Source organism: Aegilops tauschii, chromosome 2 (assembly GCF_002575655.3).
Source record: "Aegilops tauschii subsp. strangulata cultivar AL8/78 chromosome 2, Aet v6.0, whole genome shotgun sequence".
Taxonomy (NCBI): Eukaryota; Viridiplantae; Streptophyta; class Magnoliopsida; order Poales; family Poaceae; genus Aegilops; species Aegilops tauschii.
Window position 1 is genome coordinate 417,389,000 of NC_053036.3, and position 71,794 is coordinate 417,460,793.

Genomic DNA, 71,794 nt, shown 5'->3' on the forward strand with positions numbered 1-71,794 from the left:
CGCCAATGCGAGCAAGGACGTCCGCCGCCTGGTTACTTTCTCGGGCGACGTGATGAAATTCAAGCCCCTTGAACCGGGCCGACATTTGTAAGACGGCATTGCGATAAGCTGCCATCTTTGGATCTTTGGCATCAAAGTCTCCGTTTATTTGAAATATTGCGAGGTTTGAGTCCCCGCGCACCTCTAGGCGTTGTATGCCCATGGATACGGCCATCCGCAGACCGTGCAATAGGGCCTCGTATTCGGCTGCGTTGTTGGAGTCTGTGTATAATATTTGGAGTACATACTGGACGACATCTCCAGTGGGGGACGTTAATACGACGCCCGCTCCCAGCCCTGCCAACATTTTGGAGCCGTCAAAATACATAACCCAATTGGAATATGTGTCATACTCTTTAGGGGGGTCGGCCTCTGTCCATTCGGCGACAAAGTCTGCCAGTATTGGGATTTGATGGCTCGACGGGGCTTGTATGTTATGTCGAATGGAAGTAGCTCGATAGCCCATTTGGCAATCCGGCCGGTGGCATCGCGGTTGTTTATTATGTCATTCAGTGGTACTTCATAGGCCACCGTGATTGAACACTCTTGGAAGTAGTGTCGTAGCTTTTGTGATGCCATGAAGACCGTGTATGCTATCTTTTGATAATGGGGGTACCGGGATTTGCATGGTGTGAGAATAGTAGATACGTAGTACACTGGTTTTTGAAGTGGGAATTTGTGTCCGTCCTGCTCTCGTTCGACGACGAGCACGGCGCTTACCACCTGATGTGTTGCCGATATGTATAGCAACATGGGTTCGCCAGCGTTTGGTGCGGCCAGGATTGGGTTGCTTGCTAGGAGGGCCTTTATTTCCTCCAGTCCGGCAGTCGCCGCGTCTGTCCATTCGAAGTTATCGATGCACCGTAAAAGGCGATAAAGTGGTAGTGCCTTTTCTCCTAATCTGGAGATAAAGCGACTTAACGCTGCCACGCAACCAGCCAGTTTTTGGAATTGTTTGAGGTCTGTTGGCGTAGCCAACTGTGACAGAGCTCGGATTTTAGCTGGATTTGCTTCTATTCCTCTATTGGAAACGATGAAGCCCAGCAATTTTCCAGCAGGGACGCCGAAGACACATTTTTCCACTCCACTTATATGCAACGGTTTACACTCCCAGAATTCAGTGGAAGTCTGATGAGGATGTGATGCTAGAGAATTGGTTATGTTTTGCTGGTGGTATTCAAGTCTTTCTGAAGGAGTTGGTCCATGTGGCTTGCAACACCAGATTCCCCTTCACACCATTTGCTCCAAGAAGTATGATCATCTACTGCAACAAAGAAGTTTGGTCTGCCTGCAACAACTTCTGTTATGATGGGATGGGAAACATACTTTCTCTGCAATAGGACGTTTCTATGGACACTTGTTTCTCTCAGGACACTGTGGAAGATTTGGATGCTGCAGGTGAGGACATGATTCTGGATACTGCTGCTTCACGCAAGAGACGTCACCCTACTGCCCCTCTGGATGCCACTCAGGTACGCCGTAGTGTCAGAGCTACTAGGTACAAGGGCTTCAAAGCGCCTTCTTTATCTGACATCAAAAAGAAAGAGTCTCATGTCAAGCCAAGACATATTCCTGAGATTGGTGATAACAGTGTGGAACATGAGATGGAGGTGCAGCCTGCTCAGTCTGCACCACCACCAACTCCTATCAAGACAGTACAGCACCTGGGAATCAACATATGTGGTGTCCCTCCTGAAGAACTCTCTGAAGATAAACTGATGCAGGGGGACGGGGAGCAGGGCCTCGGACAAGTTTAAGCTACTTTCTTTATTTACTTTGCTTGCTGTGGTTGGTTGGTGTTGGCTTCTTTTGTTAGCCTGATTTATTCCTGTTTAAGACTATGTCATCAGTGCTTTGGAACATTTTATGTTGGAACATCCGTGGTGTTAATTCAGAACAGAAATGTTTAGCTCTCCGTAATAAAATTGATGAATCAAACTGCTCCATTGTGTGTTTACAAGAAACAAAGAAAGAGCATTTCGATCATTCTTTTCTTAGAAAATGTTGTCCTAGAAGATTTGATAAATTCGAATATGTGCCATCAATTGGGGCATCTGGAGGACTTGTAATTATTTGGTGCAGTAGCCAATTTACTGGGCAAGTGTTGCATAGCTACAAGTTTGCGCTGACAATTAAAATGACCTCAGTGGTGTCTAATCAAACCTGGAATCCAACTAATGTATATGGGCCATGTGAGGGACCTGAGAGGATGGAATTTACACATTGGTTTGAAGCTATTGAAATGGATGCTAATGAGTTATGGATTTTTATGGGGTATTTTAATTTTATGAGATCTTTAGACAACAGAAATAAGGAGGGTGGCAACATTGATGATATCATCAAATTTAATGAAATTATCAGCTCTCTTGCTCTTTTGGAAATGCCAATTAAGGGACGCAAATACACGTGGAGTAATATGCAACAGTCACCTTTATTTGAGCAATTGGACTGGTTTTTCTCATCGCCCGAATGGATTTCAATCTTCCCCAATACAGTGGTAAATCCCCTTTCCCGACCAATTTTAGACCATATTCCTTGTTTGCTTTCGGTAGACACGGTTATTCCAAAAAGCAAAAAAAAATCGGTTTGAAAGCTTCTGGCCATCTCACCCTGGTTTCATGGACGTGGTTAAAAACTCTTGGTCGGCTCTAATCAAAGCTAGCTCTAGTGCAACTAAGATCTTGGCAAAACTCAAAAGATTACGATATGCACTGAAAATGTCGAGCAAGAAAATCTCTAAGCTACGTATGCTCATTGAAAACTGTAATAGAATTTTAACTCAAGTTGACAATCTTGAAGAGCTACGACAACTTTTTGTGCCTGAGAGAAACTTTAGAATAATTCTAAACAAGCATCTTCTTCGTCTTCTAAAGTACCAGAGCGATTATTGGAAAAAGAGGTGTACCTTCCGATGGGCAGTGAAAGGTGAAGAGAATACAAAATATTTTCATGCTCGTGCAACAGAAAGATTCAGAAGAAACTCAATCACTTCGATTGTTTTGGAAGATGGTAACTCAATTGAAAATCATAATGACAAAGCTGCAGCCTTCTTCGACTGCTTCAAGAGAAGAATGGGTGTCTCGAACACCACAACCTATGATTTTGAGATGTCTGAATTAATCCAAGAATACCCTGGATTGTCTGAACCTTTTACTACTGAGGAAATTGACAGGGTCATTAAACTCATACCTGCTGACAGGGCTCCGGGGCCGGACGGTTTTAATGGCCAATTTCTGAAAGTGTGCTGGGAGATTATTAAGGAGGATTTTTATAAGCTGTGTCAGGATTTCTGGGAAGGAAAGATAAATCTTAATTGCCTTAATACCTCTTTGATAACACTTATTCCTAAGAAAGGTACGCCTGAAACAGTTAATGACTACCGACCGATATCCCTCCTTAATTGTGTGCTCAAAGTCTTAACCAAAATTCTAGCTGAAAGATTGCAAAAATGGATTTTGAAAATTGTTCACCGTAACCAGTATGGGTTCATCAAATCCCGCACAATCCAAGATTGCTTAGGATGGGCATTCGAATATATACATCAATGCAAACAATCCAGGAAAGAAATTGTTATCCTAAGAATAGACTTTGAGAAAGCTTTCGATACCATGGAACATGACTTCATTCTCAATATTCTCAAGTACAAGGGATTTGACGATCGTTGGTGCATGTGGATAAAAATGCTCCTGGAATCTAGAACATCTTCAATTCTTTTAAACGGAGTGCCTGGTAAAGAATTCAAATGTAAAAGAGGTGTGCGTCAAGGAGACCCAGTCTCTCCGCTATTGTTTGTTATTGCTGCAGACCTTCTACAATCTCTTATAAACAAAGCTTGGGAGGAAGGGCATATACAGCTTCCGATTGATCAGCCTGCATCTGAACAATATCCGGTTATTCAATACGCTGACGACACAATCATTGTGCTGCCGGCTGATGTTGACCAGCTACATACCATTAAAGCTATTCTTAATTCTTATGCTAGGGCAACTGGGCTTAAAATAAATTATGGAAAATCACAATTGATGCCCATTAATGTTGATGATGAGAAAGCACATCAGCTAGCTCTGGATATTGGTTGCCAAGTTGGGAGCGTGCCGTTCACATACCTGGGACTCCCTGTGGGTACCACACGGCCAACGGTGAGAGAACTTATGCCCTTGGTAGACATAATTGAAAGAAGATTAACTGGTACGGCCATATGGCTATCTTATGGAGAGAGAGTGCAACTTATTAATTCTGCACTTTCATCTCTACTGTCATTTGCCATGTGTGTTCTCAAACTCCCATTGAAGTTGATTGACATATTTGATCGGGCAAGGCGACACTGTCTGTGGAGAAAATATACTGATCGAGATGCTAAAACACATTCCTTGGCAGCATGGGATTTGGTCTGCCGCCCAAAGAAAAAAGGTGGCTTAGGAGTTCTGGATCTTAAAGCACAAAACAAGGCATTACTGATCAAATACCTTCACAAGTTCATTCACAAAGTTGATGGCCCTTGGGTCATGCTAATTTGGAATGCATATTATGATCAGGGTGTGCCTCACGCAAAAGCAGCTTGTGGTTTATTTTGGTGGAAGGATGTTTTTCCTTAATGGATATATTCAGAGGTATCACGATTTGCATTCCTAGAGCTGGTGACACTGTTCTTTTTCGGAAAGACTTATGGCACGGGAATACAGTCCTTTCAAATTCTCATAATCATCTCTTCTCGTATGCCCAAGATGAAGACATTTCATTGGCTCAATTTCACTCCAATCCAGATCCATCCACGTTGTTCCATCTACCTCTGTCTATTGAAGCTAGATCAGAGCTTGATGACATCGTGCCCGTAATAAACACTATGACCTTACAACAAATGGGTGTCGATGCATGGATTCTATGTTGGGGAGATGAGCAATACAAACCCAGACAATTCTACAAGTTCCTCTTCAGAAATGTAACAGCCCCAACCCATATAACTTCAATATGGAAGTCTAAATGCATTATGAGGCACAAAGTTTTTGCTTGGCTCATGTTGATGGACAGGGTGAACACAAGAGATATGCTACTAAGAAGACACTTTAATACTGGAGAAGATCATTCTTGTCTCATGTGCAACCTGGGTCAGCTTGGAACAAACAACCACCTTTTCTATGAGTGTCAATTTTCTATCAGGTGCTGGGAAACAATTGGAATCCAATGGGGGACTGAAAATGATATCCAAACGAAGTTCAATACAGCTCACACATCTTGGCACAAGCCTGCATTTAAGGAAATCACAATTCTTACAGCTTGGAATATCTGGAAGCAAAGAAATAAAGTCCTATTTGATGGGGAGGTGGCCTCACACTTGGACTGGCTCAGGATGTTTAAGAAGGATCTAGAGATTCTCACATTTAGGACAAAAGGGGATATCAATGTTTTTGTCCAAAGCTTGATTCAGGATTTGGCCCTTCACCAAAACCCCTCTGTATAAAGTGTAACCTTCTTTTATTTATCTTGCTTGGCCCTTTGGCTCTATAAAAAAATGTAAATTGTAAACGCCCCCCCTTATAATAAAGCAACAGTAGGAGCCTCTCCTGCTGTTTTAATGTTCAAAAAAAGACACATTTTTCTGGGTTGAGCTTAATGTCATACACACGGAGGTTGTCGAATGTAAGACGTAAGTCGTCTATTAGTGTTTCGACGTGCCTAGTTTTGATGACGACGTCGTCCACGTAAGCTTCAACTGTCTTGCCGATCTGCTTCTCCAGGCATGTTTGGATCATGCGTTGGTATGTGGCGCCGGCGTTCTTGAGCCCAAAGGGCATGGTGTTGAAGCAGAATGGCCCATATGGGGTAATAAATGCTGTTGCAGCTTGGTCGGACTCCTTCATTTTGATTTGATGGTATCCGGAATATGCGTCGAGGAAACACAGTGAGTCGTGTCCTGCGGTGGCGTCGATGATTTGATCAATGCGGGGGAGGGGGAAGGGATCCTTAGGGCAAGCCTTGTTGAGGTCCTTGAAATCGACACACAGGCACCAGGATTTGTCCTTCTTTGGTACCATCACCAGGTTTGCCAGCCAGTCCGGATGTTTGATTTCTCTAATGAATCCGGCTTCGATAAGCTTGGCCAGCTCCTCCCCCATGGCTTGTCGCTTGGGTTCGGAAAAGCGTCGCAGTGCTTGCTTGACCGGTTTGAATCCCTTTAATATATTGAGGCTATGTTCGGCCAGCTTGCGTGGGATCCCTGGCATATCTGAAGGGTGCCAGGCAAATATGTCCCAGTTTTTGCGCAGGAACTCTCGTAATGCGGCGGCGACTGTTGGGTTCAGTTGTGCTCCGATGGATGCTGTCTTCTTGGGGTCCGTTGGGTGGACCTGGAATTTGACTATTTCTTCTGCTGGTTTGAAGGAGGTGGATTTGGGGCGTTTGTCGACGATCACATCGTTCCTGTCCACCGTAGAGCGTAGTGCGGTTAGTTCTTTAGCCGCAAGGGCTTTGGATAGCGCCTCAAGGGCGAGGGATGCTGTTTTGTTTTCAGCGCGGAGTGCTATGTCCGGATCACTGACGAGGGTGATAATACCGTTTGGTCCGGGCATCTTGAGCTTCATATACCCGTAATGAGGTATGGCTTGGAAGCGTGTAAAGGCGTCCCGCCCCAACATGGCGTGGTATCCGCTGCTGAAAGGGGCCACTTGAAAAGTGATTTCTTCGGACCGATAATTCTCGGGCGTGCCGAATACCACGTCAAGTGTGATTTTTCCCGCGCATCGCGCCTCCCGACTAGGAATGATTCCTCGGAAGGTTGTGCTACTTTGCTTGATACGGCTCCTGACTATTTCCATTTTGTGGAGTGTGTCCTCGTAAATGAGGTTTAGTCCGCTGCCGCCGTCCATGAGGACCTTGGTAAGTCGAAACCCGTCCACGATGGGACTGAGGGCTAATGCGACTGGTGCTCGGACTGTCCTGTACCTCGGTCGTCCCTGGCATTAAATGTTATAGTCGTGCCGTTCCAAGGGTTTATTGCAGCGATTTGGCATACTTCTGCGAGGTCGCGAAGTGCCCTTTTGCGCTTGTTGTTTGACGTGAATGTCTCGAAGACCGTCAATAGTCTGGTGCCGTCATCTTCTGGGGGGGGATGTTCTGGGGCGTCCTTGATAAGGATGTCCTCGCCGCTCTTGGCTACCTGCCGTAGTATCCAACATGCTCTAAGGCTGTGGGTTGCCACAGTATCTGGTGTTGTATGTATTTTGCATGGGCCATTGAGCCACCCCTCCAGAACAGTGCCGTGTCGCATAGTGGTTTTATGTTTCTTGACTGTTGGACTGGGCGTGCCACGGGGGTGCGCCCTCTTCGCCTGTAGGGGGAGTTGAATTGGGACCGACGGCTCCCAGCGAGCTGCCTGAGTTTTCCAGGCACTCTCCATCGCGCTGTACTTTTGTACGATGGTTGCTAAGTCAGCGAATTTCAGTATGCTGCGGCGATTGATGGCGTTCAGGATTCCTTCGTCCGCGCAATTGTTGCAGAACACTGATATTGCATCCTCGTCACGGCAATCTTTTACCTTGTCCTTGACAAGGAGGAATCGGGCCTAGAAGTGGTGGACCGTTTCCTAAGACTGCTATTTTTTGCTCGTGAGAGCTTCTATGTCAGGGTGGGTGGGTGGAATTAAATCCGAACCCTAACCTGACCGACTATCCGGAGTCTGACGACCTTCCGGGCCTAACAGTCCGGGTTCCAGAATATCTTCTGATTGTTTAGGACCGCCGTCCGATGCTATGTTCGGAGGGTTGGTCGCGTCCTTTCGCGGGTGAGTATCCGGCTCTTCCTGAACGGCGATCCGAACATAGTCCATCTTCGATATAGAAGAAGATTCGCCGTCCTGCTCCACGACTACCGCAATCTGGTGGGTGACCGGTGGGGCATTGATTTCTCCTTGATCGGTTTTAGGCCCGATCCGATCATAGTCTGTGGCGATTCCCAAAGCGGCAGTGCGATCTAGGAGTTCATTCAAAGACGAAAACTCTGCCGGATCCATCTGCTTGGAGTGCTCGGAGTTGATGCGAAGGGGGTTTTCGATGGCCCGAGAGGTCATCGTCGGCTCAACGGCCGAACAGGCGATCATAGTAAAGCCGCCCAGCCGGAGGGTTTGGCCTGGGGCCAGAGCTCCCCCGGAGGTGATATTGTCTTTAAGGACAAGGCGAGCCATCGAGCCTTTCGTCGACGGCACAGTGGAACTCTCAATGAAAGCACCAATGTCGGTGTCAAAACCGGCGGATCTCGGGTAGGGGGTCCCAAACTGTGCATCTAGGATCGATGGTAACAAGAGACGGGGGACACGATGTTTACCTAGGTTCGGGCCCTCTCTATGGAGGTAATACCCTACTTCCTGCTTGATTGATCTTGATGAATATGAGTATTACAAGAGTTGATCTACCACGAGATCGTAATGGCTAAACCCTAGAAGTCTAGCCTGTATGACTATGGTGGTGAATGTATCCTATCCGGACTACGCCCTCCGGTTTATATAGACACCGAAGGGATCTAGGGTTACATAAAGTCAGTTACGTAAGAAGGAATCTACATAGTCGGTCGTCAAGCTTGCCTTCCACGCCAAGTAGAGTCCAATCCGGACACGGGTGTAGTCCTCGGCCTTCATGTCTTCACAGCCCATTAGTCCGGCCCATGGATAACAGGCCGGACGCCCGAGGACCCCTTAGTCCAGGACTCCCTCACCACCCACACCTATTTTCTAGCCAACCCAAATCTCGAGGGCGAGATTCATCTTAAGGGGGGTAGGTTTGTAACATCCCAATTTGCAATTTGGAAGTTATACATAGGTCATCATATGCATATCATATTTTAATTGCATTTTGGTTGTGATCCTAGAAATCTTAAGCAACTCAAGGACCCAAGGAGAGAGTTGGAGATTTCATAAATCTTCATATTTGAACTTTTGTCAAATTTGAAAAGAGGATCAATTTAATTTTAATTTTTTTCCTCTCCAATTATTTCCAATAATAAAATAAATGAGAGAAGATAAAATGACTTCTTCAAAAGAGAGGAATATTGGAGAAGAAATTTTAAAATCAAATCATTATTTTATTTGCTATTTTCTTTGAATTAGAAAAATATGCATTTTTGAAATTTGCATTTTTAGGCTAGAAAATGTTCACTTTGTTCTAAATATTAGGTTTGGACGGTGAAAATTGTTTCTGGTATTTTTTTAGAATTTTTTATATTTTATTAGGATTTTTCTTTCTGGCGAAATTTATTTAAAAAAAAGGTTTCGTCGCCTGACTGGGCCGTAGCCAAGCCAGGCCGACCCACCTCGCCCCGCTGTCTTCCTCCTCGCGGGAGGAGTCCCGCACGCCCCGGCCGCTCGGAGAGTCCGAGCCAGACTCCCGTCGCCGCCGCCCCCTCCTCCAAGGCAGCCCTGTCGGTGTCGAAACCGTCGGATCTCGGGTAGGGGGTCCCGAACGGTGCGTCTAGGATCGATGGTTACAGGAGACGGGGGACACGATGTTTACCCAGGTTTGGGCCCTCTCTATGGAGGTAATACCCTACTTCCTGCTTGATTGATCTTGATGAATATGAGTATTACAAGAGTGGATCTACCTCGAGATCATATGTTGTGGTCCAAACCCTAGGGTTATGATGATTAATGTCATAATAATCTAGCGACTAGCCTGGCCTCGGCTTATATAATGTGCCAGAGGCCTAGGATAACAAGAGTCCTAGCCGAATACGATGGTGGAGAGGAGTCCTTGTCTTGATCACCAAGTCTTGTGGAATACTCCTTGTATGCGGCATGGGCTGCCCGAAGTGGCCCATGAGTGAACCGCCATGGGGGTCCTCGGCCCGATCCACCTGATCAGGAGACGACGTGGTGAGTACCCCCTAGTCCAGGACACCGTAAGTATCCCCCTGAACCGGTCTTCAAGTTGGGGACGCTCCTTGATTCTTTCGAACTGTTCTTCATCTTCGGTCGTCGGTCTTGAAAACTGGTTCAACAAATCTTCTTATCTTCGATCTCGAGGATCGCCGAAACAAATCCGAAGAGTTTACGTGTCGGGTATCCGAGGAGCCCCTTTAAGTTATCGGCTTTTATCAATGCCTTGTTATTTTTACGCCCACCTTAGGTTTGAAGTTGTTCCCGGGCGGCGGTGTCCTCTTGCATCCGAGCTCCAACGCCGGACTGCATTCGAGGTATCTTTTGCAGCCGAGCACCAACGTCGGACTGTATCCGAGCTCCACGCCGGACTGTATCAGAACTCCAACACCGGACTGTATCCGAGCTCCAACGCCGGACTGTATCCGAGCTCCAACGCCGGACTGTATCCGAGGTGTCATATATCACCTTGGCTTGAAGAAGTTTAAAGGAGGTTAGCCGAGCTTAATACCGGAAATGCCCTCTATAGAGCCAGCCGCTTCCATCTGAGCTTTATGCCGGACTGCTTCCGAGGTGAAGCACCACCTTGGGCTTGGGCTGATTGTTTACGGATTTTATTTCCGATGCGTGTAAATTTATTTGCTGTCAATATGTATAACTAGTAGCCCTCAAGGTGTGTGTCGGTCTAAAACCCGAGATGCACCTGAAGGAAAACATGAAACCGCTGATCCTAGTAGCCCCTGAGACTCAGGTCGCTACGCAAAATCGGCCTGAGGATCAACTCCTAGCTCGGCAACATACGTAGGAATAGAAACACAGTGTAATATATTAGAGATAATAGTGATCGGCGAACGGGCCCTTGAGAGAGTGTCTTGAGAAGTTGCCGTAATATATTAGCTTGATGCCAGATAGGTCCAGATGGTACCTGTTGTTGTCCGAAGACGCGTTTGCCTATAGTTCGGTCAAGCTGAACACTAAGCACTTTCAATTTTCTGCATTGAACAGGCAATGCAGTAGCCCCTGAGACACTGGTCGGGTGGCAACACTAGATCAGGGGATCGATGTGCCCCTTTAATATTTAAAAATAATAAGCCCGAAGCCCAGTAGCCCCCCGAGCCTTAATGCGGGCACGGGTGGCCGAATTAAGGATCAATATCCATAGTAAAATCACAATTTATGTGTAATGACTCTATGTATCCAAGTACTTTACATCATTAATGCTCGGATCCGCATTGAACAAAACTTTTTTGACTGACCATTGGCTTCAACCTCTTTGGCCAGTGGCCGAGGAGTGTTTTCCTACTTTATAAAGCCGTTATAAGGGCAAAGATTTATGGAAAACAAGGCAATCTGGCCATACGGTTTTATAAACAAAGGTACACGGAGAGATATGTTATATTATGTTTTTAACGTAAGAAACATCTTCCAAAGAAAATAGTCCCGCTATCGGTTCCTTCTTTGGGTCGTCATGCTTATCATGATCATGAAACCTCACCTCCAATCAATGTGGGAGGAAAATATTGAGGATTTAGTTCGGGGATTCTCGAACTCTATGGTATTAATGAACCAAAAAATTTACTTCCGTCGTTGCCGACCAATTATATCCTTTAAGATTGCTAGCTTTCGGCTTCACCCAGTCTGAGGTACTAACTTGGACGACCCGGTAGTAACAATCACAGAGGTGCTCCCTTTACCGCTTAGCCGAACAATCGGGAACGTAGGGGTAAGCACAGGAGCCAGGCAACCCAGCTTGGCCAAAATCTTAAGTCAAATTGATGCATATTTATGGCTTTATAACGATGATTGCGGAAGGCAGCCCTCGTATATTAAATAAAAAACAGCAATGATATGTTTATTTTGACTCCGTTGCGACCGTTTATCAGTTGAAAGTGGCCCATCGTCGGCTTCCACCCCCTTGTAGATGCTACACAGGGTGTTTTCGCAATAACAAAACAACCCTCAGCCGACGTCTCGGTGCCTGAAGGCGGTTGTGTTAGCGGAAACGAGGCAATCAGATATGCGGGCTTTATAACTTTCACTTAGTCATAGGAGCTTTAAACTGGGAAAGCCAGGTACGAGCCCCCGGTTAGTGTTCGGCGACAGCCGAGGTCAAGTCGTAAACACTTCGGCCAATGTTATGAATGGCCCGTCATTTAACATAGTCATCAGATCGCTGACCAGTTTACGCTTATTGTGACAGTCAGTTTTCGGCTTTCTCCACTGAGGTGCTTAACCATGCGAGCTGGGATCACAATCGCAGTGGTTCTCCCTTTGCATACCTAGCCGAACAAAGCGGAACGTAGGAGGCAAGCACATGAGCCGGGCAACCCAACTATTGACCAAAGACACAATTCGAAACCGATGCATATATAGCAATATCCGAGAATGTTTTTGCCGAATCTCTAAAGGTGTCCGGCGTTGCACTGCGAGACTTATGCGGGAAACACACAAATAGTTTAAAAGTGCCATAGGCTTGGAAAGCCAAAAACTTCAGTAAAAACATGACGTCCGAACTAGATCAAGTGTTCGGTGCCAATCCAAAAATTAAAGAAAAAGAAAAGAAAAAAAGTGTGCTTCTGTCGTGTTTTAACGTGACACATCCTATCTCAAGACTTTCAAGCAGGTCAGCCTACGGCTTCAAGCTCCTTATCCCGAAGGCGGAGTACTTCTCCGAGGCCCATTTAGCGAACTAAACTCGAGCGGCTTTTAGAGAGAAGACAGGCTGTCTGGCTATTGACCATACACTCGAGTCAAAAAAGGAGCGGTAGAAAAAGACTTTGCCAAGAAGAAAACACATTTACTATAAAACGACTCATACTAATTTAAGAGCCCCCAAGTGACTTGGGTAAAAGAGTTTTATGTATAATGATTGTATGTACCGAAGTACTTATATCATATCTGTGTTCACCCGAACTTTAAACGCGTCTTAACCGACCGTCGGCTTCTCCCTCTTCGGTCAAGGGCCGAAAAGTGTTATATACTCCATCTGTCGAGAATATCGACGGTGTTTCCGATAACCAGGCAATCAGGCCATAAGGCTGTAACAGACAAAGCGCGCTCAGGGAACTTATGCTATATTACAGACAAAGTGTAAGAAGGATATTCGAAGAAAATAGTACCTCCACCGATACCTTTCTTCGGTTGCTCATTGTTACTTATGAGACTTGTGCAATAGATTTTTTGTATTCATGAGTTCCGTTGTGTGCCGACCATGATTGAAAACAATAAGAGCGCTAGCTTTCGGCTTCACCCAGTCTGAGGTCCGAGCTCGGATGACCCGATCGTGACAATCGCAGAGGTGCTCCCTTTACTCCCTAGCCGAACAATCGGGAACGTAGGGGGTAAACATAGGAGCAAGGCAACCCAGCTTGCGAAACACTTAAGTCAACATGGTGAATATTGTGGTGTAATACACGAATAAGGAATGAAGCCGTACAAGTATAATCATATGCAAGAGGAAAGGCTTCATAAAGGAAGCCCCCAAGTAAACGGGGTATTTGAATTTGTGTGCCACAAACGAAGTTTTGACAAGGAACTTTTTCAAAAACAACTTTTTGCCAAAAAGTATAATGCTTTGGTCGAACCGAACAACATTTAAAATTGAAAATTCTGAGCATAAAAGCGACTTAGCTGGCTAATGTGCTCGGTGTCGATGCACGGCCCGAGCTTACGGCAGGACAAGGTCCCAGCCCCCAAGCCGGTCCCAAGGTGGCGGAGCGAAGAGCTTGGCACTCCAAAGTGGCGACATAGCACTGCCAATGCAGGCCGGCAGTGTGACGTCGAAGTCCCCAACATGGCTTAATGAAGACGAAGCCCTCGGTCTAGCCGAGGTGACGTGGTACGTCGGTACGCCGAGGTGACAGCGCTGCCCGACCCGGATCCTTTACCTCTGCACAAAAAATAATGCAAGCCGGAGATAATAGGAATAATAAATAAAAAAATTGTTGCATAATTAATAATTTATGCAAAGTGAGTAATAAAAGAAATATGGTCCGTGTGCCGAACACTCGATGAGGTAGAGCTCTCTCGGCGATGCCGAAGTCCCCAAGACAACCGAACATGTCGGTATGGCGATTCGACCAACAAGGTGATCACGCGAGCCGATTTATGCCGATTGGGACAACGACGTCGGCTTGCCGAAGTGACCGTGTGACGCAGTCGAAGTCGATGACCTACACACATAAAATAGTGCGGTCCAAAAAGGATAATTGCTTTTCGCAAAAATAATTTATTTAAAGAGATGTGGCCTGGCGCCGAAGTCAATGTCGATGTAGGGCGTCGGCGTCACGCAGTGAAGGCGTGGCAAAGCCTGAATTCACAGGCCGGTCTGAGTTCCGGATGCGGCATTCGCCGAACTGTATACGGAAACTGACCGAACCACCACGCGACCGTCGTTAATGCGGCCACCATTTGATAGACCTGTGTACAAATGATGAAACAAACCAGAGTAATAATTCCTTGGAAAAATAAACCCAAACAAGAAAAAATACTGTGATTAATAGCACCTGGTTTATCTGTTGTAGCAATTCGAAGAAAGGTGACTCCCAAAATTGGGACTCGATCCGCACACCCATTGCCTGATGGGCGATAAAGCGACGGCATGGCGATGCTGGCAAAGGTTTTCTTGCCGAGACAAAGCCCTCGGTCCAGCTAATCATGACGAAGCTGGTCGACTGGTGACGCCGAAGTCACCGGAGTATGTTGGTGAAGAAATAGCCAAGTCCCCGGTCCTGCCGAGGTGACGGAGCAGGTCGGTGAGGGGACATTGCAGCTGCCATGTCAGCCGAGGTGTTGAAGCAGTTCGGCGTGATGGACATCGGCTTGAAGAAGCAACAGTGCGGCCATGCTGACGCAGGTCGTGACTTGTGACGCGGTCAATGCCGGCCGGCTTGATGAAGTGACCGTGCGGTGATGCCGGTGTGCCCGCTCCGTGTAATCCGTGGGGCAGCGATGTCGGTGATGATTTATCCTTCGCGATGCCGAACTCTTGTTCGGCTTGCCGAGATGATGATCCGAAGAAGTTGAGCTCGGCTCAACAAAGCGGCGACGTGTCTAGCGCAGGTCGGCAGCCGTGGAGCAATATTGCCGGACTGGTTTGACACCAGCGTGATGGTGAAGATTACCTTGGAGGAGGCTTAAAATTTTATGGGTACGTGTTTAAAAACAACACACAATACCCTAGAAAAAAAATCCCTTCAAAAGGGTTGTCCAATATCGCGTTCATGAAGAAACATGAACTCGGGCCGGATTCGTATTCGCGCAGAAAACAGATCCGAAAATTAGTCCACTCATCGGAAGGTTCCCGGAGTTTGAACCGTCGGATCGAGCTGAAATTTGGAGGGGTAGTAGATATGGGAATTCCGCAGCAGATGAACGGTTGGATCTTCCAAAGGACCTCCGAGCTGGGCTCTGAAGACCGCGCCCTAAACTCGCCCAGATTCCCGTCCAGATTCGACAGGGCTCTGGTATATCGTAGATTGCCAGAGATTCCTCCATCGGAACTCGACAAAATTTGGCATGGTTGTTGTAGACTTAATTTCGCACAATTCCACCGAAGGAATCATCAAAGCGATGCTCGAGGAGGTGGTGGCAGCGGATACAAGTTTGCTGTTCGGAAAAAACAACACGGTCGCCCGAGGGCAATGTTGACGTTGAGCCCCCGAGCTCCATGGACGGTTCTTCCATGATCATGATAGAGATCGGAGTTGATGTTGATGAAGGCCCTCATCCGAACATGACGATCGAAGGTAGGGCGCAGTCCTCGGTCAAGCCAAGGTGACCAGTCGAGCCGGTGACGAAGATGCTGACGTCGTAGTTGATCTGCAGTAGAGCCATTGATCCTTTGCCGAACACACAGCGGAATTCTCAATGAAAGCACCAATGTCGGTGTCAAAACGGCAGATCTCGGGTAAGGGGTCCCGAACTGTGCGTGTAGGATCGATGGTTACAGGAGACGGGGGACACGATGTTTACCCAGGTTCGGGCCCTCTCTATGGAGGTAATACCCTACTTCCTGCTTGATTGATCTTGATGAATATGAGTATTACAAGAGTGGATCTACCTCGAGATCATATGTTGTGGTCTAAACCCTAGGGTTATGATGATTAATGTCATAATAATCTAGCGACTAGCCTGGCCTCGGCTTATATAATGTGCCGGAGGCCTAGGATAACAAGAGTCCTAGCCGAATACGTTGGTGGAGAGGAGTCCTTGTCTTGATCACCAAGTCTTGTGGAATACTCCTTGTATGCGGCATGGGCTGCCCGAAGTGGCCCATGAGTGAACCGCCATGGGGGTCCTCGGCCCGATCCACCTGATCAGGAGACGACGTGGTGAGTACCCCCTAGTCCAGGACACCGTCAAGCCCCCAGCCTCTTTATAAACCGGAGCCGCCCCCCCTCTCCTCAACCGCCGCCGCCCCAGCCTGCCTCCCTCGCCGAGTCGCGCCACCGCCGCAAGCCGCCATCCGCGCAGCCACCGCTCGCTGCTGCTACCGCCGCCGCGCTGCACCACCATCGCGCCGCCGCCGCATCGCCTCGCTGCCCCGCCACCGGATTACGCCGCCATCGTTGACCGGTAAAAAGGTACACATCAATAACATGTATATCAAATATACCTTTCACTTTGCCATCCTTCTTATCCGCCAAATACTTGGGGCAGTTCCGCTTCCAGTGACCAGTCCCTTTGCAGTAGAAGCACTTAGTTTTAGGCTTAGGTCCAGACTTGGGCTTCTTCCCTGGAGAAGCAACTTGCTTGCTATTCTTCTTGAAGTTTCCCTTCTTCCCTTTGCCCTTTTTCTTGAAACTAGTGGTCTTGTTAACCATCAACACTTGATGCTCCTTCTTGATTTCTACCTCCGCAGCCTTTAGCATCGTGAAGAGCTCGGGAATTGTCTTTTCCATCCCTTGCATATTATAGTTCATCACGAAGCCTTTATAGCTTCGTGGCAGTGATTGAAGAACTCTATCAATGACACTATCATAAGGAAGATTAACTCCCAGCTGAGTCAAGTGGTTATGGTACCCAGACATTCTGAGTATGTGTTCACTGACAGAACTATTCTCCTCCATGTTGCAGCTATAGAACTTGTTGGAGACTTCATATCTCTCAACTCGGGCATTTGCTTGAAATATTAACTTCTACTCCTGGAACATCTCATATGCTCCATGACGTTCAAAACGTCTTTGGAGTCCCGATTCTAAGCCGTAAAGCATGGCACACTGAACTATCGAGTAGTCATCAACTTTAGTCTGCCAGACGTTAATAACGTCCGGAGTTGCTCCTGCAGCGGGTCTTACACCTAGCGGTGCTTCCAGGACGTAATTCTTCTGTGCAGCAATGAGGATAATGCTCAAGTTACGTACCCACTCCGTGTAGTTGCTACCATCATCTTTCAACTTAGCTTTCTCTAGGAACACATTAAAATTCAAGGGAACAGTAGCACGGGCCATTGATCTACAAGAACATAGATATGCAAAAACTATCAGGACTAAGTTCATGATCAATTAAAGTTCAATTAATCATATTACTTAAGAACTCCCACTTAGATAGACATCCCTCTAGTCATCTAAATGATCACGCGATCCATATCAACTAAACCATGTCCGATCATCACGTGAGATGGAGTAGTTTTCAATGGTGAACATCACTATGTTGATCATATCTACTATATGATTCACGTTCGACCTTTCAGTCTGAGTGTTCCGAGTATTCTGCACGTGCGAAACTAGCTTGCACCCGTTGTATGTGAACGTAGAGCTTATCACACCTGATCATCATGTGGTGTCTCGGCACGACGAACTGTAGCAACGGTGCATACTCAGGGAGAACACTTGTACCTTGAAATTTAGTGAGGGATCATCTTATAATGCTACCCACGTACTAAGCAAAATAAGATACATAAAAGATAAACGGCACATGCAATCAAAATATGTGACATGATATGGCCATCATCATCTTGTGCCTTTGATCTCCATCTCCAAAGCACCGTCATGATCTCCATCGTCATCGGCTTGACACCTTGATCTCCATCGTAGCATCATTGTTGTCTCGCCAACTATTGCTTCTACGACTATCGCTAGTGATAAAGTAAAGCAATTACATGGCGATTGCATTTCATACAATAAAGCGACAACCATAAGGCTCCTGCCAGTTGCCGGTAACTTTTACAAAACATGATCATCTCATACAACAATTTATATCTCATCACGTATTGACCATGTCACATCACAACATGCCCTGCAAAAACAAGTTAGACGTCCTCTACTTTGTTGTTGCAAATTTTACGTGGCTGCTACGGGCTTCTAGCAAAAACTGTTCTTACCTACGCATCAAAACCACAACGATTTTTCGTCAAGTGTGCTATTTTAACCTTCAACAAGGACCGACTATAGTCAAATTCGATTCAACTAAAGTTGGAGAAACAGACACCCGCCAGCCACCTGTGTGCAAAGCACGTCGGTAGAACCGGTCTCATGAACATGGTCATGTAATGTTGCTCCGGGCCTCTTCATCCAACAATACCGCCGAATCAAAATAAGACATTGGTGGTAAGCAGTATGACTATTATCGCCCACAACTCATTGTGTTCTACTCGTGCATATCATCTACGCATAGATCTAGCTCGGATGCCACTGTTGGGGAACGTAGCATGCAATTTCACAAAAAAATCCTACGCTCACGCAAGATCTATCTAGGAGATGCATAGCAACGAGAGGGGAGAGTGTGTCCATGTACCCTCGCAGACCAAAAGCGGAAGCGTTAGGTTAACGCGGTTGATGTAGTCGAACGTCTTCACGATCCAACCGATCTTAGTACCGAACATACGGCACCTCCGTGTTCAGCACACGTTCAGCTCGATGACGTCCCTCGAACTCTTGATCCAGCAGAGGGTCGAGGGAGAGTTCCGTCAGCACGACGGCGTGGAGACGGTGATGGTGACGTGATCCGCGCAGGGCTTCGCCTAAGCACTACGACGCTAAGACCGGAGGAGTAAACTTTGGAGCGGGGCACCGCACACGGCTAAGAGAACAATTGATGTGCCTTTGGGGTGCCCCCCGCCCCCATATATAAAGGAGGGGAGGAGGATGCCGGCGGCCAGGAGGGGCGCGCCATGGGGGAGTCCTACTAGGACTCCTCTCCTAGTAGGATTCGGTCCCCCATTTTCTTTCTTCCACCGGAGGGAAAAGGAAGGAGAGGGAGAGGGAAAGGGAAAGGGGGGCCGCGCCCCCTCCTCCTTGTCCTATTCGGACTCCCTAGGAGGGGGCGCGCGCCACCCCCCCCCCCCCCCCCCGCGGGCTTCCCTCTCTCTGCCCTTAGGCCCATGTAGGCCCAACACTTCCCCAGGGGGTTCCAGTAACCCCTCGGTACTTCGGTAAAATACCCGAACCACTCGAAACCATTCCGATGTCTGAATACTACCATCCAATATATGAATCTTTACATCTTGACCATTTCGAGACTCCTCTTCATGTCCGTGATATCATCCGGGACTCCGAACAAACTTCGGTCACTAAAACACATAACTCATAATACAAATCGTCATCGCACGTAAGCGTGTGGACCCTACGGGTTCGAGAACTATGTAGACATGACCAAGACACATCTCCGGTCACCAACCAATAGCGGAACCTGCATGCTCATATTGGTTCCTACATATTCTACGAAGATCTTTATCGGTCAAACCGCAATAACAACATACGTTATTCCCTTTGTCATCGGTATGTTATTTGCCCGAGATTCGATCGTTGGTATCATCATACCTAGTTCAATCTCGTTACCAGGAAGTCTCTTTACTCGTTCCGTAGTGCACCATCCCGTAACTAACTCATTAGTCACATTGCTTGCAAGGCTTATAGTGATGTGCATTACCGAGAGGGCCCAGAGATACTTCTCCGATACTCGGAGTGACAAATCCTAATCTTGATCTATGCCAACCCAACAAACACCTTCGGAGACACCTATAGAGCATCTTTATAATCACCCAGTTACGTTGTGATGTTTGATAGCACACAAAGTGTTCCTCCGCCATTCGGGAGTTGCATAATCTCATAGTTAGAGGAATATGTACAAGTCATGAAGAAAGCAATAGCAATAAAATTTAACGATCATCATGCTAAGCTAACGGATGGGTCTTGTCCATCACATCATTCTCTAATGATGTGATCTCGTTCATCAAATGACAACACATGTCTATGGTTAGGAAACTTGACCATCTTTGATTAACGAGCTAGTCAAGTAGAGGCATACTAGGGACACTCTGTTTTATCTATGTATTCACACATGCACTAAGTTTCCGGTTAATACAACTCTAGCATGAATAATAAACATTTATCATGATATAAGGAAATATAAATAACAACTTTATTAGTGCCTCTAGGGCATATTTCCTTCACACAGCGGATCTAAGTTTCGAGAATCTATACCCCTCTTAATAGTACGGCGATCTTATGACTCAAAAAAGGAAAGAAGAACAATGAAATGAATGCTAAGTCTTCACTTTGCTTTCGACCTTTTTAGTTGCAATCACTTTTCTTCAGACGAACACCGAACCAATTGCTTCACGTTAGCAATAATTTTCAAGGGCTCAACTCCTTCACATCAGCCTACTCGCCTACACGGTTTCGATAGATATGACTCAATCATCTCTTCAGTACAGATGTTCTTCGACGAAGTTCCTCGAACTTGACACCAAAGATAGCATTCTCTTCGGTTCTGCATGGACTGTTTCTCTTTGTGTGCACTAGCAAACAAATCAGTCCATGCCTGTTTTCTATCAACAATCTCCAAAACATAAGAGGGCAAATATTGCACCAACAATATGTTTCATGATGATCATCTTTTGCTAATCATAGGGCATTGTTAAAGTAAAAAAACGATGCCGACAACAATAAGAGCACATTGTTAACAGAACAATGGTGTTGGATAGACCCAACCAAATGATATACTTCAAGTCATATCGTCACAATGTTATAACTATAATCAATTAATCATAAAAGAATACTCACGTCCTTATACCATCAGAATATCGAGTACCTTCATGTCAGATGATATACTTTGGGGCTTGTCACATGTTACCCATAACAGGGTGATTATAACGAAAACTTCCGCGTATATTAGAAAAGTATGTCTAGGGACTCAATAGTTCAAGACTGTGATTTTCTCCTCTCATGATGGAGAGATACTCTCCAGGCCCACTTGGTATTAAGATGTCTATCATCATCAGACCAAACACATTGTTATATGATTATAGGGATACCGGAATACAGAAACGAGAAAAGTACCAAAACCGATAACAGGGATAACTTGTTATTGTGATCAAGTTGTTGCTTCACAAGGATACCAAAAAAAGTCTCGCCTCGAGTTTTAGTAAGTATCGCGAATCAAGGGTAATTGTATAAGCAAAAGGTTTGCTTCGTAAATATATTTGTGTATGTGTAGGGGTCAATATGGGTGTCCAGATCCCACTATTGATTATTAACCGAAAGGTGTTCCGGGTCATGTCTGCATATTACGGAACCTGTTGGGACACACGCTTAAGGATCATTGCTCTGCTGCATACTAGGAGGTATTAGGGTCTCAATAGAAATGCACCGGAGAAGTTCCAAAAATATCGGGAGGGAGCAAAAAAGTTTCAGAAAAACCGGGAGAATCCCAGAGTTCCATGGAAGGCACCGGAAGATTCGGGAAGGTTCTGGAAGGCGCTATAGGGCTACTCTCTTGGTTGGGCCAAGTGGGGTAGCCACATGGGACAAGATGGACCCAATTATAGGGTGCACCCATGTGCCTTGGGGGCAGTGCAAAGGGGGAGGTGGCCATGGTTTGGGGCGCATCCCTCCCTGGTATGGCCGGCCATAGGGGCGGGAGCCCCTCCCCTGCATATATAAATAGAGAAGGAGGCAACCCCTACAAATGCACCTGAATTTCTAGCAGCGCCTCCCCTCCTCTCTCTCTCTCTCTCTCTCTCTCTCTCTCTCTCTCTCTCTCTCTATCTCTATCTCTCTCTTTGTTCTAGCTCTTCATCCTAGACGGCGAAACCCTGCTGAACCGCAGATTCCCTACGTATGGATACCGGCAAAGGGATCGTTCCTTTAATCCTAGATCAGTGAATCACTTCGAGGGAGAAATATTCTTGCGGCTGGGAGGTAATACCTAGATGTGGGAATCTGTATGTCTGTACTAATATTTTCTTCACCGTTATGTTCGTTGATGAGATTGATCTGCACACTGCATCTTCATAGTGATCTTGGGCTTGTATGAAGGGTAAACAATTATTTTGTACCATGTTTCCCAACAACCGAGGGCTTGGAGTAGGGACCTGAGGTGCTTAGTCGGTTGCATCCTACCTCGGGGATCAGGTCCACATAGGAAGACAGTAACCTGGATCACCGGGGAGTCTGGGGACCCGATGTGTCTAGAAGGTTTCTGTCCACTCCAAGGACTGAACATGTGGGTCCCAACAAAGGCACATTAAGGTCTAGGGTTTTACCCTTTATGAAATTTGGCGCATTGGGTGGCTTAATATGAGTGGTAGCATGACCCCAACATCGTCAAATACCCCAACCCCTATGAATAGTGCGGTTGTCCTATGAATCAAATAAAATCAAAAAAATCTTAGAGTCTTCGAAAAATTGGCGCCTTTTTCCTGTTTGTATTAGCTAGGGGGCAACCATGCCCGTAGACAAGTACTGAGGGGCCAATGTCCTGAGATAAACTGGATAAACGACATTAGGCCTCACAAACCCCATTGTCATCAACACCAAAATGCGATTGAAGGAACAACACACTTTCAAGTTAAAAATCTGAAAATGTTTTTACTCGCAAATCACAAATATGATTTATGACCCAACTTCACGTTCGACAATAAAATTCACCTTAAAGTTGTCATCCCATGATATATGAATTTGGCACTGTATTGGTACCAAAATTGTTTAACAACCTGAGAACCACGTTATTTTCTCTAACAAGTCAGAGTAACCTAGCAAGTACCGACGAAAAAAAAGTAGTTGAAGCATGCTCACATGTGGTCTTTTTTTAAAAGATTTCACTGTGTAAAATCCAAATGTAAAAGCAGTCCGTCAATCAGGATAATGGTTTGAGAGATAAAAATTCAAAATTCAAAATTGAAGGTTAATGTCATTCTCATGGGTCATTGTTGCATGCATGCAATCATGCTGCAGTTCTCCCTAGTCCACTCCTTTTTTTAACCTTGTTTTCCTTTAACGGCCAACCAACCGTGCATATGTTTTCCACAGGTTCTTGAAGCCAGTAGTCATCAACCATGCATATCTCTAGAAAAAGTCCACTAGACGAGATCTCCTCACTTCCTCGATAATGAGTGGTCCTAGTGATATAACTGCCCATCCGGTTATACTACGTGTGATTCACTCGGTTCAGCGCCTGCATCTTCTGAGCCATCGTCTTCTTCCTACGTGCTAACGCAATGGCTAGGGCTCTAGTGTTTCTTGCGCTCTTGTGCCTTGTGACCTCTGCGCTGGTTTGCGTCGGCGAAGCGAGGAAGATGGTTGGGGTGTACATGCTCAAGAAAGGGGATTTTTCAGTGAAGGTCACAAACTGGGGCGCCACTATCATGTCGATCATCCTCCCCGACAGCAAAGGTATGATGATCAGACGATGTTCCTCGCTTTCAATATAAAATAAAACCAGACATTATTCTTTTGTTGGTAGCCAGAAATCATGTAGCCTCTTAGGATGTCACATGCTGGCTTTTTTCAAGGGTTAAGTAATATCAAATTTAATTTATGGTGTTGATATCAATGAATATACCCAAAGATGAACCAAAAAACCACCCATGCGCAAATTCGATGAGTATTCACAATTGAGTTTTATCGGTGTAACAAATTATAGCATTAAAAATGAAATATAAGCCATTTCTTTTTACAAGAACCTAGGGGAGTTAGATTTCACAATTATATATTTCTCATGCATATATAGATGATGTTTTAGGCACCAACACGATCTCTAATGTGCATTTTTATCATTAATTTCCTAGGGTCATGTTAGGAGAAAAAATTCTTGCAGCTCTCTTTCATGTGTGTCCATTGAGTGAATAGCACAAAACTACCACTTTTCGTGTTAGGGTTCCAAAAAACTATCACAAATTTGTTTGTGACCGATAACTACCAGAATCGACGTCTGCTGTTTCAAAAAACCCAAAATGCCCGTTGCTAAGAAATTAATCCGGTTTATGACAGGTGGGGCTGGCGGCTAAATGAACCGTCTGTTTGACCCTGGGACCCACATGTCAGTGTCTCTCTCATTTTCTTCACTCCCCCTCTCTTCCTCTCTTCTTCTCCTTTTCTCAGACGCCCAGTACACCGGAGACAGTGGCCCGACCATGGCCGCCGGGCACACTACTGGCCCACGCGCACGACGACGTTCTCGCGGACGGCGGCGTTCAGCAGGGCGACGAAATCCCAGCCGCCTCTCCTTCCAGCAGCGCCGGTCGCCCCTCCTTCCACCTCGCCGGGGTTGGCCTAGCTCGATGCGCCGCCCGCCTCGGCCTGCAGCCATGGCGCCCGAGGCGCCGCCCTCCACGGCCTGGATCCATGGCGCCACCGCCGGAGGCGCTTCCCCGCTTTGCCGGCTAACCCCAGTAGCCACCGCTCGTGCAGGGTCCAGGCGGAGGTGGTTTGCGGCTGCAAGTGGCACGGGCGGCTAACTCCGGTGGCCTCCCTGGATGGGATCCTCCATGGCGGCAGCCCGCGGGGCGGGGGAGTCGTCCACCCGCAGCCCACACGCACTGGACGTCGACAAGCGACAGAAGAGAGCTCCGCGGTGGCGCCATGGCTGCTGGCCGGCGGGCTCGTCACAGCGGCTACTGGCCGGCGGGCTTGGCTGCGGGCGCACGGCCACGGCGCCACCGGCCAGATGAACTCGATTGCTTTTTTAAAAAGTTTAGAGGAACCCGATTGCTTTTTTTAAGTTTATAGGGACCCGGTCGAGTTTCTTAAATGTTTGCAGGGACCTGCTTGCTTTTTTATGAGGAAGAGACACTGACATGTGGGCCCCACATGTTAGTTAACGGTCAAACAATCAGTTCTCTTACATGCGGGCCCCGACTGTCATAATCGTGATCAATTGTTAAATCCTCGGCGATTTGGGTTTTTTGAAACAGCAGACGCCGATTCTGGTAGTTATCAGCCACAAACAAATTTGTGGTAGTTTTTTGGAACCCTAACACGAAAAGTGGTAGTTTTATGTTATTCACTCGTGTCCATTATTAGTAAAAATTAACAATGTCCAAATATGCATATTAGAAAGTCATCTACTTACAAAAGGAAGGGTTGTGTGATAAATCTTTGACGGTCCAATAACTGAAAGGTTTTTATTCTCTTTGTAAAGAAATTGTATTCTATATCGACCAATAAATAACCGGATTACCAACCCTGAGTTTTGCCCCATACCTATACACATTGGGGTTTGGGTATCCAAACTCAGGAGTATTCCTCCAGAGAAAAAAGAACTCATGAGTGAACCTGCCATGTTTAATAGCTTCCTTCATTTGCTGTGTGCTTGTTTTTGTGTGTGAGGCTTGATATGCCGAAATGATTTTGTAGGGAATTTGGCCGATGTTGTGCTGGGTAAAGACACCCTCGCTGAATATGTTGTAAGATCTTCGAATCCCATCTTCTCCAACTATAATCCACTTATGAGCCCAACGTCTAGGATTATTGTTATCACAATTTCAATTTGTTTCCTCTGAATATTTGCTCTTGCGAACCAGAACGATACGGCCTACTTCGGGCCGCTGAGCGGGCGCGTAGCACAACGAATGGCCAGAGGCCGGTTCGTCCTCGACGGCAAAGTATACCACACGTACATCAACGACGGCAGGAACGCCATCCATGGTATGCAGTGTTCGATTCTGTCAAACAGCTACCTGCGATAACATGCGGTACTTAATTTTCTACTGTTATAGGTGGCCACAGGGGATTCAGCAAAGTCATATGGACGGTGAAGGAGTACGTCGCCGGCGGCGACTCCCCGTATATCACGCTGTACTACCGCAGCTTCGACGGGGAGCAAGGTAGGAAAAACGATACGACCCAATTCTTTACCATACAGAAAACTGTCGTGTCGTTGATCAATCATCCTTGCAACCAATATTATTAATCAGGATTCCCTGGGGACCTGGACGTGTACGCGACGTACCAGGTGTCGAGCCCGTACGTGCTGAGCATCCGCACGAACGCGACGGCGTTGAACAAGGCGACGCCGGTGAACTTCCTGCAGCACGTGTACTTCAACCTGGGCGGGCAGGGCAGCGGCGACGTGCTGGGCCACACCCTCCAGCTCTCCGCGTCCCGGTACACCCCGATGGACGAGGAGCTCCTCCCGTCGTCGGGCCGCGTCGACCCCGTGGCCGGCACCAACTACGACTTCCGGACGCCGACGCCCCTCGGCGCGCGCATCCGGCAGGTCATGGGCGGCAAGGGCGTCCGCGGGTACGACATCAACTACGTGATCGACGGGGCCGGCATGCGGAGGGTGGCGGCGGTCCGGGACGGCACGTCCGGGCGCGCGCTGCAGCTGTGGGCCAACCAGCCAGCCATGCAGCTCTACACCGGCAACGGGCTGAACAACACCAGGGGGAAGGGCGGCATCGTGTACCGGCAGTACGCTGGGTTCTGCCTCGAGACGCAGGCGTACCCGGACGCCGTGAACCACCCAGAGTTCCCGTCGGTGACGGTGAGGCCCGGCCAGGTGTACAAGCACGACATGCTCCTCAAGTTCTCCTTCTAACTTTGTACTGGCACGGTTGGTTGGCTCCATTCCCATCGAGAAAAATAAAAATAAAAATTAGGCGTGTACGATCATGATGTGTTGGGTTTGGGCCAGGACATCGGGTATCTTCTTTTCAAACGGGGCTGGTTGGCCCGTATGCTGCAATCAACGAGCCCAACTTGTGTAAGCAAAAAGTTGACTTTGAGGATCACGCTACGCTACACTCCGGTGTCGTGTCGGTGCACCGAATGCGACGAGTGAGCAGCGCAGGCATTATGCGCGAGCAGCCAAGAACCGAAAGCGCAAGGGGAGCCGTAGTGACGCGGCACACGCCACAGCCTCGGCCACGGGGCTCACGCGCGCATCAGGTGACACGACGACCCGCTACGTGCATGTACGTTTCCGGAGGGTCAGGTGGCAAAGGCAAAACCCCAACACGCATGACGCGCGACACCATAGCTACAACATCGGTTGCGTGCACTGCTCACAACGGAAACGCTTTCCGCTTTTGCGACATATATGGACATAACGTCGATCGCTTTAACAAATTATGGATTTTTTGTTAATCTTGGTCACCAGTGCACGTTGTTAAACATGAACTTAAGCAAGAACACGCAAGAGGGTTGTGTGCATTTTGCATTAAGATATGGATATAGGAGATGGTGCTGCGTTTTCAGTTATGTGCTACGTGAGCGAAATGCTATCGTGATTTCTGGTTCTTTGCTAGAGAGTGTGGCTTGAAGATTGGATTTTTCATGCAAGGCTTCCAAATGTGAAATCTTCAACAAATTGTCTATTTTTCTCGTGAAATATCTAGGCATTCGATGAATAGAACCGCGCCAACATCGGAACATGAGAGATGCATAGTTTTGCTGTTGACACGCATTGGAACGAACGAAATAAACACCAAAGATTAAACGAAATGGATGGTTCGTTCGGTGGATCATCACGGGAGGAGGAATACAGGTCCCTCTTAGGTTCACATACAAGCAAGCAAACAAACACGCGATTATTCATGGTTCAACATGGCCAGATGGGCAGGACGCTACTACGACGGGGGGCAGTTACTACAACTTCTTGAAGCGGCCGGATCGCTCATGCTCTCGCTCACTTCCCTGATGGCGGCACGGTGGTCTGGGGCTGCTCCTTCACGTTGGCGGGGGCTGCTGGAGGCGTTGCAGTGGTCGGGGACTTGTCCTTCTTCTCCGGTCCAAATGGCGGACCGTCAACTTTGTAATAGGAACCCTAGAACACATACTTTCCGAACTTAATTTGTGAACGATTTTTACTTGCACTCTAGATAGAGTGGTGTTGCACTCTAGATAGAGTGGTGGTAAAATAACATGAGGGAATCAAAGGTAAAACAATCAAAGGGGTGATGCTACTACCTCGGTGAAAATCTTGAAAGCCTCTTCAGGGGACTTGGTTTTCAGCACGTACAGAGCTTCCTCCTGCATGCAGTGAAACGAGTTAGTCAAACTATGGTAATTGCACCAGGAAATTGAGACCGCTGAGATAATTCATACAGGTGCGGCGGCGGCAGCAAACTATGCTAGTAGTAAGTAAGTTGCTCCCCAAATATGTGAGTGGTAAATCATCTGGCTTTTGCATCTACTCCATATATGATGGATTCCTAATATTTTCAATTAATGTATCTCCTCTAGTTAGTATTCAATTAATATATTCAGATTGAAGCTTTGAATCTCGGATCTAAATTTCTCAAGATCCAACTTCTTGTCGATCTATTTTGCCCATACATGAGGCATACTATGTATTAGTGCTAGACTGGATAACACAAACAAATATCTATGAACATACGAGCAAGGGATCCAAGTCTGAATCCATGAAACCAACTGCAATCTGCCTAAAAAATCAAAAAAAAAGAGTAACCATCAGATTTCCTATGGCTAGAACTGTATGGATCTATGACTACAATCATAACACAAAAATGCAGATAATTACTATAAAAGGATTCAAACAGAAAAAAGCGCGCGAAACCGTGATTTCAAAAAAGCGCGCGAAAGGCGACGCGATTCAAGAACCGTATATAAGTGGCTACTGAAATTGAGCATAGGTTCATGTATACCCTGGCGCGCGCCATTTGCTCGCTGCTGAGGGTCGGGGCCTCTAGAAGGTCATCATCGTTCCGGATGTAGAAATCGTCCTCGTCGTCGTAGGAGTACTCCTGCCTCTTGATCGATCCCATCCTCTTGGGCTCACTTGGGAAGTTTGGGAGAAGATGGAAAGGGGATAGCTAGGGAGTGCGAGCACACAATGCAGGTAGGGTGGGGAGGATGGGGGTCCTTTTGTAGGCGACCGGAGGCAAGTGAGACGGTGGGGAGGGGATCGTACGTGCATAGTGAGAAGTGACACGTATCGGGCCAGATCGGCAGCTCTATCCTCTATTAATTCCAGTTCATTGCAGTTTGTAATCTCCCTGGCGCGTCCGGCCGGACGTCACGCATTAGGGGATGGTTGAATGCCAGGCCGGAGCGCATGCATGATAATTTGGTGAGGCGTAAATGCTAGCTTGCTTTGGAAGTTTGTTTTGACCCGGGTTAAACACAAGCTCATGCGTACGTGGAGATTATTGGAGAGGTTCGGTCGGTCCCTTCTTCAGTCTCGGTGCTGTCACGTATACTACGTAGTAGTAGTCCAAAATAAGAAGTTGAGATGTGCAGCAAACATGAGCATAAAATAGTGGAGTAGTAGCAACGCAGACGCAGTTAATGGGCATCTGAATGATACATTTTCCGGTTAATCAATGTCACAACATACACTTAATCATTTACCAAGGAAAAGAGAACTCCAGAAACAAACCACAGAAAAGAACAGAAGGTGATAACGGAGCAGCGAAGGTTTAGCTGATCTTGCATGCATCAGTCATCACACGTTCCGTACACACATTACGTTTACCTCGATCGGTATCTCATGTACAGGGCGCAGGGCGTTGCATGCATATGCATGCATGCGCATTTAGACCTTGAACCCGAGGTAGTTGGGCATGCCGGTGAACTTGAGCCATGTCGCCCCGTCGATGAAGGGCCCTGCGGTGAACTGCTCGGCCTCCTTGTTCCCGATGACGCGGAACCCTGGCCAGGTGACCCTCTTGCTGGTGCCGGCGCCGGGGCCGCGGTTGCCGAACTCGGCGTAGTAGAGCGTCTTGAGCCCGAAGTCGCCGTTCCACGGCATGTACCCCTCGGGCTTGATGAAGTCGGCGATCATGCTCTCCATGATGACCAGCCGCGAGAACTCCTTCCACGGCCGGCCCAGGTAGGACGGGATCTTGAGGCGGTCCGCGAAGAGCTTCTGGTCCGGCACCAGGCGGCAGTTCTGGATCACCAGCCCGGACTTCATGTTGGGGTCCGTGCGGCCGTGCGCGGTCACCGAGTTCTGCTGGTTGTCCATGGGCCGGCGCGTGATGATGAGGCAGTTCTGGAACACGGCGGCCGAGTTGCCGAAGATGAAGTCGATGGTGCCGGAGATGACGCAGTTGCGGAAGAACTGGCGCCGGGCGTGCACATACAGCGTGTCCTGGAACGCGTCGAACCGGCAGTTGAAGAACGCCGAGAGGTCGCCCTGCACCCTCAGCGCCACCGCCTGGTGCTTCTCCGCGCCGGCCGTGTTGTGGAACCCCATGTTCTTGCAGATGAACCCGGCCGCCTCAATGGCTGCAGCATAGCAAAGAAGATACGTACTTGTTAATCACTACCTGCATTGCCCTGTGCAACCTAACCTTACTCGTGCTGCACCAAATGCTAGCTAGCTATAGCTAGGGCTCACAGAAGGTGGCTGTCTTCATGGTGGTGATGCCGTCGGCGAAGCTCTTGCTGCCGGTGACGCGGCTTTGCTTGGGGCCGTCGCCGTACATGAATACGTTCGCCTTGTCCTTGGGGACCATGACCATCTCCTCGTAGACCCCAGCCTTGACGTAGATGACGTACCGGCCAGGGTGATCCTTGGGCATGGAGTTCACGGCGTCCTGGATGGTCTTGAATTTGCCGCTGCCGTCCTTGGCCACAATCGCGTTCGGCTGTGGCAAGCCACCTGAGGCCAGTAGCTTCCTTTCAGGAGCCCTCATCCACGCGGGGTACTTCGACTCCTCCGCAGACAAGAGGCGGCGGCGGGAGTCGGTCTTGAACACGTCGAGGTCGAGCTTCTTGAAGATGGCGCCGAGGCTGTTGGTGATGGCGAGCGCGTTGCTGCTGAGCTCCGTGGCGTTGCGCAGGATGCCCTGCATGTCCGCCTTGAGCTTCTCGTCGGCGAAGCCATCCGCGCAGGTGTCGATAAAGGTCATCACACCGGTGATCCAGTGCTCGAGGTCGTCGGTGCGGCCAAGGAGCACCTTGATGTCGCCGCCGGCCATCTCGACCATGCCCTTGAGGTCGTCCACAGAGTCCTCCAGGAGCTCCTTGCAGTCCTGGCGCGCGCCCTCCGTCAAGGGGTCGCTCGACTTGGCCTCCCCGATACTTTTTGACCGCTCCACCGCCGACTTGATCGACTCCATCGCCGACTTGGCAACGGTGGCGAACACCTCTTTGGGGTTCTCGGTGCCATTGGAGGCCGAGGTGAGGGTCTTCTCGCACGACTCCTTGTACAGCGTGGGGGCGCACAGAGACTTGACCGACTTGCCGGAGGTGGCAAGGTTGGCCTCACCCGGGACATTGAAGTTGTCGCCGGCCTTATTATTACCGGAGCTGGTCACGGTGGCGACTACGCCCACCACGACCGCGACGACAAGGATGGCCCCCAGGCCTCCGAGGAGGAAGTTATTTGCCATTTCGGCCGGCGAGAAAGGTTGCTGAGGGATTGAAGGGAAAACACAATTTATAAGGGAAGGATGCATGGCAGTGGCGAGGGAATTCTTGATTCGAGCGCTGTTTGCGGCATGTCCTGTCCGCAGGTGGTCGTTAGGTTTTGACGTACAGAAGAGCAGTGTCTATTTAGGGATCGCGTTGGCCCTGGTCAATGGGGTGACATTCTTCGGAGAGTTCTTATCTGTTTCTTCCCCGCTGACTGGTCATTGTCTGTCTGCTTTCTAAAATCGGTCATGCTTGTCTCTCAAAAAGAAAATGCGACATGCAGTCCGTTTAAGCAGCCGATAATTTTTTTTTTTTGAGAAACACCGGGGGAGGAGTCCCTCCACCTGAATATATACTCAAAGTGGCCATTATGCCAGAAGAGTGATCCAGTTTATAAGGGAAACCGGATCGAAAACATAAACAAGTTAACCCGTTTATAAGGAAAAACGGGCCGAAAACCGTACAACAAGGTTACAAGGAGAAGAGAAGAACAAGACACCCAACAAGTGCGGGACCTAGCTAGCGGACTAAAAGGACCATCACCACGAAAGACACAAGTAGTTGTGGGGTGTCGTCGAGGGATCACAATACTTAGACTTTGCGAGGAACCTAACGCACCGCATTGCGTGCATACCGAGCCCCATGGCACAACTCAGGAGCAACCACAACCAACGAGTGCAAAAAACACGAACCTTGACTGGGTGCCCCGCACGGAAGATCGGAACGATTAACAATTTGGGGAGGCATTTGGCGCCATCAAAGAGTAAAGATGAACCAAGACATCACCAAGAGCACGACCCTCGCCGCAGCACATTGGCCGCCAAGGGAGAGTCTTGAGCATGCATAGCGAGACACCTTCACGAGGGGGAAACAGATGGCCGCCCTGCGGCGCCAAAGGCACCGCCACCAAAACCCCAGAGAACACCACCAAACAACCACCGTCGACTCCAAGCCAGTCGCACCACCACCACCACCATTGGAGACCCCCCCGACTGATCCCAAGTTGGCCACACCACCACCACCAGCAACAGCAAACGCTGCACCCTCAACCACACGCAGGCACAGAAGACGTCGTTTAGGTCTCCAAGTTGACGCCTCCAAGGAGGAAGTGCCGACAAGTACACAAGACCGTCATCCGATCCGACAAGCCGGATCTTAGGTTTTCACCCGGATACCACAAAACAATGTACTGCAGGTGCTGGACCTCCACAACGACACCTCCTACGAGGAAAACAATGTCCACAGACACCATTGCCGCCGACATCGACATAGTCGATGCAAGGTTCTCACCCGGAGTTTGAGTACATCCCTACAGCAAGACGGCAGCTGACCACCACCACCATCGGGCCCCTCCGAGACGAAGAAGCACGACGAACCATCGCAGCCAACCGCACCCCGCGGAGACCGCGGACGGCCAAACATCAGCACTAGGCACTGGATCCACCAATGGCCGTCCGAACGCAGGGCCACCGGACGCAGCGCAAGCCGCCGAACCTAACTGAGCACCATGCCGGCAAGGAGCAGAGGAGCGCTGTCCGAGGCCAGGAACCACCATGGTCCCGGGCTGCAGCCCAACGTCAGGAGCAGCAACACGCCCCACGCGCGCCACCGTGCACCTGCCGGAGACCAGATCTGAAGCGCCACAGCACAACCCAAAGGTGGGGGGATCCAAAACCGGCTGCAGCAGTCCCACCTCGCACCACCAGCAACACCCACCGCCACCAGCCTCCACCACCCAGCAACACCAACTCCCCAAGCCGGACAACCACGGGCCAGATCCGCCCGGATCCAGCCAGGCTAGCGAAGCACCACCTGTGCACCTCAAGCTCCACCAGCGCGGGCACGGGCAGGACGCACACTGCGAGGGACCCAGATCCGACCCCTTGCCGGCACAAAGAGGCCCTCGCCGCGAGCTACGGACCTCGATGCCATCTACCGCCCAGTCTGGGCCAGCCTGCCGCCCCTGGTCTGCGAGGAAGCCAGCACCGAGAGAGCCCCGCCACCACCATCACTGGGCATGCGCGGCTTCGCCGGCGTCCCCTCCGGCGACGGTGAAGCAGGAGAGGGGAGGCGGGGAGGACCCGGTGGCGGCCGTCTTTTTTCCGTTGAAAAGAAAAATCAAGCAAACGATCTTCTTTTATTGAAAAAGGAACCTATATAAGGACAACTCTAACTGGTCTCTAAAAGATAAAGGAGTAAACCTTAGGGCATCTCCAATGCAAGAGTGCTTGTTCAGATGCTTAGGCAATAAAAAAACTGAAGTAGCATCAATGTAGGAGTCTATCTCCACAATGCCGTTTAGTTGAGCGCTAATCTTTGGGGGGGGGATAACCCACAAGTATAGGGGATCGTTTGTAACCTTCTTCGATAAATAAGAGTGTCGAACCCAACGAGGAGCTAAAGGCAGAACAAATATTCCCTCAAGTTCTATCGACCACCGATACAACTCAACGCACACTTGACGTTTGCTTTACGTAGAACAAGTATGAAACTATTTTGCACGAACAAAACTACGAGTACTTTGCGAGAATAAAGCTACGAATAATTTGCAAGGTAATAAAATTAGATAGGTTTTGTCAATAAGAAAGTCATTTGTCCCTAGGCAATCGATAACAAGTACCGGTAATCATTCTTGCAATTTTATATGAGGGAGAGGCATGAGATAACATACTTTCTCTACTTCGATCATATGCACTTGTGATTGGACCCCTAGCAAGCATCCACAACTACTAAAGATCATTAAGGTCATGAAACCCAACCATAGCATTAAGTATCAAGTCCTCTTTACTCCCATACGTCATAACCCACTTATCCGCGTTTGGGCTGCTGTCATCCCACGCAACACTGACAATAAGCAAACCATGAACATATTGCAACACCCTTCAGCGGGGCCCCTCATATTTGCGCGATACGGAGGGCACCGTAGGACAACACCATAAATAAAATATACAATCATACCAACCAAGATCACGATTAACCCATAGGACAAAATGGATCTACTCAAACATCATAGGATAACCATAGATCATTGGGAAATAATATATGGAGTTGAGCACCATGTTTAAGTAGAGATAACAACGGGGAGAAGGGGTGTTACACCGCTGCATAGAGGGGGGAGAGTTGGTGTTGGCGGTAGCAAGATTGTTGATGTAGATCGCCGTCCCGATCGTTGCCCCGGCAGCACTCCGTCGCCACCGGAAGCGAGGGGGAGAGAGCGCCCTCCTTCTTCTTCCTCCTTGGTCTCCCCTCTAGATGGGAGGAGAGTTCCCCCTCTGGTCCATGGTATCCATGGCGGTGGAGGGGCGGGAGCCCCTCCGAGATTGGATCTCCGTCTCTGTTCTCTTCTGTTTCGCGCTCCCTGATCTGGCCGAAAACCGTTTCTTTTATTCCGAGAGATCCGTAACTCCGATTGCGCTGAGATTTTAACACGATTTTTTTCCGGATATAAGCTTCCTTGCGCCCGAAGTAGAGCTCCAACCGACGTTCAAGGAGGGCACAACCAACGACCACGCGCCAGGGGCCTCTGGCGCGCCCTGGTGTTTTGTGGGCTACGTGGGCCTCCATTTGCGATGATTCCAACTCCCAAAAATCACATATATTCCAAAATAATTCTCCGTGAAATTTTATTGCATTTGGACTTCGTTTGATATGGATACTCTACGATACAAAAAACATGCAGAAAACAGGAACTGGCACTGGATCAATGGTTAGTTCCAAAATGTAATTTTTGATGTGGTATGCTACCTAGCATAAACTTGATCATATATATAATCATGGGATGAATATTACTCCCTCCGTCCCAAAATGTAAGACGTTTTTGAGACTTAGTCTAAGCCTCAAAAACGTCTTACATTTTGGGACAGAGGGAGTAAGACATAAGTGATTCAAAGCAATAGTCTATAATTAGACATAAAGACATCAATACTCAGGCATCCCAACAAACAATCGTGTCTTTCAAAATATGAGTGCTAAAGAAAGCTATCCCTACAAAATCATATACTCTTGTCATGCACTGTCTTCTTAACACAAAGTATTTATCATGCACAACCCTGATGACAAGCCGAGCAATTGGTTCATACTTTTTAACGCGCTTCAGCTTTTTCAACCCTCACGCAATACATGAGCGCGAGCCCTGGATATAGCACTACGGGTGGAATAGAGTATGATGATAGGGGTAAATATAGAGAAGACAAAAAATTAAGAAAGTCTCACATCGACGCGGCTAACCAACGGGCTATGGAGATGCCCATCAATTGATATCAATGCGAGGAGTAGGGATTGACATGCAACGGATGCACTAAGAGCTATAAGTGTATAAAAGCTCAATATGAAAGCTAAGTGGGTGTGCATCCAACTTGCTTTCTCATGAAGACCTCAGGCATTTGAGGAAGCCCATCATCGGAATATACAAGCCAAGTTTTATAATGAAAAATTCCCACTAGTATATGAAAGTGACTACATAGGAGACTCTATATATGAAAAACATGGTGCTACTTTGAAGCACAAGTGTGGTAAAAGATAGTAACAATGCCCCCTCTCTCTTTTCTTTCCTTTCCTTTTCTTTTTTTCTTTTTTTCTTTTTTTCTCTCATTGTCCAGAGTCTCATCCCGACTTGTGGGGGAATCATAGTCTCCATCATTCTTTCCTCATTGGGACATGCTCTAATAATGAATAATGACGATCATCACACTTCTATTTAGTTATAACTCAAAAGAAATAAAAATTACAACTCGATACCTAGAACAAAATATGACTCTATATGAATGCCTCTGGCAGTGTACCAGGATGTGCAATGATCTAGCGTAACATGTATAAAAAATGATGCACGGTGGCTGAGCCACAACTACTATGTCAGCTATATGATGATGCAAAGCAATATGACAATGAATGCTCAAGTCATCAAAACGGAAGCGGTGGAAGTTGCATGGCAATATATCTCGGAATGGCTATGGAAAGGCCATAATAGGTAGGTATGGTGGCTGTTTTAAGGAAGATATAATAAGGCCTATGTGTGATAGAGCGTATCATATCACGGGGTTTGGATGCACCGGCGAAGTTTGCACCACGTCTTGAGGTGAGAAAGGGCAATGCACGGTACCGTAGAGGCTAGCAAATTGCGGAAAGGTAAGAGTGTGTATAATCCATGGACTCACATTAGTCATAAAGAACACATATACTTATTGCAAAAGTTTATTAGCCCTCGAAGCAAAGTACTACTATGCATGGGGGATAGATTGGTAGGAAAATACCATCGCTCGTCCTCGACCGCCACTCATAAGGAAGACAATCAATAATAAATCATGCTCCAACTTCATAGCATAACGAGAGACTATACGTGCATGCTTCGGGAATCACAAACCTTAACACCAATATTCCTACTAACCACAAGCATTTACTAGTACCTCCCACATATTATCATCTCTATGCAAAACTATTGCAAGGAATCAAACATATCATATTCAGTGATCCATAAGTTTTATGTAGGATTTTATGACTAACCATGCAAATGACCAATTCCTGTTGACTCTCTAAATAGATATAAGTGAAGCATGAGAGTTTAATTCTTTCTACAAAAGACCATGCTCTAACAATATAAGTGAAGCAAAAGAGCATTCTACAAACAAGGGTTTTCTATGTGAAGAGAAACAGGCAATCCAAACTTCAAATGATATAAGTGAAGCACATGAAGCATTCTATAAGGCCATACTCAAAAGATATAAGTGAAGTGCAATGAGCATTCTATAAATCTACCATGGACTATCTCATACCAGCATGGTGCATAAAACAAAAATGAAAACTAAGCACAAAAGACGCTCCAAGATTTGCACATATCACATGAACGAAACGAAAACGAAAACATACTGATACTTGTTGAAGAAGATGGGATGCCTTCCGGGGCATCCCTAAGCTTAGACGCTTTAGCCTCCTTGAATATTTACTTGGGGTGCCTTGGGCATCCCCAAGCTTGAGCTCTTGCCTCTCCTCCTTCTCCTCATATCGAGACCTCCTCGATCTTTGATCACTTCATCCACACGAAACTCAACAGAAAGCTCGGTAAGATCTGTTAGTATAATAAAGCAGATCACTACTCTAAGTAATGTTTCAAACCAATTCATATTTTGTTTTTGTATTGTAGCTACCGTAATATAACTTTTCCATGGCTTATACCATCGATAGAATCAATAGTTTCATCAAAACAAGCAAAACATTGCATCAAAAACAGAATCTGTCTTAAACAGGACAGCCTGTAGCAATCTGAACATCTACCATACTTCTGGTACTCCAAACATTCTGAAAAATTAGGAAGAAATAAAAAATTTGTATAGTAATAGTGTGCAAAAAGTTTCAGAAACTTTTGACTTTCCAGTCAAAAAATGAAAATTCACGCGCTACAGCCAAATTCTCTGTTTCTGCACAACACATACCAACAAGCAATCTACTCATCCTAAAGGCAAACCTTGGCACAATAATTTTACAATACAAAGGATTTGTACAAGGGGATAATTATTTTTGTTGAAAAGTTTCTGTAATTTAGATTCACAAAGTTTCCATGGGCATGAACAAAGTTCAAGGAGCTCCCCACTTCAACAATGATCGTCTCTCTCACTTTCACTTTCCTTTTTGTGAAGTTGTAAGTTCCCCTCTATATTTTTTTGGTTTTTAAACTTTATAAAAGCACTCAACAGAAATAAAATGACTCTCTAAAACTTCTAGGTTGTCTCCCTGGCAGCGCTTTCTTTAAAGCCATTAATCTAGGCATAAAGTGCTCAAGTAATGGATCCACCCGAAGTCAGGGCTAAGTTTGTTGACGCGACAACGTGAAATTCGATGGTCAGAGCCAAAAGAAGCAGACAATAGTAAACTGGGCACCAAATTATCGTCCCAAAGAAGAAGGCGACAAAGGGAGCTAAGCCACCCCAGATACATCCATACAGAACCAGGGAGGTCTTACCTCACCAGCTTGCCAACGAAAGCAATTGGTCATGCTTCGTCATATAAAGAAGAAGCCAGAAGACTAAAACACAAAACGTCATCGTCTACTTTGTCGAATGGCGGCGCCCAAGACCACCTAGATGAAATGTAGACAAAAACGAGGTCCAAGATTTGACCATGAATGAAGCTCCACACGACATCCACCGATGTCACTCAACATCGTGGGAACAAGGACATGACAAGGAGAACTTATTCCACGCCACCGACAATGCCATCAGATAGTCAGCGCCGGCTAGACACCTAAACATAGCCCTCACCAGAGCTAAGGAAACCCAAATACTACAAACCTCAAACCGGGGTGTCCTCCGCATCATTGACATCGGAAGGCACCCGGAGGCGACAATGACTGTTATGTAAATCATAGGCGCCTTTTTTGAAGAGAGAGGTGGGAGATGATAGAGATGCACCTTGTGTTATCTGATTGGATATGCGGTCAATCGATACACAGAAGATAGATATGGATAATATAGAGATACCATGTATAACTCAACATCTAGGTTAGTGTAGAGGAATCAAGTCATAGTTCAATGTTTAAACAAAACTTGACTATGGGTAGATGTATTATTGTATGCATATACTATGGAACGTTGTAAGTAATTACTTATTTCATAGATACACCTATCGGCTTCATATTTACAGTAAGTATGCTAGTGGTTCCCACTCAAGACCCAAAATGGCAAGTTCGTACCCCCACTCTAGCCAAAAAGACCGTCGCGGGTCCCCTGCTTCTCCCTCTCCCATTGGCCACATGGCCCGTCCTACCCCCTCGAACCCCTGGTTTGATCTAGCAAACAGAAAATTCTCAGAACCATCTTATCTCCCTTACCAAGATCCACCGCACCCCCCCCAAAGAATTTCTGCTCTAGCGTCATCGTACAGGTTAAATCATAGTTCAACATTTAAACTGAGCTTGATGATGGGTGGTTATCATATCATATGCACATACTATATCGACATTGTAGGTAATCACTTATCTATTAGATATGCCCATCCGCTTCCTATTTAAGGTAAGCATGCACATGGGCTCCCTATCCCGACCCAAAACATCAAGTTCTTGCCCCCGCACCAGCCAAAAAGACCGTCGATAGTCCCCCACTTTCCCAAGGTCAGGTGACTTGTCCTACCCCCTCGAACCCCCACTTTTATCCAACGAACAAAATGTTGTCGAGAAAACCTCGTCTTTCCCCTACAAAGATCCATTCCAATTCCCACTCCACATGACTTGGCTCGAGGGAACCGGAGTGTGTAGGATTCGTGGGGGTGGTTGCACACTAAAATCCCCTCATCTCTCCCCCCCCTCTCTCTCTCTCTGTGTGTGTGTGTGCGCGCGCGCGCGCGTGTGTAAGTTAGGGGTTGAGACGTCACTGACGGTGCATAAAAACGTCTGTGCCCTTGTGGCATGTTTGCGTCATAAAAAAAGGTTCATACTATTATAAATGTTTTGTGAAATTTGAAAAAACAATGTTCACGTGTTTCAAAATATGTTCATAACTTTTTTGTAAATGTTTAAGCAATGTAAAAAATCACATAACATAAAAAATACGTTTTGTACCATTCAAAAAAAATATCGCGACATTTTAAAAAGAAAACACTAAAAATCTGACATCAGATTTTTAGGCATGGAAAATCTAACATTTTTCATTGCAATTTGTATTGACACGATGATGGTAAATTTAGTTGGCAAGCACGGCAATTTTCTGGAAAAAATGAACTGGGGCGGATTTGCCATGCTCGCCAACTAAGAGCATCTACAACTACAATTGGCTAAGCCAGGTCCCTATATGTCTACGGCGGATAGTGACCTAGCGAGCCTCAAATCTTGGCATTTGCAACCACAATCCCTATTTTCAAAATACCAAATCCATGAAAATGCATGTATGCCGATCATTTTGGGCAAACATAGTTCAATGTACACAAATACAACAATTTTGTACTTAATAATACATAATCCAAACATAGTTCAAACATAAATATTGTTCATGGTGCATAATTGATAAATTAAATGCAAAGTTTACTGATTTTCAGTGTGGACCCACATATGCTCCACAAGATCATCAAGAAGTTGCATATGAAGCTGTCGATCTCGCAGTTGTGGATGCATCTCGACAAAGTTGGGAATACTCTCTGCCTCTTGTTCTCGGAGGCAGACCTAAACGCCGGGCTTCTCAAAACCATGTGTGCGCGTTGCCCCTTCACCCTCATCCTCGACATTCATGTTGTGCTAGATTACACAACATGCAGAGCTGCCAAAGTGTCTCCGGTTCCCGCATCATCACAGCTCTACGAACAATACTCCAACGTGGTTGGAGCACTCCAAATGCCCTCTCCACATCCTTCCTAGCTGCCTCTTGCATTGTTGCAAAATGGGTTTGTTTGTTGTCTTGGGAATCAAATATGGTCATCACAAACGTTGTCCACTGAGGATAGATACCATTGGCATGGTAGTATCCCATGATGTAGTTGTGTCCGTTGACGGTGTCGGGGAAAACGACACCTATGGGATCACAGGGAATCCCTACTATGGTTGACAGGGCGCGGGGCTGTGGAAAGAGCGGGTTTAGAAGATCAACGCGGGGGAATTTTATCCAGGTTCGGGCCGCAAGCGATGCCTAATACCCTAATCCCGCTTTGGTGTATATTTGGTGTTCTTGAGCTCTTGAACTAGCTATGGTGCGTGCGTAGTCCAAAAAGTCTGAATCCTTCCTCAGTACGCCTCGGGCCTCCTTTTATAGCCAAAAGGGGTTGCCACAGTGGCACACAGGAGGTGGAAAGTATGTACTGTATACAAGTCTATCCCTGGCACCATAGGACAAATGCATTTAATGCGATGCCTACGTGCCCTCTTGCTTTGTCGGGGACGACAAGGAAGCTCGTCCTATCTGTCGCTGCTTCGCCTCGCTCTGACGCGCGTCCAAGCTGATGAGGCGCGCAGCGCCACGCTGGCTGGCTGGCTGCTGAGCTGGTGCGGTGGCAGGGTCTTTACGAAGATTTGCATGCCACCACGCATGTGCTTGGCTAGTTGGCCTAGAAGCTGTATGCTGCCATGCAGGCGTTTGCCTAGTTGGCGAGCTGATCCTTGTGTTGGAACGGCCGCGGGGCGGCAGAGCCTCGGTAGGTGTGGGCCTGGCCGCGGCCCTACAGATGTCCCCGGCAAGGGTCTTGCCGGGGTCTCGTGGTCGTCCCCAGCAAGGATCTTGCCGGGGGCCTTCGCCTTCTGGTTCTCATCTAGTCTCGCAAGCCTCTGGTCTTCACAAAGATCTGCATGCCACCATGCAGGCGCCTCCCGAACCTTGGTTCCAATGTTGTCGATGGTGTTGGAACTCTTAGGCTCAAGGGGGGGCAGCTTTGCTGGTGTTGGGCAGGTTGCCTCGGCAAGGCTCTTGCCGGGGCTGCGCAGGCCGCCCCGGCAAGGCTCTTGCCGGGGCTGCGCAGGCCGCGCCGGCAAGGCTCTTGCCGGGGAAAGCCCATCTTGTCCTTTTGCTCCTTGCGCCTCTGGCTTGGGCGCTGCTCTGGTAGTCTTGTGTCTTCGCTTCCTCTGCCCCACCAAGCGTGGCCGCAGGTGTGGCTACAACTTCCCGTGCACAAGTAAAGGGGTACAAAAAGGGCCCCTACTTTTGTACACCGATAGGAGCCCTCGGGCCTGGGCCACACATAAGTGCAGAGCGTTGTTGGGCCAGGCCCAGAATGGTGCGCGGGCAGGCATGGCAGAGTTTTACTGCGATAACTCCTTCGCCAGTTGGGCTTCCCCATGACCCGCGTTGAATGCGTGACGTGGGGGTCGTGCGTGGGGCGGTTGCAGCATGCTTGCGTCACGTCATGGTGAATAGTAAAGAGGCGGCCCGCTTCTTCCCCATAAAAAGGAAAATCGCAGGGGTGCTGCTCATTTACCTTATGTGCCTTTTCCAATCTTGGGACCGCCATTCCCCTCTTCTTCTTCCTCAAGCGCAAGTCGAAGCTCTTGCCTCTGCTCGCCACCGCCGCGCCCCCATTACCCTCGATTCTTCATCCCCTCCCAGTCGCCATGGCACCCAAGACAGGCAAGGGCAAGGGATCGGCTAAAGATGACAGAGGGAAGGAGGCGTCGGAGAGTGAGTTGGTGGCGCTTCGGATGGAGCGTGCCCTCCTCCCCTCGACGGTCGATGCGGTCACCCTCAGGGACTACTTTAGGACCCTGTGGGGGAGGGAGACGTTGGGGCACCCTGCCACACGTATCGTCCCCGCCGACTTCGCCAAGCTCGGTCCAAATCAGTACCCTTTCTTCGTTGATTACTTCTCCTGTGGGCTCTGCCCCCGTTTCTCTGATTTCTTCAACGACGTCATGCACACCTACGGCTTCCATCTTCTGGACCTTACGCCGAATGCCATGGCATGCATGGCCTTCTTTGCCCATATCTGCGAGGGCTTTGCTGGAGTGCTCCCCAGCACGGCGCTCTTTCGCCACTACTTCTACCCTCGCATCCAGCCTGGGGCGTCATCTCTGGCTGCATCACCTGGATCCCGAGAACCTAGGGCAGGGGCACGTACCCGGAGGTGCCGGTGGTGCTGGATCGAGGAGAGGGATCCGCAGGAGTTCTGCCGGGTTCGCCGGAGTCCGCCGGTCCGCCGCAAGGACTGGAGCAACCTCGACGCTAATGACAAGAAGCTCACGGTCGCCACCACCAGGATCCATCACCTTACCGTGGCCGGGCTCACCATCGAGATGATTGGGGCCGATTTCATCCGCCTCCGGATTGCCCCACTGCACCAAAAGGGGAGGCCGGCCTGGGACTACAGGAACGCGGCCGACGTCATGAGGCTTCGCCCCGGCCTGAAACACAATTTCACGGTGCTGGGTCATGCTCATTTTTGCCAGAGGCTCTTCCAGCTCAAGGTGGATGAGGCAGGCGGGGTCGAGAGGACCGACAAGGCCGCCAGGGTCGGCAGGTCTCTATTTGGGTTGCCAGCGGGAATGGTCCCGTTGAGCAACAATTCTTGCCAAACCACCATCATCGCCATGATGCCGAACTTCAATGCACACGGCCTCGATCCAGGCTGGGTCGAGCCGAAAATGGAGTAGGTGCAGGCCTTCTTTGACAACTTGTCGGAGAGGTATGTCCGCGACGAGCCGCTACTCATCTGCGACACCACCAAGGAGGAGCTGGAGTACATTGCCGCCAGGGCGGAGGAGGCGGCACTTGCCCAGGAGGCCGGCAGCATCGACACCATGGAGGACGAGGCCAACACGGCCGCAGAAGAGAAAGAGCTCGCCGAGTGGGCGGGGTCTACTGGGGGAGCCAGTGGCGCCGGCGCTGGGGCTCCCCTTGTTGAAGACGTGGTCGAGGAGTCGGTCGAAGGGGAGACCAAGGCAAAGGGCTCTTCGGCCCTAGGGAGGAGACGCATCCTGCAGCGGGCTAGCTCTGTCGAGCCAGTCCGGCCCGGCAGGACCACACGGCGGCAACAAGCCCAGGCGCAGCCCGCGCGCGAGACGAGGGCTGCGGCAGCGAAGAAAGTCGCAGTTGCCGCCTCTTCCTCATCCAAGCGGCACAGGACGCCATCCCCCTCTCCTCCTCCTTCGGACGACGCTGCGGAGGCCGAGTTTGAAAGTGCGTTATATCGACTAGAGGGGGGTGAATAGGCGATTTTTATGAATTCTTCACTGAGGAATTTGCGGGTGAGGAAATTCCTTAGTGAAGAACTACTAGTAGCGGAATAAGTACTCAAAAATAAACATAACAGAATACAAGCATGGTCATTATGATGAAATGAAGACAAGCACAGAGTACAGAAAGCGTAAACACAGGATAGCACAGGATGAAGACATACAGACTGAAGAAATTGAGAAAGTCTTCGGTCAAAGTCTTCAAACAGATATGAACAAGCACACAACAACTGTAATGAGGAAATGAAAGAGTTGAGGAAATAGAACCAGTAAGCTTGGTGAAGACAATGATTTGGTAGACCAGCTCCAACTGCTGTCTCAGTTGTACATCTGGTTGGAGCGGCTAGGTATTTGAACCTGAGGACACACAGTCCCGGACACACAGTCCTCACCGTATTCTCCTTGAGCTAAGGTCACACAGACCTCGCCCAATCACTCGTGATAAGTCTTCAGGTGACTTCTGAACCTTCACAAACTCGGTCACTCGGCGATCCACAATTCCTCTTGGATGCTCTAGACCATGACGCCTAACCGTCTGGAAGAAGCACAGTCTTCAAAGGTAACAAGCGTCGGATCCACGCAGGATCAATCTCTTCAGTGATGCGCAATCACTTTGGGTTTGTAGGTGTTTGGGTTTGGGTTTTCCTCACTTGATGATTTTCGCCCAAAGTCCTCGGAGGATGGGATGCTCTCAAATGACAAGTGTCAGTTTCTCTCGGAGCAGCCAACCATCTAGTGGTTGTAGGGGGCGGCTATTTATAGCCTAGGGAGCAGCCCGCATGATAAGACATAAATGCCCTTCAATGATATGACCGTTAGGTGGGTAGATATTTTGGGACAGCTGGCACAAGGCACAGCAACGGTCGGAAATTTGAGTATCAAATGCTCAGGGCTATCATGTTCCTCACTTTGTAGGCAATCCGCACTGTCGAATTCCTAACTCCTCAGTCAGAACAAATTCCTCAGTGTCCAGAAGAACTTCGTCTCTGTCACTGAAGAATATGACTGAACTGTATGAGATTTCCAATGGCTTCACTCGAAGGGATTGGTAGGTGTAGGATTTTGAGTTGAGCATCACATGGAAATTTTTCCTTAGTATTTCCTCGACCCCCTTTAACAGTACGGTGTTTCCTATGACTCAAGAAAGAGAAAATGAAACTACGAAAACAAAAGTCTTCATGCTTCATGTTCCTCGAATGAATACCAAGTCTTCAAGGTCACACCAATTTCTTCACTTTCAAAGTCTTCAGAAAGTCTTCAGTCGAAGAACTTCATTTTTAGGGGTCGACTTTCTCTGTAAATATCAAACTCCTCATAGACTTATAGACCTGTGTACACTCATAAACACATTAGTCCCTTAACCTATAAGTCTTCAATACACCAAAATCACTAAGGGGCACTAGATGCACTTACAATCTCCCCCTTTTTGGTGATTGATGACAATATAGGTTAAGTTTTCAACGAGGACAAACATATGAAGTGTAAATACTGATATTGAGGAATTTGATTGCAAGATATAGAAGAACTCCCCCTGAAGATGTGCATAGTGAGGAATTTGCTTTTGAAGCAATGCACACTTGAAGAGTTGAATCATGGAGATCTCCCCCTATATCTTGTAATCCATACACGCATTTGACATATAATATGAAGAATTTGAAATGCATGATGAAATATGGTGACTGATGTAATTCAGCATGCGTGCATTAACATTAATGAGGAATAAGCATGCAGAAAAATCACAGCAAAAGTATCAGGCCACCATAGAGTTTAAGTTTACAACTCGATCCAGCAAAGTCATCAGAAGAACAAGAGTTGTAATCTTAGAAAAAACGCCCATATAAGATAGACCCGCTTGAAGACTAACTCAAATTTCTCCCCCTTTGTCATCGAATGACCAAAAGGGTTGAAAATGAGGACTAACGCCCTTGAAGAATATCAAGTTGATGGAGGAGCGCCAGCGTTGTTGGGGTCGTTTGTCGTAGTTGGGCCTGCCGCAGTGTCGTCCAAGTCTTCATGCTCGTCAGTTTCGCGCGATGAAGAATATGAGCTGGCCACCAAGGAAGGAACCTTGATCTTCTTGTATTTCTTCAGTGGAGGAGAAGACCAGTCAAAATCTTCCTTGAGACCCATGTTCTTCAGATCTTCTTCACCATATACATGAGATAGAATAGCCCAGGTGCGACCGAAGACTTCATGGAGGTAGTAATGGTTTTTCTTCACTGCATTGTGTGTAGCAGTCATGTTGTGAAGAATTGAACCAAACTGACGCTTGACCCATTTATGGTTTCGATCCACCTTCCGGTGAAGACTAAGTAGAAGCTCACGGTCAGTCATCACACGAGGAGCAGTGGCTTGAGGATTTGACTTGGATGCATGGGCAGCAGAATCATGAGTGGCAGAGTCATCATTGGTGGAATAAGATGCCGCTTTGCGAAACTGACCATCCAATGGATGAATGCCTTCATCAATAACAGCTGGTGCCTTACCCTTTTCATCAGCTGAGGAATAGGTCCGCTTGAGGACTTCAATCGGGGGCAAGTAGCTGAGGTGATTCTGAAAATCAGCCTTGTAGTTGAGTGAAGACCTTGTTCTGAGGAATCTCATAATCCATGGTGCATAAGGCTTCATCTCAAACGGTGAAAGTGCAACATTTGCCAGAGTCCTCATGAAGAAATCGTGATAGTTGACGGGTATGCCATGAATGATGTTGAATACCAGATTCTTCATGATGCCAACAATTTCCTCGTCAGAGGAGTCGTGGCCTTTGATTGGACTCATAGTCTTCGTCAGAATGCGATAGACTGTCCTTCGTACATACTGCAATTCCTTCAGGAGGAAGTTGGTCCTTGAGGCTTGACCAGGTCTCAGAGGCTTCATAAGAACTTGCATATAATGGGCAGTCAGTTCAGGCTCTTGGTACAGCCAACAAGCTCCTTCAGGTGGAGGACTGATGGGCAGGGCGTGAAGTAATTCAGAGGCCGGTGCTTTGTAATGAGTGTTATCGGTCATCCAGTCCAAGACCCAGGAGTTCACATTGTCAGCATTTCCTGTGATGTGCAGTGTTGCATAGAATTGAAGAATGAGTTCTTCATTCCAATCAACTATGTCTGTGCAAAAGTTGAGGAGGCCTGTGTCATGAAGCACACTGAGGACAAGAGTGAAGCATGGCAGTGATTCCATGTCCACATGAGGAATATGCTCGTGGTCGAAGACTTTGTCCTTGTTGAAAAGCAGTGAAGAGTAGAAGTTGGCCTGGCTGGCGGTCCAGAAGTGCTTCCTTCTAAGACGAGCAGAATCATAGGTGTTGTAGTCTGTGAAGAACACGTGCTCACCGAAGAAATCATCAGCCTTGAATTTTTGCTTCTTTGAGAATGGATCCTTTGGCTTGGGCTGAGGAGTGTCAGTCAATTGCATTATCACCTCAGGAATCGCAATCTCAGGTTCTTCAGGCTGAGGAATTTGTGCTTCTTCTTCAGTGACAACCTGAGTCTTCAATTCTTCATTTTCATGTTCTTCAGCACTAGTGGCTGGAATGTCTTCAGGGACAGACGGTGTGGCATGGTTCTTCAGATCCCATTTGTACTTCAGTAGCAACAGGGGACTGAGGAATTTTTTGCAACGGTGTAAATAGTGGAGAGTTGGGGTGCTGACTTTCCCAAAAGTCATCATTCAGCACGGGTGTAGTACAGCCATGTCCACATCTTCTTCTTCCATTGCTTCAACGCCGGCCTCTTCAGCAGTGAACTGAGGCATAGGCGAGGAAACTGTGGGGGTTGAAGGGATTGCATCCGCTTCAATTTCTTCATCCAACTGCTCTGACGAAGCAGGAGAAGGAATGTCTTCATCGGATTCACTGGGAATCACATAATCTTCATCAAAAGGAACAAGGTCCTTTGATGGCATGGTTGAGATAGGAACAACATCAATGGGATTTGTAAATGAACTGGTCAAAGGCTTCATCTTCTTCGGGGCTGAAGAATCTGATGAAGTTGATGCCTTCCTTTTCTTCACAGCTGCACGCTCTGCAGCCTTGGTCTTCTTCACATCTGATGCAGATGGAAGGATTGGAGTTGGAGTAGGCGCAGGAGGAGCAGATGAATTTGGTTGAATTTCTTCAGGCACAACTGATGCAGTTGCCCGGACTTCTTCATTTTCTTCAGGTGCACCACTAGTGAATGCCCTGGCAATTTCTTCAGCGGCTGGAATGCAGTCATCAGCCCTGGAACTCATATTTTCTTCAGCAGCCTAATTTTCATTAGCGGTGCTGGTATGTTCTTCAGTAGGCTGAGCAAAAGCCTCAGCCTGAGGGTTTTCCTGTTGCGTTGGGGCTGCAACATTGGAAGTGAACTTTTCAATAATCTTGACAAAACGGACTTTGGCTCCAAGCCAGTCAGCGTAGTTGAAAGGATCGATATAGTTGACTAGACGGGGGGGGGGGGGGGGGTGAATAGGCAACTAACAGGTTTTAGCTTTTCTTTACCAATTTAAACTTTGCATCAAAGTAGGTTGTCTAGATATGCAACTAGGTGAGCAACCTATATGATGCAACAACAATAAGCACACACGCAAGCAAGAGATAAAGCACAAATAAGCTTGCATAAGTAAAGGCACGAGATAACCAAGAGTGGAGCCGGTGAAGACGAGGATGTGTTATCGAAGTTCCTTCCCTTTGAGAGGAAGTACGTCTCCGTTGGAGCGGTGTGGAGGCACGATGCTCCCCAAGAAGCCACTAGGGCCACCGTATTCTCCTCACGCCCTCACACAATGCGAGATGTCGTGATTCCACTATTGGTGCCCTTGGAGGCGGCGACCGAACCTTTACAAACAAGGTTGGGGCAATCTCCACAACTTAATTGGAGGCTCCCAACGATACCACGAAGCTTCACCACAATGGACTATGGCTCCGCGGTGACCTCAACCGTCTAGGGTGCTCAAACACCCAAGAGTAACAAGATCCACAAGGGATTAGTGGGGGGATTCAAATTTCTCTTGGTGGAAGTGTAGATCGGGGCCTTCTCAACCAATCCCTAGAGAATCAAAAAGTTTGATTGGCTAGGGAAGGAGATCGAGCGAAAATGGAGCTTGGAGCAACAATGGAGCTTGGAGGTGGAAGAGACAGTCAACTACAGGAGGAAGACACCCCTTATATAGTGGAGGAACAAATCCAATCTTTATCCACCAACTCAGCCTGCGCAACGCGGTACTACCGTACCTGAGGCGCGGTACTACTGCAGGGGCACGCGGTACTACCGCCCACGCAGCAGAGACCAGGTCAGCCTAAAATGCACTAAAGCAGAGGGCGGTAGTACTGCTGGCACGGTACTACCGCTCCCCTTCGGTACTACCGCAAGGCAGGGGCTGTCCAGAGATGGGAAGGCACGGATATAAAAAAATTACATCTGTGGCTACTTCCGCAGAGTTGGAGTCGATGCAAAAACCCGACGCGGTAGTACCGTAAGCCAGCAGCGGTACTACCGCGCGAGGCGCGGATGTAAAAAATTACATCCGCCCCTTACTGCCACGTACTTGCAGAACTAAGTCAGATACCACGGTACTACCGCTTACTAGAAGCGGTACTACCGTGGGCCCTTGCGGTACTACCGCACCAGCGGGTGGTACTACCGCAAGGTCCTGCGGTACTACCGCTCTAAGGAGTAGTACTACCGCACGCCCTAGTTCAGCAAGCAAGAGCAATATTTGCATAGACAAGGAAAACATAGGATACTCCAAAGGCTAGATGAAAGGAGGTGCAAAGGAAGATGTGTACGTGATGAATCCTCCCAACCTTTCCAACGCGGACCCCCTCTTAGTAGTACGGCTTCCCTACGACTCAATACCACCAAAAAGAAACGAAGAGAAACGCCGTCTTCCATAGCCTTCAAGGGGAACCAAATCATCTTGTGCCTAGTCAATATATCTGAAATATTCGATGCACATGATTAGTCCACAAAAGCATTGTCATCAATCACCAAAACCAACTAAGGGATAAAAATGCCCTTACAATCTCCCCCTTTTTGGTGGATTGATGACAACACGGGATTTGCACGAGGGTACAACGCAAAGAGCAAGGGCAAACCCCAAGTCTCTAAAATATAGACGGGCTCCCCCTAAATGTGTGCTATCTCGATGAGTGCTTTGGACTGCACGGCACACATACTAGGATCAACACTCCCCCTATATTTTATAGACATGGCAAATCTTGCAATAAGGCTAAATCTAAGCAAGATAGACAGGAGCATAATGAAATAAGCACAAGATAGAATAAGCTCACTACGGTACGATAGAGTGCATATGTCTTACACCATATGATAGAAGGTCTCACGAGCACAAACCAAAGCAAATGAAATAAACGAAGTTCAACTGACCCAAACACGACACAACTCGCAAATCCTACACTCTCTCCCCCTTTGGCATCGAGACGCCAAAAAGGCAGAGAGGACACCTACAGCAATAACGGTGGCTCAAGCGGAGTAGTCACTTGCACGCTCCCCGTCAGACTCTGCAGCTGGGACGGACTCCTCCTCGGACTCGGTCCACCGATAACCCTGCTTGAGCATCCATTCTGCCTCTGGGGTGATGTGCACCTCTGACCCGCTAGATATGTTCTCGCCAAAGGTCCTGAAAATCCGCTTGTCGCGGCGGCGAGTCTCCTTGGAAGCCACATGGGTCTGGTACTGCCCCTTTGCCTGCATACAGAACAAAACCTTCATCTTGTTCTTCAGTTGCTTAGCCCAAGAAGGCTCAGAGGTGGGAGGGATGTAACCCTCAGAGCTGTCCTCATCTGCTGCCTCCTCCTCATCTTCATTTGCATCCACGTCCATGGCAGCCGTAGTATCAGCACGAGAGGTAGTGTTGGCCCACTGAGGCTTGATACGGAGGTTGATGGGCTCATGCCGGATCCAACCAGGGGCCTCAAACTCATCCTGAGGGTAGACCCGCTCCCAAGTAGCCGAGATCAACTGAAATAGATAAGGTCCATAGTTGGGAACCTTGCGGTTGTAGACCGCAAACCGAAGCTCATGCCACATGATATGTGAGACATCAAGTGGTAGTGTCTGAGAGTTGCGAGCATCTTCACACAGGAGCATCATATCCACAAGATAGGCATGCACCTTGTCCTTGTCCCCAATGCGTGGGAAGAGAGTGTTGCGGAAGATCCGGTGCATGATGTCAAGAAAGGAGTTGAGTACCCAAGATGACTTGCCATTGGAGAGCTTCTTCTCCACATAGAAGGGCATAAGCTTGTTCTTGTTGGCAGACTCGGGATTGGCATGAGGGCGAACACCTTGGGGTGTGGCGAGCCCCTCATCCGGAACCCCAAGTAAAGTCATGAATTCCTTCCAAGAAGCAGTCAGCTGCCGACCATTGGTCATCCAAGTCATGGTCCTTTCATCATTGGGATGAAAATGCACTGAGGCAAAGAACTGAGCAAGGATCTCAGGATCATAGTCTTTGTGGAATGAGATGATATGCTCAATGCCAAATTGCTCCACTAGGTCTAAAGCCTCACCAAAGTATTGCTGGTGCGCCTCTTTTCGCATGTGATGCATGTTGACCCACTTCACCTCCACATAGGTGTTTTGCTTGGCCTTGATGACATCCAGATAAATGAGATTCTGCTGCTTGGTCCAGAATAGATCATTCCCTCGAAAGTTGGCATGAGGGTTTCCATATGGATTGATCTTCCTCCGAGAGATGAACTCATCAAGCGGGATCTCATCCATACCCTTGGCGGGTTCCTTCTCTTTGGTGGCGGTGGTCTTGGTACTGCGTTGGGGGGTATTGGAGCCCTCTGTTGCCTCTGTGTTGCGCATACGCTTGGATCCCGTGTCATGGCTTGGATTGGAGCGGCGAGCCGGAGCACCTGAGCCACCACCTAAAACACACACCACAAAACAAACACACACGAAACGCGAGAAGGATCAATGCAAAGACCACAGCAAAGCAGATGAAACAAGTAGACATGGCACGGGAGAAGTGCCACAAGAGGGATTTGAGACAACGGTAGTATCGTGTGTTGCGCCACGTGCGGTAGTACAGCTCTAAGGAGCGGTAGTACCGTAGACGCGGTAGTACCGCACCAGCAGGGCGGTAGTACCGGACCTGCGGTAGTACCGCACCTAAAGAGCGGTAGTACTGCACGGTTGCAGATCTGAAACGGCCACGGAGATCTGAGCACAACCGTGTCAACACGCGGTACTACGGTCGATCAAATCCATCACGGGACAACTATAGCAAGTACCATCACTACACAAAACTACGCTCCTACGTCCTACTCTTGCATAGATTTGGCCTAAAATCTCAAGAACAACTTGCATCTCCCCAAAACCTAAAAGCAACAAGACGAACAAGAAAAAGGGAGGGATTGGGGAGAAACCTTGTTCCATGGCAAGAGGGAGTGGTGGGGAACGATCCCACCGGTCAGAATCCGAGGAGAGCGGCCGGAGAAGGAGATTCGGCGAGGACCTACGGCGTCATTCTTGAGCGAGAGAGAGAGAGAGACGAAGTGGGGAGAGAGACGAATGGGTATGGGGGAGTTAGAACCCCCCCTGCCCGTGTTTAACCCCCCACGTGCCCTCGACCGCACGGTAGTACCGCACATCATCGCAGTACTACCGCCACAGGCGGAAGTACCGCACCGTGACTTTAGTACCGCTCCCCCAGGCGGCAGTAAAAAATTACTGCCGCGCTGGGTGCGGAAGTACCGTGCGCTCCTCACGCGGTAGTACCGCACGTCATTGCGGTAGTACCGCCCGGGCGGAAGTACCGCACCGAGGCCGTAGTACCGCTCCCCCAGGCGGCAGTAAAAAATTACTGCCGCGCTGGGTGCGCAAGTACCACCCCCCCTTTGCGGTAGTACCGTGGCAGGCCGCGGTAGTACCGTGAGCTCAAGAAAAGACAGTTTCAACCAAAAGAGAGAACACCGAAGCACGGAACCTTCAAGCGAGAGACCACACCAAAGAGCTAACACACTGGACACCATAATCACAAGCTCGGCACGAAGGAAGAGAGGCAAGAGACAACATAGACCAAAAATGAGACACAGACTCTCCAAGGTGAGGGCGGTGGCCGGAGCCACCTATGTTTGAGTCAATTGGTATGGCACCGCGAAGAATTATCCTTGGGCCCATGACCAAAACTCGTCTTTGAAGCACAAGTACCATCAAAAATGGCTAATGTGAAAGAGTTGATCACTTTATGCATAATGGGGGGAGGGATAGTTCATTGAGAGAAGAACACTCCCCCTATGTCCATGCCTACACCTAGATTAGACAGCAAGTTGATTGTGGTGGGGTGTGAAAGGGTTCAAGAAACATTGCTTGAATCAATGATATTTAGCTCATGCCTTAACTCGCGAAATCTTGCTTCATCCAAAGGCTTCGTGAAATTATCTGCAAGGTTATCATGGGTGTTGACGTAGTTGAGCTCGATCTCCCCTCGCCTAATGTGATCTCGGATGAAGTGATACCGAATCTCAATATGCTTCGTCTTGAAGTGTTGCACGGGGTTGAGAGAAATCTTGATGGCACTTTCATTATCACACCAAAGAGGCACTTTGTCACAAATGACACCGTAATCCTTTTAAAGTTTGCCTCATCCATAAGAGTTGTGCACAACAACTGCCGGCCGCCACATACTCCGCTTCGGTGGACGAGAGAGACACACAACTTTGCTTTTTAGAAGACCAACTTACCAAAGAGCAACCAAGGAATTGGCACCCTCCGGAATTGGACTTCCTATCCACTTTGTCTCCCACCCAATCGGAGTCCGAATACCCTACAAGCTTGAAGTTTGCTCCTCTTGGGTACCATAAGCCAAAGTTTGGGGTATGAGCCAAATATCGAAAGATTCGCTTGACCGCCACAAAGTGGCTTTCCTTAGGTGCAGCTTGAAACTGTGCACAAATCCCCACACTCAACATGATATCCGGTCTAGATGCACAAAGGTAAAGCAAGGAACCAATCATGGAGCGATATACATTTTGATCCACCGCTTTACCATTGGGATCGATGTCAAGTTGGCACTTGGTGGGCATTGGAGTGGACGCCGGCTTGACATCACTTAGCTTGAACCTCTTGAGCATGTCTTGAGTGTATTTGGCTTGGTTGATGAAGGTTCCTTCTCTTCTTTGCTTTACTTCGAAACCGAGAAAGAACTTCAACTCTCCCATGGAAGACATCTTGAACTTTGAGGTCATGAGTGCGGCAAATTCTTCATTGAAGGCTTTGTTAGGGGAACCAAAGATAATGTCATCAACATATAGTTGGCACACAAACAACTCTCCTTTGACCTTCTTAGTAAAAAGAGTGGGGTCGACTAGCCCAACTTCAAACCCACGATCTTGTAACAACTCGGTAAGGTGGTCATACCACGCACGTGGGGCTTGTTTAAGGCCATAGAGTGCCTTATCAAGTTGATACACATGATCGGGAAAGTAGGGATCCTCGAACCCGGGGGGTTGTTTGACATAAACCAACTCATTAATAGGACCATTAAGAAAAGCACTCTTCACATCCATTTGTTGCAACTTAAAGTTGTGATGAGAAGCATAAGCAATCAACAAACGAATAGATTCAAGGCGAGCAATGGGAGCAAAGGTTTCACCGTAGTCGATACCCTCGACTTGGGAGTAGCCTTGTGCCACCAATCGTGCCTTGTTGCGGATGATGGTCCCATGAGCATCTTGCTTGTTCTTGAATATCCACTTGGTTCCAATGACATTGTGGTTCCCCGTTGGCCTTGGCACTAATCTCGACACCTTGTTGTACTCGAAGTTGTTGAGTTCTTCATGCATGGCATTAAGCCAATCCGGATCTTCGAGTGCTTCATATACCTTTTGGGGTTCAACACAAGAGACAAACGCGTGATGTTCACAATAGTTTGCCAATTGTCTACGAGTGCTTACCCCCCTTTGAATGCTTCCAAGCACATTCTTCATGAGATGAACCTTGGTGGAGAGCTTGGATGCAATCTTGGTGGCACGACGCTCCAATTCCTCCTCGGTGGTGAGTTGAGGAGCGGTCACTTGATCATCTTGAGCGCCGTCATGAGCTTGTTCTTGATCTTGATCTTGCTCGGAGGAGAGAACTTGACCTTGGGCATCACTTGGTGTGTCAGCACCGTCTTGAGCATGATCTTGCCCTTGGTCTTGTTCATGAGGTTGAGGGCCTTCACTTTGTTCTTCAGAAGCGTGTGGGCCTGGGTTGGTGATGGCTCCACTTGAGTGGAGCATTGTCCTTCTCCTTCGGCCACAAGGGGTTCCTCAATGGGTAGGATAAGACCAACACCCATTCTTCTTATGGCTTGAGGAGGAATTTCATCACCTACATCACAAGTGCCACTTTGCTCCACTTGGGAGCCGTTATTCTCATCAAACTCCACGTTACACGTCTCCTCAATAAGTCCCGTGGATTTATTGAGGACATGGTAAGCATGAGAGTTTGTAGCATAACCAAAAAATATGCCCTCATAAGCTCTAGCCTCAAATTTTGACAACTGAACACCTTTCTTGAGAATGAAACACTTACACCCGAACACCCGGAAGTACTTGAGGTTGGGCTTGTTACCGGTGAGTATCTCATATGGAGTCTTATTCAAGCCCTTGTGGAGGTAGAGCCGATTGGATGCATGACACGCGGTGTTGATGGCTTTGGCCCAAAAGTTGTATGGAGACTTGAACTCCGCCATCATGGTCCTTGCCGCATCCATCAACGTCCGGTTCTTCCTCTCCGCAACACCGTTTTGTTGAGGGGTGTAAGGTGTGGAATATTGATGCTTGATCCCTTCATCACTAAGAAACTCATCCAAGGTGTAGATCTTGAACTCGGTGCCGTTGTCACTTCTTATTGTCAAGATCTTTGCATTGTGTTGACGTTGGGCTTCATTTGCAAAGTCAATGACGGTTTGTTGGGTCTCGCTCTTCCTCTTGAAGAAATACACCCAAGTGTATCTTGAATAGTCATCCACAATCACCAAACAATACTTCCTACCCCCAAGACTATCAAAGGATGGAGGCCCAAAGAGATCCAAGTGAAGGAGCTCCAAAGGCCTGTTCGAGTAAATGATAGTCGTGCGAGGGTGAGCCTTCTCATGTAGCTTTCCTTCGATACAAGCACTGCAAGCACGATCTTTAGCAAAACTAACATTCGTTTGTCCACGGACATGGTCCCCCTGGAGAAGACTTTGCAAAGATCTCATATTGACATGGGCTAAATGGCGATGCCAAAGCCATCCCACGTCAACTTTAGCCATTAGGCATGTCGCGGTCTTAGTGGGTCGCTCCAAAAAGTTAATCACATAGAGACCGTTCTCGACATGCCCAACAAAGGCTACTTTAAGAGTCTTGCTCCACAAGAGGGCCACGGTATCAATATCAAAGAAAGTGGCAAAGCCCATGATTGCAAGTTGACGAACGGAAAGTAAATTGTATGCAAGGGACTCAACAAGCATGACCTTCTCGATCGTGAGATCATGAGAAATGACTACTTTGCCGAGTCCCAATACCTTAGAAGACGAGGCATCACCCCACTCGACATTGGTGGGCATAGATGGAATCTTGTGCACGTCCACCACCAAGTCCTTGCTTCCGGTCATATGATTTGTAGCTCCACTATCAAGCAACCATGATCCCCCACCGGAAGCAAACACTTACAAGAGATCAATGCTTGGTTTTAGGTACCCATTTTGTAATGGGTCCTTTGATGTTATTAACAAGGGTCTTAGGAACCCAAATAGAACATTCAATATACTCATGAGGAGAACCAACAAATTTGGCATAAACATGCCCATCACTAGCACGGCATAACACATAAGAAGGATTAAAGTCGCTGGCTTTGTTGGAAGGGGTGGCATTGCCCTTCTTGACACCGCCGCCCTTCGCATTGTTCTTATTCTCCTTGGAAGCACCCTCTCCCTCCTTCACAAAAGTTTGCTTGAGAGGAGGAGGTCGTTTGGTCCTGTCATTCTTCTTCTTGTTCTTGGGCTTGGGTGCGAACCCAATCCCCTCCTTGGCCACAACTTCCTTTTGATTGCTCAAAAGGTCGTTGAGGTTCTTCTCACCTTGTATGCATGACACAAGGCCTTTCTCAAGTTGCTCCTTCAACTTAGCATTTTCCTCAACAAGATGCACATGCTCACAACAAGGGTTAGTAGCATTTGCATTATCAATTAACACCATATGAGGAAAGGTGGCTTTCTCCTTAGTTAGCTTCACTTGGAGTTGATCATGAGACTCCTTGAGGCTAGCATGAACACCCTTCAAGACTTTGTGAGCCTTGTTGAGAATGTCAAACTCCTCTTTGAGTCTAGCAAGATCAACCCCAAGCTTTGCCTTCTCGGAGTTTAGCACACGAGAAACAATGAGAGCATGATCAAGATCTTTCTTTAACTTAGCATGATCATCGTTGTGTGACTCCTCAAGAGCCAAACGAAGGCCACGCTCTTCGTCAAGAGCATTGGAAAGATCCAAAATCTCATTGGCATAGTCACTACTATGCCCCTCCATCTTAGAGATGGTATCTTCGTGATCCTCGATCATGTCATTGGCTTCACCAAGTTGTTCCAAGAGAGCAACAAAGTTCTTCTTGGATTTACCCTTGAGTTTACCCGTAAAGGTCTCAAACTCATTCTCCTCCACATTTGTCCCCTCATGTTCATCAATGCTATCCGAAGAAGGATGATTAATGATGGTAGTTTTGATGTTGGGGGTTACCTTGTTGGTGGCTTTAGCCATCAGGCACTTGGCGGTGATGTTCTCATTGGGTGAGTCAAAGAGAGACACCCGTGGAGTCGTCGCAATGGCAACGGAGGCCATGGCAACCAACTCACCATCTTCCTCATCGTCATCATCCTCATTGTACTCTTCTTGTACCACCAATGCCTTGGGAGGAGTCTTCTTGGTGAAGTTGCTCTTGTTGGGGAACGACTTGGCCTTGTCCTTTCGGATGAGCTTGCCACCATTGTCTTCCCTCTTCTCATAAGGGCACTCCGCAACAAAGTGGCTCACATTGCCACAATTGAAGCAAGTCCTCACTCGTTTCTTGCCCTTTGCGCCACTTGAATTGTTCTTGTTGAAGTTGGGCCTTGAGTTCTTCTTGCTCCAAAATTGCCTTGAAGCAAGCGCCATGTGTTCATGATAGGCATACTTCGTATCTTCGAGGTTGCTCTCCTCTTCTTCCTCTTCATCCTCTTCCTCCATACTAACCTTGGCCTTTAGAGGAAGGTTGGGCTTCTTTACTCTTTGAGAGCGAAGAACCGCATTGTCGGCGGTCTTGTACAAGATGCTCATAGCAATGAACTCATCCAACACTTCACTTGAGGACAAGGTGTGGAAGTCCGGCCTTTGACGAATGACGGAGGACATGGCTTTGTGGTAGGGCATCATTGCCTTGAGGAATTTGCGCTTGATCCAATTGTCATCTGTGTCCTTACTTCCATGATCTCGGAGAGAGACCACGAGTTTAGTTACTCTCCGATAAAGCTCATGAGGTTCTTCATCTTCTTTCATTGCAAAATCATCGGCTTCATCTTGCACCACTTCATAGTTGGAGCTTTGAATGCTTGCGCTTCCCTGATAGAGGGAAACCACTTGGTGCCAAGAATCTTTGGCCATGGTGTAGGGCCGGAGATGAGGAAGATCTTCGGGTGGGATTGCTTCTTGGATGATGAAGAGAGCATTCTCATTGAATTGATCATCCACGGCTTCTCTAGGAGTGAGGTTCCTTCGTTCATGCGGATAGAAACCTTCTTCAATGATTCTCCAAAGGTTAGTGTTCACATGATTTAAATGACGCTTAAAACGATAGACCCAAGAATCAAATTCTACATTCTTCTCAATCTTAGGGGCCGGTCCGGCATGATTCAAATGAGTGGAAGGAAGCGGTCCACCATAGACAAGTGGAGGTTCCACATGGGCAAAGATGCCGGTGCCATTTTTACCACTAGAAGAAGGAGCTTTCTCGCTAGTAGCTTCCCCCTAGTCGGAGGTAGCATCCGTCACCTTGTTAGCGGGGTCACCCACTTTCAACTGTGCGGTGGAAAGTTTAAGCCCTTCTAAGAATTTATTAAACATGCTTTCGACCTCGGTCGTCATGGAGGTTTTCAATGTGTCCAACGCCACATTGAATTCCTCACAAGAGACCGCGGTTCCCCCATCTCCCGTAGACGAGATCGGATTCACACCGGAGTGCTCCTCCACACCGTCTATGACGTCAACCATACTCTTTGGACGGTAAAGTCCTTAAAAAAGAGACGAGGCTCTAATACCAATTGAAAGGATCGATATAGTTGACTAGAGGGGGGTGAATAGGCAACTAACAATTTTTAGCTTTTCTTTACCAATTTAAACTTTTGCATCAAAGTAGGTTGTCTAGATATGCAACTAGGTGAGCAACCTATATGATGCAACAATAATAAGCACACACGCAAGCAAGAGATAAAGCACAAATAAGCTTGCACAAGTAAAGGCACGAGATAACCAAGAGTGGAGCCGGTGAAGACGAGGATGTGTTATCGAAGTTCCTTCCCTTTGAGAGGAAGTACGTCTCCGTTGGAGCGGTGTGGAGGCACAATGCTCCCCAAGAAGCCACTAGGGCCACTCTATTCTCCTCACGCCCTCACACAATGCGAGATGCCGTGATTCCACTATTGGTGCCCTTGGAGGCGGCGACCGAACCTTTACAAACAAGGTTGGGGCAATCTCCACAACTTAATTGGAGGCTCCCAACGATACCACGAAGCTTCACCACAATGGACTATGGCTCCGCGGTGACCTCAACCGTCTAGGGTTCTCAAACACCCAAGAGTAACAAGATCCACAAGGGATTAGTGGGGGGATTCAAAATTCTCTTGGTAGAAGTGTAGATCGGGGCCTTCTCAACCAATCCCTAGAGAATCAACAAGTTTGATTGGCTAGGGAAGGAGATCGGGCAAAAATGGAGCTTGGAGCAACAATGGAGCTTGGAGGTGGAAGAGATAGTCAACTAGAGGAGGAAGACACCCCTTATATAGTGGAGGAACAAATCCAACCGTTATCCACCAACTCAGCCTGCGCAATGCGGTACTACCGTACCTGAGGCGCAGTACTACCGCAGGGGCACGCGGTACTACCGTAGGGCCCCGCGGTACTACCGCCCACGCAGCAGAGACTAGGTCAGCCTAAAATGCACTAAAGCAGAGGGCGGTAGTACTGCTGGCGCGGTACTACCGCTCCCCCTTGCGGTACTACCGCAAGGCAGGGGCTGTCTAGAGATGGGAAGGCACGGATATAAAAAATTGCATCCGTGGCTACTTCCGCAGAGTTGGAGTCGATGCAAAAACCCGACGCGGTAGTACCGTAAGGCAGCAGCGGTACTACCGCACGAGGCGCGGATGTAAAAAATTACATCCGCCCCTTAGTGCTACATACTTGTGGAACTAAGTCAGATACCACGGTACTACCGCTTACTAGAAGCGGTACTACCGCACCAGCGGGCGGTACTACTGCAAGGTCCTACGGTTCTACCGCTCTAAGGAGCAGTACTACTGCACGCCATAGTTCAGCAAGCAAGAGCAATATTTGCATAGACAAGGAAAACATAGGATACTCCAAAGGCTAGAGGAAAGGAGGTGCAAAGGAAGATGTGTACGTGATGAATCCACCCAACCTTTCCAACGCGGACCCCCTCTTAGTAGTACGGCTTCCCTACGACTCAATACCACCAAAAAGAAACGAAGAGAAACGCCATCTTCCATAGCCTTCGAGGGGAACCAAATCATCTTGTGCCTAGTTAATATATCTCAAATATTCGATGCACATGATTAGTCCGCAAAAGCATTGTCATCAATCACCAAAACCAACTAAGGGATAAAAATGCCCTTAAGTAGTAATGATCAAATTCATCACTCAGTTGCTTGATCTCAGCTTGCAAGGCAACGAGTTCTTCAGGGGAAAGCTTCAGGACATTTTGCTTCAGAAAGCGCTCTTTCTTCTACTGTGCTTTATTCACTCTTCTTCCTTGTTCAAATTTCCACTTTTCTTCTTCAATGAAGGCAGTCAAAACATGACTTTGACCAGGAGTGAGGTTCATCTCCGGCAAAGGCATGTTGGGATCCTTGTGCCATAAGTCAATGAAGTCTAGGATCAGCTTCGGATCCAGAAGGAGAGGCACATTGCTGCCTTTGGCTCTAGCGGCCTTGACTTGCCTGTCTCTGATGATTTCGGCAAGTTCATCATCATCAGCTTCGTCTTCATCAGACGACACTTGGAAGGCGACCTGCTTCTTGTGAGGACTTGGGCGAGAGCCTCGTCCAGCAGTGGCCTTTGTCTTCAGCAGAGAGGGTCCCGTTGAAGAATTTGGTGCAGCTGAGGAACTAGCAGAAGCTCCTGAGGAAATAGAGATGCCTGTCGTCCTTTGACACGTGGCGAGATGCACAGGTGCTGAGGATTTGGTCGGAGCAGCTAAGGACTTTGGCGGAGGAGCTGAGGACTTTGGAGCGGGAGCAGCATGAGGAGTTGGCCGTGAGGGCTTTGAGGATTCTGGCCGTGAGGGCATTGCTGAGGAACTTGGCCTTGAGGGCATTGAAGGTGAAGCACTTGACTTATGCGCAGGCTTCTTTGCCATGGCCTTCTTCGGCTTGCTAGCAGAGGCCTCGGTAGTGGCAGCAGCAGCAGCAGAGTCTTCGTTGAATTTCCTCACTGCTTCTCTAGCTTGTCTTGCCAACTTGGCCTGGCGCTTGGCCCATTCATCAGGATAATCCTCACCGCGCTTGAGGCTAGTGGGATCTGCTTCTTGGCCAGGTGCCAATGGAGGCCTTGGGCATGGAGGATTGAGTGCGAATTTCTTCATGTACTTGGGAGTAACATACCTGTACTCCCTCCACTCTCTTGCCCATCTCCTCTCTATCCTTTGAATGCGCACCTTGCGCTGATTCTTGTCCTCCTTTCCAAAATTGGCCTCATCAGGAGTACAGTAATCCTTGTATATGTCATCAGGGATCTCAAAGGCAGTGTTGATTTCAGGCCTCTTTCCTCCCTTCTGTGGCTTCTTACCATCAGCCATTTTCTTCAGATGAGGAATTTGAACAATGGAATTCTCTGAAGATGTGTGCAACTTTTCTTCGAGGAACACTGCAAATGAGTTAAGTTGATGAGAACCTAGTGATTCAGCAGCGGACATGAGTACCTGTGAACAGAGTATAGTTGCAAGGAATTTGGAGAGGTCATATGCGTTCTCAGAAGGTTTTTCAAAAAGAACAAGTTTGAGGAATTTGACCAGATGAGTTTTGAAGAATTTCACTAAGCATTTTTGTCTTAGGTTCGGGAGTTGTATAGATCGAAGATCCACACAATTGAGGAATCTTGAAGAAAAATGTTGCTTAGAGAAACGAATCAAGAACAGATGACATGTGAGGTGTTTAGTGTGTGAAGAATTTGAAGAACAAACACCTTTGAAGATTTTGTAGAAATCATTTGAATCAAAGAGGGCAGTAAAAGTAACTTTTAATTACCCTAGACGAAGAACACGACGAACTGAAAGGTGTAGATGTGAAGTTCGTCAGTTCAGATCTTCCACGCCCTAACTCGGCAGAGACCGCTACGGCGGCGGCGGGGTAAACATTTCCGCGGCCGGCGCGAGTACGACGGCAACGAGGTCGAGGCAGTGAAGCTCTTCCTCACCGGCGACGATGAAGTAGCGGCGGCGCTAGGGTTTGAGAAGCTCGAGCTGGAGTGAGGTCGAGCGGAGTAAAAAGAGAAGTGAGGAAGGGGAGGGGGTATTTATAGCCACGGTGAAAAACTGTTCGCCCAAAGAAATTGGACGAACGTGCCCCTGACCCTTCTCATTCACTTGACATGTGTCACCCACGTACTGAGAAGTGGAGATCGTGTGAGATCGTGGGTGAATAGATAAGTGTATTCGTGGGATGCGGAACGGTTTGAGCGGCAAAGTCGAAAACTTTGGATAAGATAAGTTAAAAGTTCCGTTCGCAGATTCTTCAGCTGACAAGGACACAATGAAGATTTTGAACGAGTTTCAAATAGAACGCACATGAAGAATTTGTGAATAGATTGGGTTGAGTTTAGCATAGAGGGGGAAAAGTCCGATCACATTCACTTAGCAGAAAAAAACATCTTGAAGAATTAGCAATAAGTGAATGCTGTAGAGGACATAAACTCATATATATATATATATATATATATATATATATATATATATATATATATATATATAGCCAATGAAGAAAAACGACGGAAGTGGTGAAGACAATGCAAAGTTGAAGAATTTGAACAACTGAGGAATTTCAAAACGAGGAAAAACTCAAATTGAAGATTTTCAACTTTTGGTGGTGGCGTGACCCATCGTATAAGAATGATGATTTCAGACACCGTGTACAATTGTCGTAGGGTTCTGAGAATCAAATTCTTCGTTAATTTCTTCACACTTAGAGTGTTATTCTTCATTGATTGAAGAAAAACGTTTCTTCATGTGTTGCACATCTAAGTCATCAATTTTGCATAAGTGTTAGGATGAGTGTCCTTTTCAAAGAACATTCGAAGATTCTAAGATATTTAGCTCACACCGCAACTTGCTAAATCTCTTCTCATCCAAGGGCTTTGTGAAGCTATCGGCTAGCTATTCTTCAGTCTTCACATGCTCAATGGAAATGTCACCCTTCAACACATGATCACGAAGAAAGTGATGATGAATCTGAATGTGCTTTGTCTTCGAGTGCTGAACTGGGTTGTGAGCAATCTTGATGGCACTCTCATTGTCACAGTAGAGAGGCACATTCTTCATGTTGACGCCGTAGTCCTTGAGAGTTTGCTTCATCCACAGCAATTGAGCACAGCAAGAACCAGCAGCAATGTACTCAGCTTCAGCAGTAGACAGTGATACGCAGTTCTGTTTCTTCGAGGACCAATAGACCAAGGATCGTCCGAGGAAATGACATGTACCGGATGTTGACTTGCGGTCCACACGATCGCCAGCATAGTCAGAGTCAGAATATCCAATGAGATCAAAATCCGAGCCCTTGGGGTACCATAATCCAAGTGTTGGTGTGTGAGCTAGATATCGAACAATATGCTTCACAGCCTTATGGTGTGATTCCTTCGGTGTAGCTTGAAATCGGGCACACATGCAAACACTAAGCATAATATCTGGCCTGGATGCACATAAATACAATAAAGAACCAATCATGGAGCAGTATACCTTTTGATCAAAGTCAATACCATTTTCATCAGTGCATAGATGGCCATTTTCGGGCATTGGAATTTTGACGCCTTTGCAATCTTGCATGCCGAATTTCCTCAGTACATCCTTGAGGTATTTCTCCTGATATATGAATATGCCATTGCGCTGTTGACGAATTTGAAGACCTAAGAAGAATTTCAATTCTCCCATCATAGACATTTGATATTCTTCACTCATCATATAGGCAAATTCATCACTATAACGTTCGTCAGTACAGCCAAAGATAATATCATCAACATATATCTGGCATACAAACAATTTACCATCATAAGATTTACTGAAAAGAGTAGGGTCGAGTGAACCGGGTTTGAAGCCTTTCTTCATGAGGAATTCCTTCAAAGTATTATACCACGCCCGAGGGGCCTGCTTGAGGCCATAGAGGGCCTTATTGAGTCTGAAGACTTTGTCAGGATGTTTCGGATCTTCAAAACCTGGGGGTTGAGCAACATAGACTTCTTCCTCAAGCTTACCATTGAGGAATGCACTTTTCACATCCATTTGATATAGAGTGATATCATGATGGTTAGCATAAGCAAGTAATATGCGAATAGCCTCAAGTCTAGCAACAGGTGCAAAAGTTTCATCGAAATCAATTCCTTCAACCTGTGTGTAGCCTTGAGCTACAAGTCGTGCCTTATTCCTCACCACAAGGCCATTTTCATCTTGCTTGTTGCGGTATATCCACTTTGTGCCAATGATATTGTGCTTGCGAGGATCTGGACGTTTGACCAGTTCCCAGACGTTGTTGAGCTCGAACTGATGTAATTCTTCTTGCATGGCCTGAATCCACTCAGGCTCCAGAAATGCTTCATCTACCTTAGCGGGCTCTGTGATAGAGACAAAAACAAAGTGCCCACAAAACTTAGATAAATGTGAAGCTCTTGAGCGTGTGAGAGGACCTGGTGCTTCAATGTCATTGATGATCTTCTCAATTTGCACTTCTTTTGCAACGCGAGGATGAGCTGGTTGTCGTTGAGGAATTTGATCAGCATTTTCTTCAGCACCATTTTCTTCAGGTGCCTCAACTCGACGTTCTTCACGTTCTGGAATGAATTCTTCAGCAGATTCTTCGGTAGGGATGAATCCTCAGTAGCCTTGAACTTGATAGATTCCTCAGGTGCTGGTTCATCTATCACAGAAGGTAGGTGCTCTCTTTGCGAGCCATTAGTTTCATCGAACCGCACATCTAAAGTTTCAACAACCTTGTGAAGAACGTTGTTGAAGACTCTGTAGGTGTGCGAGTCCTTTCCGTAACCAAGCATGAAACCTTCATGTGCTTTCGGTGCAAATTTAGAGTTGTGATGAGGATCTCTAATCCAGCATTTAGCACCGAAGACTTTGAAATAACTCACATTGGGTTTCTTGTCAGTGAGGAGTTCATAGGCAGTCTTCTTGAAGAATTTGTGAAGATATACTCTATTGATGATGTGGCACGCAGTATCAATTTCCTCAATCCAGAAACGACGAGGCGTCTTATATTCGTCAAGCATAGTGCGAGCCATCTCAGCAAGAGTCCTGTTCTTGCGCTCCACGATGCCATTCTGCTGAGGAGTATAAGGAGCAGATAACTCATGAGTAATACCAAGTTCATCAATATAGTCATCAAGACCAGAATTCTTGAACTCAGTTCCGTTGTCACTTCTGATGTGCTTGATCTTCACACGAAAGTTGGTTGAAGCCCTTGAGGAAAATCGTTTGAAGACTTCCTGCACTTCGTGTTTGTAAGTAACAATGTGTACCCAAGTGTAACGAGAGTAATCATCAACAATAACAAAGCCATAGAGAGATGCATCATTTGAAACTGCTGAGAAATATTTAGGACCAAACAGATCCATATGAAGCAATTCAAATGGTTGAGTAGTAGTCATGATAGTCTTCGCTGGATGCTTGGCCTTGGTCATCTTTCCAGCTTCACAGGCTCCGCATAAGTGATCCTTGAGGAATTTGACATTCTCAATGCCAATGACATGCTTCTTCTTTGCAAGCATGTGCAAATTCCTCATGCCTGCATGACCAAGTCGTCGATGCCATAGCCAGCCTTCTGAAGCTTTTGCAAGTAGGCATACTGCTGGTTGTGGTCCTGTAGAGAAATCAACAATATACAAGTCTCCTCTCCTAAAGCCTTCGAAGACTTTGGAATTGTCAGCTTCCATGATCACAACACAACGATACTTGCCAAACACAACAACCATATCAAGATCACAAAGCATTGAGACAGACATGATGTTGTATCCTAAGGACTCGACAAGCATGACTTTGTCCATGTGTTGATCCTTTTAGATCGCAACCTTACCGAGACCCAATACCTGACTTTTGCCTTTGTCAGCGAAGATGATATGCTTCAGATGCGATGGAGATAAGGGAGCATCCATCAATAGATTCTTGTCACCAGTCATGTGATTTGTACATCCACTATCGAGGACCCACTCAGTGGCTTTGGGTTGATCATCCTGCAGATGAATTAGTGCAACTTACGAACTCATATACTTCATCAGTGAAGAATATGACATCAATTCATCAGATCAATTCCATCAAGCAATAGAATAGATAAAGCAGTATGAGGACGTGAGAAATGGAAGTTCATTTCTTCATGATTAGCCTGCGTCCTATCAGGCAGTCTCAGGTCTCCAGCAAATTCTTCAGACGTTTAAGCATGTCTGGAGACCTGACCCTGCAGAAGATATTAGTTATTTTTCTTCACCACCCACATCTGAAGGGGTGGCAAAGAGTTCATCACTCTGCGAGCTCCATATGAGAAAGGCGGCATAGAAGCCAGTCCATTTTGTTTCACATAAGAGGAGCTAGGATAAGTATATGAATAAGCAGAGAAATTCTTCGAGGACTTATGAACATAATGGTTAGAAGAATAATGCTCATATTCATAGCCCTTAGCTCTTCCCTGCGAAACAGAGTTGTTAGGACGATGATATTCATATGAGGACTTTGATCCTTTCGAGGAATTTGATCCACGTGAGGAATTTGCACTAGTAGAAAAAGGGTCAAATGTCAAGCACATTAGTGCCGGTTTGCTTTTGAGCCGGCACTAATGTGTGCATTAGTGCCGGTTCCAACGGCTAGCCAGCCGCTTTCATTAGTACCGGTTCGTGGCCGACCTTTAGCACCGGTTCGTGCCACGGACCGGTACTAAAGTGAGTGGTGGCAGGATGTTGTCAGTCCGGGACCCCTCCAGCACCTTTAGTACCGGTTCATGGCACGAACCGGTGCTAAAGGTCGTCCTACATAAACCCTTCGTCCACCCGAGCTCGCTCTGTTCTTCCACTTTCCCCTCTCCTCTCTGTTCTTCCCCTCTTCCTCTCGAGCTCATCACACATTTTGCCCAAAATTTGTCAAGATTTGAAGGCCCCCATCCATTCAAATGATCACAAAGGTTAGCAACTTTGTCCTTTCATCTCTCATTGCTAGATTAGCTCTTGCAATGCTTTGTATAGTGATTAATTTATGAGTTCAGTAATTTGGTAGAAAATATATGTGCTAGTATTTGATTTATATGCAATTTGTGGTCAAAACTAACACTTAGTTTGCATATGTAGGTGTGGTTTACTTAGTGCCTTTTAAATCTCCGTCGTAACCACAGTCGATCGCCCGCACCGTTCTGTCGCCGGCACCACCTTGTGGTGAGCCTCTTGTTCATGAATGTTTTACATTACCAAATTGATGTTTGTGTGATTTGGATATATAGTTACTCGTATAATTATCTTACCCGTACGTTGTTTGTTATACATAGTGCCATGGTTTTGATATCCGTCCCCGTCAGCCCTCGTCCTTGTTATGATTCAGATGTGGTATATTCTCTTTTAAAACTAGTTGTTGCATTTCGTGTTTATGACAAATTATGCCCATCAAGTTGACATAGATATTTTTATCTAGGAGGTTTGTGAACCGGAAATTCCAACCGACCCTATTGTCGAGAGGTTAAATTTAGTTGAAAGAGAAAACAAGTATTTGAAAGAAAAATTGAAAAGAATTGAGGGGGAGAAGATGGAATTGGAGTTGCATGTTGCCGATGTCGTCGATGATCACAAGATCAAGATGGAGAAAATGCGCTTGAAGATTAGAAAGATTAGAAAATATGCCATTGATAGTGAGGCTTGGTATCATTATGCTGTTGGATCAATTGTTACCTTAGTTGTGATCTTGATCGCATTTGTTGTTGCATTTAAATTCTTTAGTTAGAGAGTTATTTGTTTGTTGCATTTAAGTCTTGTATGAACTTTATGTATGAACTTGTATTAATTTGGTCTATTCGGTGTTGTGTAATGAAGATGAGCCGACAATGGATGTACGATGACCGATGCTCTCCCGAGTTCATTAATGGCGTGCAAACTTTTCTGCTTGCGGCTGAGGCAAACAAGCGGGCGGATGGTTTTATGCCTTGTCCATGTTTAGTCTCTAAGAATGATCACAATTACTCTACGTCAAGAACCATTCACGTCCACCTGTTTAAGTCCGGTTTCATGCCCCACTATAATGTTTGGACCAAGCACGGAGAAAGAGGGGTTATGATGGAAGACAATGAAGAAGAAGAGGATGACGACAGCTATCCTGGCCATGGGTTCCCTGAATACGATGATACAACAATGGGGGAAGAAGCTGAGCTGGCAATGCGGGAAGAAGCTGAAGAAGAGGCATCAGATGAGCCCGCTGATGATCTAGGTCGGGCCATTGCCGATGCAAAGAGAAACTGCGCAAGTGATTTGGAGAAGAAGAAGTTGCAGCGCATGTTAGAGGATCACAAGAAATTGTTGTACCCGAATTGCGAAGCTGACAAGAAAAAGTTGGGCACCACACTGGAATTGCTGCAATGGAAGGCAGAGAATGGTGTATCTGACAAGGGATTTGGAAAGTTGCTGGTAATGATAAAGAATATGCTTCCAAAGGACAACGAATTTCCCGAGAGTACGTACGAAGCAAAGAAGGCTGTCTGCCCTCTAGGGTTAGAGGTGCAGAAGATACATGCATGCCCTAATGACTGCATCCTCTACCGCGGTGAGTACGAGGATTTGAACGCTTGCCCGATATGCGGTGCATTGCGCTATAAGATCAGGCGCGATGACCCTGGTGATGTCGAGGGCGAGCGCCCCAGGAAGAAGATTCCTGCCAAGGTGATGTGGTATGCTTACCACGGTTGAAACGTTTGTTCCAAAACAAAGAGCATGCCAAGGCGATGCGATGGCACAGAGAAGACCGTAAGAAAGACGGAAAGTTGAGAGTACCCGCTGATGGGTCGCAGTGGAGAAAAATTGAGAGAATGTACGGGAAGGAGTTTGCAGATGACACAAGGAACGTATGGTTTGGTCTAAGCGCAGATGGCATTAATCCTTTTGGGGAGCAGAGCAGCAACCATAGCACCTGGCCTGTGACTCTATGTTTGTATAACCTGTTGGGGATCGTAGCAGAAATTTAAAATTTTCTACGCATCACCAAGATCAATCTATGGAGTCATCTAGCAATGAGAGAGAGGAGTGCATCTACATACCCTTGTAGATCGCGAGCGGAAGCGTTCAAGTGAACGGGGTTGATGGAGTCGTACTCATCGTGATCCAAATCACCGATGACTGAGCGCCGAACGGACGGCACCTCCGCGTTCAACACACGTACGGTTGGGAAGATGTCTCCTCCTTCTTGATCCAGCAAGAGGGAAGGAGAGGCTGATGGAGATCCAGCAGCACGACGGCGTGGTGGTGGAAGTAGCGGGATCCCGGCAGGGCTTCACCAAGCGCAAGCGGGAGGGAGAGGTGTCACGGGAGGGAGAGGGAGGCGCCAGGGGTTAGGGTGCTGCTGCCCTCCCTCCTCCCCACTATATATAGGGGCCCTGGGGGGGCGCCGGCCCCTGGGAGATCCAATCTCCAGGGGGGCGGCGGCCAAGGGGGGTGGCTTGCCCCCCAAGCCGAGTGGGGCGCCCCCCACCCCTAGGGTTTCCAACCCTAGGCGCAAGGGGAGGCCCAAGGGGGGCGCCCCAGCCCACTAGGGGCTGGTTCCCTTCCCACTTCAGCCCATGGGGCCCTCCTGGATAGGTGGCCCCACCCGATGGACCCCCGGGACCCTTCCGGTGGTCCCGGTACAATACCGGTGACCCCCGAAACTTTCCCGGTGGCCGAAACTGGACTTCCTATATACAATTCTTTACCTCCGGACCATTTCGGAACTCCTCGTGACGTTCGGGATCTCATCCGAGACTCCGAACAACTTTCAGGTTACCGCATACTAATATCTCTACAACCCTAGCGTCACCGAACCTTAAGTGTGTAGACCCTACGGGTTCGGGAGACATGCAGACATGACCGAGACGACTCTCCGGTCAATAACCAACAGCGGGATCTGGATACCCATGTTGGCTCCCACATGTTCCATGATGATCTCATCGGATGAACCACGATGTCGAGGATTCAATCAATCCCGTATAAAATTCCCTTTGTCAATCGGTATGTTACTTGCCCGAGATTCGATCGTCGGTATCCCAATACCTTGTTCAATCTCGTTACCGGCAAGTCTCTTTACTCGTACCGTAATGCATGATCCCATGGCTAACTCCTTAGTCACATTGAGCTCATTATGATGATGCATTACCGAGTGGGCCCAGAGATACCTCTCCGTCATACGGAGTGACAAATCCCAGTCTCGATCCGTGTACCCAACAGACACTTTCAGAGATACCTGTAGTGTACCTTTATAGTCACCCAGTTACGTTGTGACGTTTGGTACACCCAAAGCACTCCTACGGCATCCAGGAGTTACACGATCTCATGGTCTAAGGAAAAGATACTTGACATTGGAAAAGCTCTAGCAAACAAACTACATGATCTTTGCGCTATGCTTAGGATTGGGTCTTGTCCATCACATCATTCTCCTAATGATGTGATCCCGTTATCAATGACATGCAATGTCCATAGTCAGGAAACCATGACTATTTGTTGATCAACGAGCTAGTCAACTAGAGGCTCACTAGGGACATGTTGTGGTCTATGTATTCACACATGTATTACAATTTCCGGATAACACAATTATAGCATGAACAATAGACAATTATCATGAACAAGGAAATATAATAATAACCATTTTATTATTGCCTCTAGGGCATATTTCCAACAGTCTCCCACTTGCACTAGAGTCAATAATCTAGTTACATTGTGATGAATCGAACACCCATAGAGTTCTGGTGTTGATCATGTTTTGCTCTAGGGAGAGGTTTAGTCAACGGATCTGCTACATTCAGGTCTGTATGTACTTTACAAATATCTATGTCTCCATTTTGAACATTTTCACGAATGGAGTTGAAGCGATGCTTGATATGCCTGGTCTTCCTATGAAACCCGGGCTCCTTGGCAAGGGCAATAGCTCCAGTGTTGTCACAGAAGAGAGTCATCGGGCCCGACGCATTGGGAATCACCCCTAGGTCGGTAATGAACTCCTTTATCCAGATTGCTTCTTGTGCTGCCTCTGAGGCCGCCATGTACTCCGCTTCACA

The 71,794-nt window shown here is 47.5% G+C and overlaps 3 protein-coding genes across 3 annotated transcripts; 1 reads left to right on the top strand and 2 right to left on the bottom strand.

Annotated features, from left to right (window-relative positions):
- Window positions 1–24,885: 24,885 nt before the first annotated feature.
- Window positions 24,886–26,730, top strand: LOC109731790 (uncharacterized). The gene is made up of 3 exons (XM_073509579.1): window positions 24,886–25,767; window positions 25,839–25,946; window positions 26,037–26,730. Exons 1-3 carry the CDS (start codon window positions 25,692–25,694, stop codon window positions 26,660–26,662), a joined length of 810 nt encoding a protein of 269 aa, XP_073365680.1. The 5' UTR covers window positions 24,886–25,691; the 3' UTR covers window positions 26,663–26,730.
- Window positions 26,731–27,557: 827 nt separating this feature from the next.
- On the bottom strand, window positions 27,558–28,935 carry LOC109731792 (uncharacterized). Its single transcript, XM_020290963.4, has 3 exons — window positions 28,731–28,935; window positions 28,033–28,095; window positions 27,558–27,889 (listed from the first exon to the last, which is right to left on the bottom strand). Exons 1-3 carry the CDS (start codon window positions 28,848–28,850, stop codon window positions 27,752–27,754), a joined length of 321 nt encoding a protein of 106 aa, XP_020146552.1. The 5' UTR covers window positions 28,851–28,935; the 3' UTR covers window positions 27,558–27,751.
- Window positions 28,936–29,350: 415 nt separating this feature from the next.
- Window positions 29,351–31,424, bottom strand: LOC109731793 (pectinesterase-like). The gene is made up of 2 exons (XM_020290964.4): window positions 30,428–31,424; window positions 29,351–30,315 (listed from the first exon to the last, which is right to left on the bottom strand). Exons 1-2 carry the CDS (start codon window positions 31,422–31,424, stop codon window positions 29,621–29,623), a joined length of 1,692 nt encoding a protein of 563 aa, XP_020146553.1. The 3' UTR covers window positions 29,351–29,620.
- Between the last annotated feature and the right edge of the window lie 40,370 nt (window positions 31,425–71,794).

What these genes read in the sequence shown, in the direction of transcription:
- LOC109731790 (XM_073509579.1), top strand. Translation starts at nt 25,692, where the DNA reads ATGGCCAGAGGCCGGTTCGTCCTCGACGGCAAAGTATACCACACGTAC. An exon ending in CGGCAGGAACGCCATCCATG is followed by an intron (nt 25,768 to 25,838) that starts GTATGCAGTGTT and finishes CTACTGTTATAG; the next exon opens with GTGGCCACAGGGGATTCAGC. An exon ending in CAGCTTCGACGGGGAGCAAG is followed by an intron (nt 25,947 to 26,036) that starts GTAGGAAAAACG and finishes ATTATTAATCAG; the next exon opens with GATTCCCTGGGGACCTGGAC.
- LOC109731792 (XM_020290963.4), bottom strand. Translation starts at nt 28,850, where the DNA reads ATGGGATCGATCAAGAGGCAGGAGTACTCCTACGACGACGAGGACGAT. An exon ending in AGCAAATGGCGCGCGCCAGG is followed by an intron (nt 28,096 to 28,730) that starts GTATACATGAAC and finishes CACTGCATGCAG; the next exon opens with GAGGAAGCTCTGTACGTGCT. An exon ending in CTTTCAAGATTTTCACCGAG is followed by an intron (nt 27,890 to 28,032) that starts GTAGTAGCATCA and finishes TATGTGTTCTAG; the next exon opens with GGTTCCTATTACAAAGTTGA.
- LOC109731793 (XM_020290964.4), bottom strand. Translation starts at nt 31,424, where the DNA reads ATGGCAAATAACTTCCTCCTCGGAGGCCTGGGGGCCATCCTTGTCGTC. An exon ending in CATGAAGACAGCCACCTTCT is followed by an intron (nt 30,316 to 30,427) that starts GTGAGCCCTAGC and finishes GCTATGCTGCAG; the next exon opens with CCATTGAGGCGGCCGGGTTC.